The following is a 72,089-nucleotide window of genomic DNA, read 5'->3' as shown; positions in this document are numbered from 1 at the left end:
AAGCGGAGCGTGTGCGCAGCGTGTCAGCTTTACGTTGCAGTATGTTCGTGGTGGTATTTAGCTCTTTTTCAAGCAGGTTCTAGGTCAGAATCCGCCTGAAACAGACGTTGGGTGGTTCCCTTCGGATGTGATCACACTTGACTTATAAACCAGTGTCCCCTGCTCTTAACCCTTTCCTTTTCTTGCAGGTCACCGCCTACACTGCCACCCTCATATTGACCCTTGTTGCTGACGGAGGGGGATTCCTGGACATGGGATTTTTTATATTGAAGTGATAAATCACATTGCCAGGGATTTCCAACTGGAAGCTGCACTTTCTACAGAGCGTCGCTCCTCAGATGGAGCCGCAGGAAGAGCTTTCACCAAACCTCTCTCTGTGACCTTCGGCAGGTATATGTGGTATCATATGTGTGTGACGTGAAAGAAATAAGTGAACGTTCTCTAGTTGTTGTTAACGGCAAGTAACAGTCCCGACGCCGACGGTTTGTGTCCTGCGGCCACCTCATCACAACCCTCTCCATCCTGATTTCACCAGAGGGGTATAGTGTGGATCTAGTTCCCTACCTTTTTAAGGCTGTGTTCACACAACATTTTTTTTTTTTTTTTAAGTGGTTTCACTCTTAGGGTGTGTGCACACGCTGCAGTTTATCTGCAGATTAGCCTGCGGTTTATCACCTCTACAATGGAGGAGATGGTAAACCGCAGCGGAATCCGCAGAAAGAATTGACATGTCAATTCTTTCTGCGGACTAGAAACCGCAGCAAATCCGCACCGTCTGCACTGCGGTTTCCATTTCCCATAGGATATAATGGTAGTGTGCACACCGCAGGACCAAAACCGCCGCGGATCCGCAGCAGAATCCGCAGCGTGTGCACACACCCTTAAAATTCCCCTGAAAAAGCGCTCATAAAACAGTCAAAAGAACAAACGTTCACATTTATACGTAAAACTACTTTTAGTTTTCCAAAGACTCCATGAAATTAAAAGTGACCAGTCCGTTCTCCTGTCATATTCCACTCTGAAGACGCTCTATACTCTACAATACAAGTCAATGGGAAGATGCCCGGTTGCCTTTTTGAGGTTTTTGTCAGCGGTTTTGCAACAAGGAGTTTCTTCATTGTTTGAATAAAGTTAAAAAAAAAAAAAAAGAGGTATTCATGACTTCTGCATCAGGAGAATTTTGATATCCTTTTTGTATCACGATAGTAGCTGAATATTGCCTGATACTTGTCCCTTTTAGTTTGGTCTCTCTTCTACTATGGATTATTGTATACTTTGTGATCATGTAATTATCCAAAAAAATGTATTATTTTTCATATCACTTCGTGTTCCCCCATTTTTTTACTTTTCAGTAGGACTTCCGTCCCATTGGATTGTTTTTGGTTTTGTTTATTGAAGCGGAAAAACTCCTGACAATCCTTATCAGTTCTATTGGAAAACCAATTTGCAGGTTAAAGTTTAAGTTTTTTTTAACCATTTTTCTTTCTTTCGTGTTGTGTTTTTTTTTTTTTTTTTAAAGCATCTGATGGAAGCAAATAAAGTGCATGTCACTTTTTTGATGTTTCCTGATATGGAAAGTTCTCCAAACAAGGCACTGTCCAATCAAAAAGCTGCAAAAAAAACTCTTAAAGTGCTCCAAGAAATGAAAAACTCCCAGAAACTGGATCAGTCACAAAGTCCATTTTTGACGAGATACAGGGCGCAGTTATAAGTGGGGGATCCGGTGATCTTTTTTTCATACAGGTCTGGCTCCAGTCTGCCCCCTTGTGGCATCTGAGGTGCAGGGCTTAGCTGGCCTGTGAACAGTCTGATCCCACGTGTTCACAGTGGCTAAGTTCCGCGGCTCAGACGCCCGCTCCCCGCGGATCCCTGATTGGGTCGTTTCCTCTCGGCGCTGACTCCCGTGCCTACTGAGCTGATAATTGGTGTGTACCCCTCTCACCTGGCTCAGTTCAGCAGGACAGGAGTTGGGGTCAAGATACTTCACCAAATTATAAATTTATTTATTTTTCTTTATCCTTTGCATGTCTAAACCACAGAATTTCATTTCCATTTGGGGGGTGGGGGGTGTTTTTGTATTTATTGGACTGAAAAAAATGAAAAAATAAAATTTAAAAAATGACACTCTGGGGCACAGAGTATTTCAGGATTGTGTGCTGATCTTGTTAGAGACAGTGATCTGTCCAGGCATGTGATAAACAGAATCGTGCCCTGTTACTTTTTTTTTTAGTTGCCATGATGGGAGGTTATAGATAGTAGGAAGAGCAGGGTGATCAGCAGCACAGAGTATTTCAGAGGTGTTTGCATCTTTTAGTGCCGTTAACGTCAACATATTTGTCATTTCCATTCTAAAATGCATCAATATTCAAGAATAAAACGTTCCTGTTTGTGAACAGCTGAGCTGGCGTGACTTTGTGTTAGAGATGCTGCCGCTGCCCTCGCGAGGATGAGTTTTCCTCTGCAGAATTTCATCTGATAATTTTTCCGCATGTTACACTAGCAATGAAATGACATGAGACGTCACAAAATTTCAAGCACACATGGTGGAGAAAACAAATAGTGTATCAATTTAGGCTTTGGTCCTGGTGCTAGGTGCAGCTCTGTTACATCGCTACACTATGGAAGGATGCTAATTATGCAAATTGTCTCTTCAGAGAGGAAGAGGACTAGAACTCTAGTGCCACCTATTGGAGGTAGCAATCCTAAAAGTCAATGTTGACCCTTTAACGAGCCTAGTTACATGACTTAGGATAAAAGCCATGGAACTATGGAAGGATGGCACACATAAACCTATGATGGACTGGTCTGCCACCTGCTGGCATTGTAATGTACTGCAGCAGCAAGGGAAAAAAAAAATCAGTAAAACAATGATTTTGTCTACTTTCTCACAAAGTGAATCCTGCACCGATAAGGCCTCATTCACACATGCATGTTTAAGCACGTAGGTGAAAAAAAATGGTAATAGTGTCATCAGTATTTGGGCTGGGTGTAGTTTTTTACCATCAGTGTTTTTCACGGATGGATAAATACATTTCCAAGCTTCTCCTATAATAATAATACATTTTATTTCTGTAGCGCCGACATATTCCGCAGCACTTTACATTTCGGAGGGGTTTGTACAGACAATAGACATTACAGCCTAACAATAATCACATAGATCATAACAGATACCAAGAGGAAAGAGGGCCCTGCTCGCAAGCTTACAATCTATGAGGAAAAAAGGGAGACACGAAAGGTGGGTGGTAACAGTTGCCCTGATTGTATGGACCAGCCATAATGTTAAGTGTGTAACAGTACAGACACAGAGGGCTAATGGATGCGTAAAGCATGTGGGAACATGATGCGTGGAACCTGGTTATGGTAAAACTTTTGGCTGTGCCACATAGGGATAGATTAGGTTAATGTGTTGAGGCGATAGGCCAGTCTGAATAAATGCGTTTTCAGGGCACGCTTAAAATTGTGGGGATTGGGGACTAATCGTATTGACCTGGGAAGTGCATTCCAAAGAATTGGCGCGGCACGTGTAAAGTCTTGGAGACGGGAGTGGGAGGTTCTGATTATTGAGGATGCTAACCTCAGGTCATCAGCAGAATGGAGGGTGCGGGTAGGGTGGTATACTGAAATGATGGAGATGTAGGGTGGTGCTGAGCCATGGAGGGCTTTGTGGGTGAGGGTAATAAGTTTATACTGAATTCTGGAGTGGATGGGTAGCCAGTGTAATGACTGGCACAAGGTAGAGGCATCAGTGTAACGATTGGTGAGGAATATGATCCTGGCTGCAGCATTCAAGACAGATTTGAGAGGGGAGAGTTTGGTAAGAGAGAGACCGATTAGAAGAGAGTTACAATAGTCGAGACGAGAATGAATAACAGACACAGTAAGAGTTTTTGCTGAGTCAAAAGTAAGAAAAGGTCGAATTCTAGAAATGTTTTTGAGGTGCAGATGACAAGAGCGAGCCAGTGATCGGATGTGGGGGGCAAAGGAAAGCTCGGAATCAAGCATGACCCCCCCCCCCCCCAGACAGCGGGCCTGTTGCTGGGGAGTAATAGTGGAACCACACACGGAAATGGCAATGTCGGGTATAGGTACATTAGTAGAGGGAGGAAACACCAGGAGTTCAGTCTTTGACGGGTTCAGTTTCAGATATAGTGAGGACATATTAGACAGAGCGTTTAGACAATCGCCGGTGTTTTCTAGAAAGGCTGGTGTGATGTCAGGAGAAGAAGCGTATAACTGGTTGTCATCAGCATAGAGATGGTACTGGAAGCCAAATCTACTGATTGTTTTACCAATAGGGGCAGTGTGCAAGGAGAAGAGGAGGAGGCCTAGAACCGATCCTTGAGGAACCCCAACAGTAAGGGGAAGATGAGAGGAGGAGGAGCCGGCAAAAGATACAGTAAAGGAGCGGTCAGAGAGATAGGAGGAGAACCAGGAGAGAACGGTATCCTTGAGGCCAATGGAACGGAGCATAGTGAGGAGGACCTGATGATCCACAGTGTCGAATGCTGCAGAGAGACAAGAGAATTAGCATGGAGTAGTGACCATTTGATTAAGCTGTTAGAAGATCATTAGAGACTTTAGTGAGGGCAGTTTCAGTAGAGTGTAAGGAGCGGAAACTGGATTGGAGAGGGTCGAGAAGAGAGTTATCAAAGAGATAGCGGATAAGACAGGAGTGGACCAGGCGTTCCAGGAGTTTAGAGATGAAGGGAAGATTTGAGACAGGTCTATAGTTAGCGGCACAGTTTTGGCCGAGGGATGGTTTTTTAAGTAGTGGATGTATGATGGCATGCTTAAATGAGGAGGGAAAGATACCAGAAGAGAGAGAGAGGATAAATATTTTAGTTAGGTGAGGGGTGACAGCAGGGAAAAGGGACTGGAGGAGATGTGATGGAAATGGGTCACTGGTGCAAGTGGTTGGGCGAGAAGGTGCAAGGAGCCTGCTTACTTCTGTGACTGGTTCAAACTCAGAGAGTGAGCTAGATGCAGTGGGGGAGGGAGGACAGTGCATGGTATGAGGTGATTGGGAGATAATTTCCTGTCGGATCTGGTCAATTTTTTTCCTTGAAGTAATTGGCCAGATCGTCAGCTCGGAGCTCCGTGGTTGGGGCCTGTACTCTTGGGTTGAGTAGAGAATGAAAAGTGTCAAAGAGATGTTTAGGGTTATTGGACAGTGAGGGGATGAGGGTGTTGAAATAGGCTTGTTTGGAGAGGTGAAGGGCAATGTTGTATGTTCTAAGCATAAACTTATAATGGATGAAATCCTCGTGTAGATTGGATTTTCTCCACAGACGTTCGGCTAAAGGTACTGTCACACTTGGCGATGTACCAGCGATCCCGACCAGCGATATGACGCTGTCAGGATCGCTGGTACATCGCTAAGTGGTCGCTAGTGAGCTGCCACACAGGCAGATCTCACCAGCGACATCGCTGGGGACGGGGGTCGCTACTTACCTGTCAGACGAGGCGATCCTGCGTCCTCCCGCCCTGCTCCACGCTCGTCTCTCCACAGGAAGCGCCGCAGGAAGCTGACGACGAGAAACAGTGCTGAACGTTCTCGCGCGATCACCAGCGGGGGAGCGTATTGTAGGTAAGTATCACACACAGCAATATCGCTAGCAATATCGCTATAACATCACAAGTTATAGCGATATCAATCAATCAAATTTATTATCGCCAAGTACATATTACATATATACAAGGAATTCTTTGTGGCAAAGAGGCAACATAATATATAACAACAGATACAACAAGTAACATCTAAGAAGACAGATACAGTATATAGTCTACACATGACGATTTAATTGTTGAACAGAGAGTGGATAGAAGCTGTTCATATGGCGGTTGGTGCTGCATTTGGGGACTCTGAAGCGACGTCCTGAAGGGAGTAGTTGGAATGAGGAGTGTCCCGGGTGAGAGGGATCGGATGAAATTTTCAATGCGTGGGATCGAATACTGTTATCATAAAGATCCTGGATTTTAGGCAGGGGGGAACCTATAATTCTCTCTGCTGTTCTGAAAGTCCTTTGTAAGCGGAGTTTGTCATGCGCAGTGGCTCCCCCATACCAGACTATCAGAGAGGAACAAATCACAGATCTGATGACAGCATTAAAGAACAAGATCAGCAGATTCTTAGACAAACCATATCTTTTCAGCTGACGCAGGAAGAACATCCTCTGTTGTGCTTTTCTTATAACAGCATCCATGTTTTTCCCCCATTTAACATCATGAGAGATAACACCAAGGAATTTGGTCTCTGTGACCCTAAGAACCACTTCGTCATGGATGTAGATTGGAAGTATCTCATGTTGATCTTTCCTAAAATCCACAACCATCTCAGCAGTTTTTTTTAGTGTTGAGTACAAGATTATTGGCTTTACACCAGTCACATATTCTTTTCACCTCACTCCGATACAAGTCTTCAGCATTTCCCCTGATGAGACCAATCAGTGTCATATCATTGGCAAATTTCAAGATTTTTACTGAGTCTGCTGAAGAGATGCAATCATTCGTATAGAGAGAAAACGGTAACGGGGACAAAACACACCCCTGAGGTGCCCCGATGTTTGGACCAAGGTGTCCGAAGTGAATGGTCCAACTTTTACACTCTGTATCCTGGCTGTCAGGAAGTTATAAATCCACAAGCATAAGTTGAGAGGGACTCCAAGAGCTACCATTTTCTTATGAAGTAAATTCGGATCAATGGTATTGAACGCTGAGCTAAAGTCCATGAAAAGAATCCGGACATATGAGTGCAGTTCATCTGTATAATCCAAAATTTACTTCAGTGCCAGATTGACAGTGTCGTTTACCGAACGATTATTGCTAGCGATATCGCTTAGTGTGACAGTACCTTAAGGCCACTTTCACACTTCAGGCTTTCGGTATCCGGCATGGTGCGACGAGAAACCAGACTGCCGGATCCGGCGCCTGTTACGACCAGATCCGGCTTTTTCCCGTGCTGTTTCATTGGTGCCGCATTGCGCCGGATGGCAATGCGGCGCGTCCGTTTTTTTCCGGATCTGGAGAAAATAGCCGGTCCGGCGATTGGAAAAAACGTTGCATGCAACGTTTTTTCCCAATGCCGGACCGGTTTTTCGCACTGCGCATGCCCGGAAACTTTCTCTGCCAGGAATAAATCCGGCAGAAAGAAGGATCCGGTAGTCCGGTTTTTCGCCGCACCATGCCGGATACCGAAAGCCTGAAGTGTGAAAGCGGCCTAACCTGGAGCACCGCTGCAGGAAACGTGTTTGCAGGGTGTGCCAGGGTTGTCGCCCAACTGCTACACTCAGAAACCCCTCTAATCTTATTAATATTCCCTGCATGCCATCTGTCTCTTAATTGTGCACTTTGGAATTCTCGCTCAGTGTGTAACAAACTCTCTGGCTTGGCTTTTATCCTAAGTCATGTAACTAGGCTCGTTAAAGGGTCAACATTGACTTTTAGGATTGCTACCTCCAATAGGTGGCACTAGAGTTCTAGTCCTCTTCCTCTCTGAAGAGACAATTTGCATAATTAGCATATTTTCCAGAGGAGCATTGCGGCTTTAAGTCTCCTCACCTCGACATGCTTAGCATGTCATTCTCCGCAAGGAGAAATGATACTTCTTGGATATCGGTCAGACGCCTCTCTCACAGCCAAACCAGATCTCCCACTTTGCACTGATGAGGGGCAGTACCCGAAACACAGTGTCTGCAAATGGAGATTCTGGCTTGGCTTTTATCCTAAGTCATGTAACTAGGCTCGTTAAAGGGTCAACATTGACTTTTAGGATTGCTACCTCCAATAGGTGGCACTAGAGTTCTAGTCCTCTTCCTCTCTGAAGAGACAATTTGCATAATTAGCATATTTTCCAGAGGAGCATTGCGGCTTTAAGTCTCCTCACCTTGGCATGCTTAGCATGTCATTCTCCGCAAGGAGAAATGATACTTCTTGGATATCGGTCAGACGCCTCTCTCACAGCCAAACCAGATCTCCCACTTTGCACTGATGAGGGGCAGTACCCGAAACACAGTGTCTGCAAATGGAGATTCTGGCTTGGCTTTTATCCTAAGTCATGTAACTAGGCTCGTTAAAGGGTCAACATTGACTTTTAGGATTGCTACTTCCAATAGGTGGCACTAGAGTTCTAGTCCTCTTCCTCTCTGAAGAGACAATTTGCATAATTAGCAAACTCTCCTTCACTCATGACTTTTTCCTTTCTAATTCTCTTAACTCCTGGCTCTTACTGAAACCTGGATCCAGCAGTCAGACACTACCGCTGCTGCTGCTCTTTCATACGGGGGGCTACACTTCTCTCATACCCCAAGATCAGACAAAAGAGCAGGTGGAGGCGTTGGTCTGCTCCTATCACCAAAATGTACCTTTCAGGTTATCCCTCAACTACCCTCACTAGTCTTCCCTTCTTTTGAGGTCCATGCCGTCAGACTCTACACCCCCTTCTCCATGCGAGTGGCAGTGGTGTATCGTCCTCCCGGCCCCTCCCATCAGTTCCTGGATCATTTTGCCTCTTGGCTTCCACATTTTCTCTCCTGTGACATCCCTACCCTCATCATGGGAGATTTCTCCTATCCTTTGCGATATTAAATGGGGACAGCACACAGCTGATATCCATGCACTGTATGTGTTTTTCACAGGCCCATAGACGTGAATTGGCTCTTTCCATCCACCGGGCCAATTTTTACAATTCTTGACCACTGTCACTTTATGTGGTTACTACTCTGGAACGCTTCAGCGGATCCCAATGATTGAGATTGTTTTCTCGTGACATATTGTACTTCATGATAGGAGCAACATTTCTTCGATATGACTTGTATTTATTTGTAGGGAAAAAAAACGGAAATTTGGCAAAAATCTTGAAAATTTTGCAATTCTCAGACTTTTAATTTTTCGGCCCTTAAATCAGAGTCAGATCACACAAAATAGTTAATAAATAACATTTTCTACATGTCTACTTTACATCAGCACAATTTTGTAACCAAATTTTTTTTTTTTGCTTGAAAGTTATAAGGGTTAAAAGTTGACCAGCGATTTCTTTTTTTTTTTTTTTTTTCCAAGAAATTTTACAAAACCATCTTTTTAGGGACCAAATCACATTTGAAGTCACTTTGAGGGGTCTATATGATAGAAAATACCCAAAAGTCACAACATTCTAAAAGCTGCACCCCTAAAGGTGCTCAAAACCACAATCAAGAAGTTTTTGTTTTTTTTTTTTTTTTTAACCTTTCAGGTGCTTCACAGGAATGTGGAGTGAAAAATAAACATTTACTTTTCTTTCACAAAAATTTTCCTTTAGACCTAATTTTGTCCTATTTTCGCAAGGGTAACAGGAGAAAATGGACCATACATTTTGTTGTGCAATTTCTCCTGAGTATGCTGATACCCCATATGTGGGAGAAATCTACTGTTTGGGCGCACAGCAGGGCTAGGAAGGGAAAGAACGCCATTTGACTTCTGGAATGCAAAATTTGATGGAATAATTAGCAGTCGCCATGTCGTGTTTGGAGAGCCCCTGATGTGCCTAAACAGTGGAAACCCCCCACAAGTGACACCATTTTGGAAATGTGTATTGAGCAGCTTGAACCCCCAGGTGCTTCACAGGAGTTTATAGCGTAGAACCGTGGAAATAAAAAAAACATTTTTCCAAAATAAATCTTCTTTAACTCCATATTTTGCATTTACACAAGGGCAAAGTGTGCTTCTGATTAAGTGATCACCTGCACCAAATCTTATTTAAGAAAAGTATTAAAAACCCTGCTGTGGTCTTCACAATCCTCACAAGCAGGATGGCAAAACAAATGCTAGTAAGAGCCCAAAAGTAATAGAAATGAAGAAATAACAACCATGCCAAAGGAGTTGAAAAGAAAAGACTTTAGTGAAGAAAAGAAGGGCTCAATTCTTGCTTTACTAGCAGAGGGATACAGTGAGCGTCATGTTGCCTCCATCCTTAAAATTTCTAAAATGGTAGTCCATTACAACAAGGTCAAGCAGCAAACATTGGTGTCAGCAAAGCTACAGACCAGCAGAGGACGAAAATGACACTCCACTGACTGGGATGGCCATCATCTTATTTGAATGTCACCCAGAAACCACAGGCTGACATCAAGTGACCTACAAAAGGAATGGCAAATAGCAGCTGGGGTGAAGTGAACGGCAAGAACAGTTCGTAACAGGCTCCTAGAGGCAGGGCTCAAGTCATGTAACAATAGAAAAAAGCCTTTCATCAATAAGAAGCAAAGGAAAGCCAGGCTGAGGTTTGCCAAAGACTATAAGGATTGGACCATAGAGGACTGGAGTAAGGTAATCTCTGATGAGTCTTATTTTCAGCTTTGCCTAACACCTGGTTGTCTAAAGGTTAGACAGAGACCTGGAGAGGCGTACAAGCCACAGTGTCTTGCACCCACTGTGAAATTTGGTGGAGGATCCGTGATGATCTGGGGATGCTTCAGCAAGGCTGGAATTGGGCAGGTTAATCTTTGCGAAGAACGTATGAATCAAGCCGCATACAAGGTTATCCTGGAAAAACAGTTGATTCCTTCTGCTCAGGCAATGTTCCCCAACTCTGAGGATGGGTTTTTCCAGCAGGACAATGTGCCATGCCACACAGCTAGGTCAATCAATGTGTGGATGAAGGACCACCACATCAAATCCCTGTCATGGCCAGCCCAATCTCCAGACCTGAACCCCATTAAAAACCTCTGGAATATAAAGAAGAGGAAGATGGATAGTCACAAGCCATCAAACAAAGAAGAACTGCTTAAATTTTTGTACCAGTAGTGGCATAAGGTCACCCAAAAGCAGTGTGACAGACTGGTGGAAAGTATGCCAAGACGCATGAAAGCTGTGACTACAAATCATGGTTATTCCACCAAATATTGATTTCTGAACTCTTCCTGAGTTAAAACATTAGTATTGTTGTTTCTAAATAATTATGAACTTGTTTTCTTAGCATTATATGAGGTCTGCAAGCAATGTGTTAAAGGGAGGGGGAGTCTGTGACACACTACATGAATGCGCTTCGTATAGAAGAGCAGCCGACCTCTTACAACTGTGGAGGTACTGGCCATTTTGCTCGGGGAGGATGCTCCGTGGCAGGGGGATACCTCCTGGAGCCTAAGCAGTCGAGGAGAGCAAAAAGTCCCACAAGTTTAGTTTCCCTGAGTCCTTTTGTTAGGGCTGAAATGGATGGTCGGGCCATCCGCTGTTTGGTTGATACCGGTTCACAAGTGACCACTATGCCCAAGACCTACTTCATAAGTCATTTCCCCCAGACGATGCGACCTGAATGGGGCCCCGTGATCAAGTTGATAGCTGCTAATCAGTTGCCCATCCTGTTCGCAGGGATGGTCTGGATGCAAATCACTGTGTGCGCAAAAATATGGTCCAAAAAGGAGTTGTATTGACCGTTGGGAACTCTGGCAATGACCCCGCTGTGACTTTAGGGATGAACGTGTTGAAAGAGCTTGGAAACATCCTGGTCAACGAGACAGCTGATGCGTTTCTCAATCGGTGGAGCCCATGTACCTCTCAGAAGAAAGTGTTCCAACAATTGATCCGGGTGGCCCAGGCCCAAGAAACCTCAAGTGAAGGAAAAGCACTGGGTAAGGCCGGTTTCACATTTGCGTTTAGGGCCGCAGCATCGGCCTGCGCACGGCCGCCGCTAAGCCCCGCCCCCTGCCGCACCTTCGCCGGTAGCTCTGCCTCCGGGCGCATGACGCTGCATGCGTCCCCTATCTTTATCACTGAGGACGCAGGCCGTGCGCAGTATGCGTTTTGGCGGCACCTGCGTCCTTTTGACGGTGCGCCGACCAGCGCCAAACGCAACCTGTTGCAATTTGGTTGCGCTTGGTGCACCGTCAAAAGGACACAAGCGCCGCCAAACGCATACCGCGCACGGCCTGTATCCTCAGTGATCAAGATAGGGGACGCATGCAGCGTCATGCGCCCGGAGGCGGAGCTACCGGTGGAGGCACGGCAGGGGCGGGGCTTAGCGGCGGCGGTGCACAGGCCGTCGCTGCGGCCCTAAACGCAAATGTGAAACCGGCCTAAGGTGATCGTCTCGGCTGCAGCCAACCTTGTTGTACCACCAGGTCAAACTGTGATCACTCTGCCTATTCGAGCCTGTATCCCTCTTGAAGTAGTTGAAGTCCAGATAGAGCCAGCTTTTGTGGCACAGCTACCTCCAGGGCTTCTCGTTGCGAGGACATTAGTTACTGTTCATGACGGAAATGTACCAGTGCGACGTGTCAACCTTGGGAAGGGCGATCTCACGCTTCCGCCCAGGAGTGAATTAGCGCACGTCTTGGACATGCCGGAAGAGTTAATACCATAGCAAGCCGTGTAATTGACAGTGAAACATGAGGATTCTTGGACAGTGGCAGTAACGGTGTCCTCCGAACCAGAGTCTAACCACTTAAAGGAAAGACGTTGAATTCTGGAGAAGATGCGGGCTGAATTAACTGAACTCTCCCCACAACAGGTACAACAGGTGGAGGCCATCCTAGAACGATACCAGGGCGTTTTTGCTCGTTATGACAATGATTTCGGGTGTACCATAGCTATCACCCATGAGATCCCAACAGGAAATACTGCACCCATTAGGGAACGATATCGACAAATTCCACCACACATGTACCAGGAGGTGAAGGAGAGGCTGGCACATAAGTTGCAGAATGGAGTTATTCGAGAAAGCCAAAGTCCGTTGGCCTGCACCCATTGTCCTAGTACGAAAGAAGGATGGGACCCTGCGCTTCTGCGTAGACTATCAGAAACTGAACGCCTGAACCGTGCGAGACTCGTACCCACTACCGAGAATTGAGGAGTCACAGTCTGATCTAGGAAATGCGAAGTACTTCTTGTCATGGACCTGGCTAGTGGGTATTGGCAAGTGCCCAAGTCAAAGCATGAGCGGGCGAAGACAGCCTTCATACTGCCTATGGGGTTGTTCGAGTTCAACCGGATGCCCTTTGGCCTTACCAACGCACCCGGGACCTTCCAGCGATTGATGGAGAGATGTTTAGGGGACTTAAACTTTGAGGCTACCCTCATCTACTTGGATGACATCGTCTACGCAGCCACATTTGAGGAGCAACTGCAACGGCTGGAACAAGTATTGAGTCGGCTACAAAAGCATGGCCTGAAAGTGAAGCCCTGAAAGTGTCACCTCTTTCGCAAACAGATTGAATACAGGGGTAAGACGAGAATATAGCAGCGGTACAGGACTGGCCCACTCCGAAGACTGTAAAGGATGTCCGGGCTTTCCTGGGACTCACTGGATACTACCAACAGTTTGCTAAGAACTTCACTCGCATTGTTAACTCGCTGTTGGAGTTGTTGAAAGGAGTACTATCTGGTGCAAAAAATAGGACCATTCAGTGGGGAAACAGTTCGGAAGAAGCTTTCTGAGCCTAAAAGATGGCTCTAACTGAAGCACCCATACTGGCTTATGCAGACTTCTCTCAACCCTTCATCCTTCACACCGATAGAAGTCTACAAGGATTAGGAGCTGTGTTGTTGTAAGAAGGTGCCAGAACACAGTCTTGGCAATATTGATGTCATTGTTAATTTTGTTATGATTTACATGTTTGTGTGCAGTAGATGTGACATATTATTTAGACAGTGTAGTTATAGAGAATGGACACTAGATCACGTGAAGTCATTATTGCCCTCTACTCCTCTTTGGTCAGACCTCATCTGGAATATTGTGTCCAGTTTTGGGCACCACATTTTAAAAAAGACATCAACAAACTGGAGCAAGTTCAGAAAAGAGCGACCAGAATGGTGACCGGTCTGCAAACCCTGTCTTATGAGGAAAGGTTGCAGGATTTGGGAATGTTTAGTTTGCAAAAGAGAAGACTGAGAGGAGACTTAATAGCTGTCTACAAATATCTAAAGGGCTGTCACATTGTAGAAGGATCAACTTTATTCTCATTTGCACAAGGAAAGACTAGGAGCAATGGGATGAAACTGAATGGGAGGAGACACAGATTAGATATTAGAAAAAACTTTTTGACAGTTAGAGTGATCAATGAATGGAACAAGCTGCTACGAGAAGTGGTGAGTTCTCCTTCAATGGATGTCTTCAAACAGAGGCTGGACAGACATCTGACTGGGATGCTTTAGCGAATCCTGCTTTGAGCAGGGGGTTGGACCAGATGGCCCAGGAGGTCCCTTCCAACTCTGCGATTGTATGATTCTAGATTGGGGCACTGAGCACATTCATAGTGGCTAGGAGGATACTAGAGGGTTAACTAGGGGGACATTAGAGGAGTGGTTAACTGGAAACTTGGAGAGAGAGATTTCCTGCTTGAGTTGAGTTCAGCTGGGCGTAGCCTCTAGTACTGGTGAGGAGGCAGAATTCCTGAGCAGGGAAGTAGAGTGGATTTCCTACAGCAGCAGCCAGTGGGAGAGCAACTGGAGCCGTCAACCAGGGACTTGAAGTTGATGTGATAGTGAAGCCAGTCTGTGGAAGAAATCAGCCTGTATCTGGGAGCTGTTGAGCCAGGGAGATCAATAGAAGAGTCCCTGTGGAGACGACAGCCGGAGCCTGGGAGCTGTTAAGACAGGGTGTACAGTAGAAGAGTCCCTGGAGATGACAGCCAGTGTGTGGGAGCTGACCAAGTAGTCGAGTGGGCCACTAGCCGAGTGCATGAACAGGATAACCACAGAGGGGTGAGCAACCTAGTAGACGGGTACCTTCGTGGATTGAAGTCGGTCGCAGGAAGAGAGGTCGAAGTGCCATATTCACCGTGCTCCTTGTTCCGTTGTCATTGTGTGGCCAACCCAAGTGTGTCTGAAGAATTGAGGTGCTGATGTAGATGAAGATGTATTGCTGGTACTGTGTCAAGAGTCCTAAAGGTGTGTTGGATGTACTGTGCCCTGAGGAAAATAAAGTTGAACTGTTAAAAGTTATTGCGGCCTCTGCCTACAGTCTTTTGAACCTCAGAAGTGAGCAACGTACCAGGGATGGAGCAGCCTCAAGCACAGTAAGTACCGGAGTGGCTGATGAGGCTACCCCCCCCCCCGGCATCCGGTGTATTACAAGTGGCGTAGTTGGCAGGATTTTGCTGCCCAAAATGGTGGCTACACCGTAACAGAGATGAAGAAAGAAGTAAAAGTGATTGCAGTGCCCTAGAAAATGCAAATTGAAGAGTGTGGCGATGGGCAAGTGAAGTTGACTAAAATACCGATTGCGACTAAAGATGAAGAGCTGGAAAGTGAATCTGAGGAAGAAAAGCTGGAAAGTGACCCTTAGGCCGGTTTCACATAAGCGCTTTTTAAGCGCACGCACGGCCGGGGGTAGCTCCGCCCCCGAGCCGGCTCTCTGCCCGGCGTGCCCGCCCCTTGCTTATAGCGCCGCCTCCTAGCGGACAGCGGCGCCTGCGATCGGCGCACCCTATCTTTAGCATAGGGTGCGCAGATCGTGCGCAGGCCGTGCGCTAGTTGCGCTTTGACCTGCGCTGCGCACTTCTGACGGTGCGCCGTGCGCGCCAAAATCCGAAAAGTTCGATTTTGGCGCGCACGGCGCACCGTCAAAAGTGCGCAGCGCATGTCAAAGCGCAACTAGCGCACGGCCAGCGCACGATCTGCGCACCCTATGCTAAAGATAGGGTGCGCCGATCGCAGGCGCCGCTGTCCGCTAGGAGGCGGCGCTATAAGCAAGGGGCGGGCACGCCGGGCAGAGAGCCGGCTCGGGGGCGGAGCTACCCCCGGCCGTGCGTGCGCTTAAAAAGCGCTAATGTGAAACCGGCCTAAGATGGCGACCGCCAATATGGAAAACTCTGGCGCCAAAATGGACTGTCCTTGTCAACAAGCTGCACTTTGTGGGCGTGACAGCGTCTGGATCGCGCCAAACGAGAACTGTCAATAATGTTGGGTCCACCCCTGGAAGGACTGGTATGTGCCGAAGGACAGTCGCCCTTTCCCTGCTAATGCTGAAAAATGGGTGGAGAGGCCGGCGAGAGCCCCACCCTGGAACGGGAGTGGCCCTGCAACAAGTGCTGAGTGCACCTGTCTGGCATCAGTGACCACACCAGTGGGGCCTCGCCTAAAAAGACGTGTCGTGCTGGAGTAACAAGAGAAAGGAGTACCGCCGTTCCAGCAACATCAGGTGTCCATGCGGGAGGCGGAACCATTGTCTCCGGGGCCAATTACATGACAGCGGGGACCGGAAGTGGAGGCCAACTCTGAGGAGTTGAGGCCGGAAGAACAGGCCGTGCCGGAACCAACGTGCCCGGAAGCTGTTCCCGTCGGACCGCCGGAGATGGTACACAAGTGCACCCTGGAAACAAGTACCGGCAGTGACTGCGAGCTGACGAAGCTCACCTGACCGGAGGAGGATGCCACTGCCATGTCAGAGTGCTGCTGACTTCCATGAGGAGGAGGAAGCCGAGCCTGTGGAGACCCTGGCCTCCCGCATGCAGCAGTATCTGGAGGAGCGGAGAGCCGGCCTGAGCAGAGCCGCGAAATCAAAGGAGGTGAGTGCATCTCTACTTCAGCCGGTGGTGGACCACGTAGCCCCAACGCTGTCCCACTGTGGGGACAAGGTCCGTGTCACCGAGCAACCGCGCTCTAGCCAGGCGTCCCCAGAAATCACCTCGCCCCCGCACTCCCGTCAGGTTTTTGCGGAAAACGATCGCATCGGAGAAGATGTGGATCCACATGCAGAGGCAACCGATGACACCTCTGCCTCTGACCATGCTTATCACCCTGGAGACTCTGCGAATGCAGAGTCCTCTTCTGCCCGTGCCAGGGGCCAGGCATCAAGTGGAAAAACCGTGCAGGATGCACGCCGCTGAACTTACTGTGCTTAAACCTTCAAGAGCCAGTTGCACATTTCAGGGACTGTTCCGCTTCCACTCAGGGTAAGGGAACCCTGAAATGCTCTTCTGGAGAGCCTGTGATGGTCTACGGGACCTTTTTTGTGAAAATGTTTTTTTCTGTGTATTTCTATGGCGCTCACATTACAGGACTTGCCTTTTGTGGGGCCATAGGTCCATGGACTTTGGGACCAAATGCAGCTGCAGCAACAGACTGCGTTTTATTACCAGGCAGCCTGCACATGTAGCACCGGACTGTGCTGTACACCAAGGATGAGGGTATACCCCTTTAAGAATTGCTAAAATGTAGATATGTTATAAAGACGGACTGATGGTGTGCCTGGGAGGACTGTTTCAGCGCACCAGTGTGTGGCATGAAAATAAGTTGTGCTCTCCTCAAAGGAAGGTGGAGGGGCACCCTTCTGGCAGAAGAATTTTGATATGGACATGTATCGTATCACCAAAAAGTTGACACTATGGATTTTTTTTTTTTTCAAATGAAGCATGGACATGCGCTGTGCTCCCCTCAAAGGAAGGGGGGAGGCACCTTTTTGTAAGAAGTTTTTATATATGAACACGTGCGTTGTCATATGAAAAAATGAACATTGCTGTCGCAGATTTCCACCTCATATTAAGAAAATGGACAATATTGTTTTTCTGGTGAGAAGTATTTTTGTAAAGTAAAGCAAGAGTATGATGTATGTGAATTCATGCTAGTTGTAAAGAAAGAAGAGAGAGATATATATATATATATATATATATTTTTTGTGTATACATGCTAGTTTGAAAGAAAAAAAGAGACAGTTTTGATATGTAAAATATATATCTTTGATAGTAGATTGCTAATGACGTTTTTGCATTGCCGGGGATGGCAATGATTTTAGGAAGGGGGTATATAAGAAGGTGCCAGAACATAGTGCTGGCAATATTGAGGTCATTGTTAATTTTGTTATGATTGACATGTTTGTGTGCAGTAGATGTGACATGACATTATTTAGACAGTGTAGTTAAAGAAAATGGACATTATATGAGGGCACTGAGCACATTCATAGTGGCTAGGAGGACACTAGAGGGTTAACTAGGGGGACATTAGAGGAGTGGTTAACTGGGAACTTGGAGAGATAGATTTCCTACTTGGGTTCAGTTCAGCGGGGGTAACCTCGCCCTCTAGTACTGGTGAGGAGGCAGAATTCCTGAGCAGGGAAGTAGAGTGTATTGCCTGCAGCAGCCAGTGGGAGAGCCACTGGAGCCGTCAGCCAGGGACTGGAAGCTGATGAGATAGTGAAGACAGTCTGGGGAAGATGTCAGCCTGTATCTGGGAGCTGTTGGGCCAGGGAGATCAATAGAAGAGTCCCTGTGGAGATGACAGCCGGAGCCTGGGAGCTGTTAAGACAGGGTGTACAGTAGAAGAGTCCCTGTGGAGATGACAGCCAGTGTGTGGGAGCTGACCAAGTAGTTGAGTAGGCCACTAGCCGAGCGCACGGACAGGATTACCACAGAGGGGTGAACGACCTAGTAGACGGGTACCTTCGTGGGCTGAAGTCGGTCGCAGGAAGAGAGGTCGAAGTGCCGTATTCACAGTGCTCCTTGTTCTGTTGTCATTGTGTGGTCCACCCAAGTGTGTCTGAAGAATTGATGTGCTGATGTAGATGAAGATGTATTGCTGGTACCATGTCAAGAGTCCTAAAGGTGTGTTGGATGTGCTATGCCCTGAGGAAAATAAAGTTGAACTGTTAAAGTTATTCCGGCCTCTGCCTACAGTCTTTTGAACCTCAGAAGTGAGCAACGTACCAGGGATGGAGCAGCCTCCAGCACAGTGAGTACCGGAGCGGCTGATGAGGCTATCCCCCAGCGTCCGGTGTATTACTTCTCCAATACTTATCTCGGTGTATTACATTGCCACAACTGCAGGATGGGAAAGAACAAGTGATTGCTTATGCGAGCCGGTCCCTCTACAATTCCCGACTAAATCCAGACAACTCTAGTTCTTTCAAGCTAGATCTGCTGGCGTTTGTATGGGCAATGACTGAGAAGTTTGCTGAGTATCTGCCTGGGTCCGAAGTCTTAGTGTTCACCGATAACAATCCTTTAGCTCACTTGGAAAATGTGAAACTAGGGGCCCTGGAACAGCGATGGGTGGCCCGCATGGCTAAGTACCGATATAAGATTGCTTATCGGAAAGGAGCTGAGAACACAGATGCCGACGCTTTATCCCGAGTGACTCACGAGTGACCTGGACCTAACCGAGATGAAAAACTGGAAGCTGAAGAGATCCCTGAATTCCATAATTCCACCAGGACGGTGATGGCCACGCCAGGACAGATCGAGGAGACACCCAGAGGATGCACCCTGGGACGATCCCGTGATGACTGGGTACGACTTCAGCAGAAGGATAGGGAACTCGCTCATATAAGGCAATGGGTGGCTCTGAAGCAACTTCCCAACCAAAGGGAGAGGGACGCCCTGTCTCCGGTAACTCTGCAGATCCTTTGAGAATTGGGAGTCGCCTGGCAAATAGTGCTCCCAAAAACACTGCTTCACCAGGCGGCTGCAGAGGCTCACGAAAAAGGGGCTCACTTTGCCCCGGAGAAGACGTTCCGGTGGTGCAGAAGTTAGTCTATCATCCTCTGCTGAAAGCTGTGGTAGATGAGGCCTGTCGGCAGTGCAGAAGCTGTGAGTTAGCGAAACCTCTGGAACAGAGGGCTCCTATGCAGACCATTGTGACTTCTGCTCCCTTAGAGGTATTGATGATTGACTACTTGACTATAGGCCTGGCTCAAATTGGATATGAACACTGGTGATGACCGATCACTTCACCAAATTTGCTGTGGTGACCCCGACAAGGGACCAGACTGCTGAGTCGGTGGTGCAAGCCAGACTTCATTCAAGTGTACGGCTGTCCAAAGAGAATTCATTCATTCTGACCAAGGCGCCTGTTTTCAGGAACAAGTGATGTGAGAACTGTATCGCCTGTACCAGATTGAGAAATCCCGGGTGACACCTTACCACCCACAAGGAAATGGGGCCTAGGAATGTTTCAATCATATATTGATTCAGATGCTGAGAGCGTTAGAGGAAGACAGGAAAGCTTGCTGGCTAGAGTGTGTGGCCGAATTAGTTTGGGTATACAACAACTGAGTACATCGCACTACGGGATACACCCCATACACCCTGCTGTTCAGTCGACAGGGGCGAGAGTTCACTGAGCTGGAATTGGAACCAGAGGAGGACTACTCGCGGACGGGGGTGTCTATCTGGGTCCATGAACATCGACACCGGTTGCTGTCCTTACATTGCCTGTTGCAGACCAAGTTCCGGGAGCTTGAACATCCTGAGATAGCTTCTCTGCGAGGGACAGCTCTTGAGGCTGGGGACCGCGTGCTGGTCTGAGACAAACTTCCTCAAGGCAAGTTGGAGTATCAATGGGAAAAGACCCCGTATAGGGTGAAACGCCGGATTAGGACCAAAGGTTCCATTTATGAGATCCAACCTGAAGGGTAGAAGGGACTCCCGCTCGAGTAGTGCATTGGAACATGCTTGTCACAAGACCCCGACCAACCAGAAAGAGCACAAGTTGCTCCTGAGCCACCCCCTCCTGCAGCCTTTGATTATGACAAGGAATTCTCTGACGCATCACCCATTGGCCCTGCAGAGGAACAGGAGCCTGAAGCTGCCGAAATGGCTTCTCCATTGAACCTGGACATGTCCCCGCTCTCGCCCATTCAACCTGACTCCACTACTCAATACAGCTTACGCCGCACCAAACGGACAATAGCTGGAATGCCACCTAACCGATACAAACAAGACCAATTTATTTTGCAGTGAATTATCCAAGAGATGGAAAAGTGTCAACGTTTACTACAAGAACTCTCAGCGGTGGAATGGGCTCAAGCAGTGCTGTGACTCGTACCCTCTCTACTGTACTGCACCCGTATATGGACTAGCAGCTCAGCGGAGGATATCAGAGACTAACCGCTGCCACCAGAAAAATGGACCATCGTTATCTGCAGGACCTCACCGGAGTAACCCCGCGCCAGCCTTTGTTGACACCATTACTTGTCTTGCAACCTCACAGCCTGAGAACCGACTGACTGGATAAGTGAACCCTACCCAAATTATTATTTCTACTGCATACCTTGTTCCTCCAACCAGTATACCCTTCACACCTGAACTGCTTATATTCCCTCATTTAACTATTTACCTCTCTGTGAGGAGCATCCCTGTGTTAAATAAAATAGTTAACCCTTGCTCTCTTGTCCGTCATGGCATCCCGCAACATGCTCACACATCTTCCTCTTTATTACATTCCAGAGGTTTTCAATGTGGTTCAGGGCTGGAGAATGGGCCGCCCATGACAGGGATTTGATGTGATGGTCTCTTATTTTTGCCAGAGCTGTATCTACAGTTAGGGCCATATATATTTGGACAGAGACGTTTTTCTAATTTTGGTTCTAGACATTACCACAATGAATTTTAAACAAAACAATTCAGATGCAGTTGAAGTTCAGACTTTCAGCTTTCATTTGAGGGTACCCACATTAAAATTGGATGAAGGGTTTAGGCGTTTCAGCTCCTTAACATGTGCCACCCTGTTTTTAAAGCGACCAAAAGTAATTGGATAATTGACTCTAAGGCTATTTCATGGACAGGTGTGGGCAATCCTTTCGTTATGTCATGGCCCTACAGGACCGATATCAGTAATTAAATGACACCACACACTTTAATAATGGAAGAAAAGTGGCCGTGAGTTTATTTTGGGTTAATCTAATATATAAAGCTCAAGTGTGTGTATGTATGTATGTGTGTATGTCCGGGATTGGCATCCGCACCGTCGCAGCTACAGCCACAAAATTTGGCACAGTCACACGTCTGGACCCCGAGAGCGTCCTAAGCTATGTTGTGAGGCGAAATTTTAACCCCGCGCATTCCAATTCACCAAACAATTTTGCCCCTATCTACATACTGGGGAAAAAGTGTGTGCTTATCAAGCCCCGCCCCTCACTATGATGTCATAATGGTTGCCATGGCGATGCTGATTCATCATAGGTTGCAAGCCCCGCCGCTCATTATGATGTCATAATGGTTGACTATGGAATGGAGGATGTGTGATGGGTATATGGGCACAGGCCTATGGGATGGAGGATATGTACGACGGGTATATGGGCATGGGACTATGGAATGGAGGATATGTATGACGGGTAAATGGGCACGGGACTATGGGATGGAGGATGTGTGATGGGTATATGGGCACAGGCCTATGGGATGGAGGATATGTACGACGGGTATATGGGCATGGGACTATGGGATGGAGGATATGTATGATGGGTAAATGGGCACGGGACTATGGGATGGAGGATGTGTGATGGGTATATGGGCACTGGACTATGGGATGGAGGATATGTATGACGGGTAAATGGGCACGGGACTATGGGATGGAGGATGTGTGATGGGTATATGGGCACTGGACTATGGGATGGAGGATATGCATGACGGGTATATGGGCACGGAACTATGGGATGGAGGATGTGTGATGGATATATGGGCATGGGACTATGGGATGGCGGATATGTATGATGGGTATATGGGCACTCGACTATGGGATGGAGGATATGTATGATGGGTATATGGGCATGGGACTATGGGATGGAGGATGTGTGATGGGTATATGGGCACTCGACTATGGGATGGCGAATATGTATGATGGGTATATGGGCACGGGCCTATGGGATGGAGAATATGTATGATGGGTATATGGGCATGGGACTATGGGATGGAGTATATGTATGATGGGTATATGGGCACTCGACTATGGGATGGCGAATATGTATGATGGGTATATGGGCATGGGACTATGGGATGGAGAATATGTATGATGGGTATATGGGCACGGGACTATGGGATGGAGGATGTGTATATGAGCACTGGACTATGGGATGGAGGATATGTATGATGGGTGTATGGGCACGGGACTATGGGATGGCGGATATGTATATGGTACGGGACTATGGGATGGAGGATGTGTGATGGGTATATGGGCATGGGACTATGAGATGAAGGGTGTGTGATAGGTATATGGGGACTCGACTATGGGATGGCGAATATGTATGATGGGTATATGGGCATGGGACTATGGGATGGAGAATATGTATGATGGGTATATGGGCATGGAATTATGGGATGGAGAATATGTATGATGGGTATATGGGCATGGAATTATGGGATGGAGAATATGTATGATGGGTATATGGGCATGAGACTATGGGATGGAGGATAATTATAATTTTTTATAACTAACCACAATCAGTTACTATAGGACTATGAGATGAAGGATGTGTGATGGGTATATGGGCATGGGACTATGGGATGGAGAATATGTATAATGGGTATATGGGCATGGGACTATGGGATGGAGGATAATTATAATTTGTTATAATTAACCACAGTTAGTTACTATGCCCAGGCAGCGCCAGGCTCTTCAGCTAGTATGAAATATAACTAAATCAGGACATGGAAAAAACATAACATTTCTTAAACTCTAAAACAAAACTTGACCACTTCATTCCTCGAATGCTGTGCCAATAAATCTGAACTGAAGTAGGGCTGATTGATAAGTTCTCGGAATAATAGCGAAGCTTAGCCCTCTTCTGGGCCCAAAACACAAAGGAATGGCCGATGATCCAATCAACCAAAGGGCCTAAAATTAAATAAAGTGTTAGTAATCATATAACTCATGATGAATGTATAATTTAAATCTTTTTGAATCCCATCTGCCCAAACTTTTTATTCGTGAATCTGAAAGGCCAGCCCTGGCCGCTTCCGTAGCTGCCCCAATTCTAAATGAGTGGGAGGTAATTCTTAAATTCTCTTTTCCCAAAAAACATAGACATTTCTTTAACAAAAAATTAAATTGGAAAATGGTAGCAGGGGAAAGATCTGAATGTAAAAATAAAGGACCTTGCACTTTAGGACAGATTTCAACCCATTTTTTTAAATTACTGACAGGGCATAGTACAGAGTCAGAGAAAATATCAATCTTCAATCTAGCCCCCCTTCCCAATTGATCTGTTTTTGATTTTCTTATAAACAAAATTATATACAGCTCATGAAGCTCAACATCAGAAATCATCAGTCCGGAAGGTTCCGACTTTTTTGAAGAAGTTAACTCGCCTATACGCAAAGCACCAAAAAATGCAAATAAAAATGCTGTAGAAAATAACGATGTTTCATACGGATTCAAGCAAACTGAATTAAGGGATAAGCATAGATTTTTTTAACAATGGTAAAGAAATTGGATATCTCGCATCCAGCTTGAAATTGTTTTTCCTAAATTCTTTCAAAAATTGCTTCAAAGGAAAGAAAGCTGTCAAAGGTGGGGAGCGTTTGAGAAAGAATGAAACACCAGCGATCAATTTAGTTACTGCTGAATAGGACAATCCTTTAAGTACTAAATATTCAGCAAATTTTAAACCAGATACTGGATCCAAAGTTTTTGGATCCAAGTCATATAAGTTACAAAAATTGTATGATTTTAACCATGCAGCCGAGTAATCGGCCCATGATCTTTCAGATAACGACTGTTGAATGAAATAAGGTATCAGATTGATATCAAGTCCCAAAGTTCTTGAGGGCAAGGTGTTGCTTCGACAGCTGCCTCTGGAACCTGTTGGCAAAAAATTACTCGATGACTTGTCAATAAGGATTCCGTAGCCTCTTTCCAATGACTAAAGCCAACATTTGCCTTAATCCAAATGTTAAATTTTAGGCAGAGGAGTGTCAATTGTCTCAAGATTATTGAAGCCCATCTATTCTTAGATGAAAGGGTGTTGACGGACAACAAAAAACCTTGATTTTCTGAAAGTAAAACAATCCTAGAATTCTGCATAAATCTTCCCCAAAGAAAAATACCTACTAGGACTGAAAATAATTCCAAAACCATGGAATTTTGATTCAAACCTAAAGCTATCCATTGAGAGGGCAACCTCTGAACAGCCCATTGAGAGGAGAAAAGAATTGCACAACCCGCCATGGGGTGAAATTGAAAGGAAAAGAACCCGCAGATATAAAATCCGACTGCCAACAAGATTTTCCGTTAAAATCCGATAAAAATTTTTGCCAAATCCTGGCATCTTCAACTCCGCACCAACTTGGATATGAGACTTGGGAGACGATAGACCTTTTGTAGCTTCATAAAGGCGTCTTGAAAACGGCCTGCCTATGGGAATAATTCTGAGTGCAAAGTTCAGCAATCCTAATAAAGATTGCAACTCTTTTAGCGTAACCTTTTCCTTGCTAATAAATTTCGACAAAGCATCATGCAGTTTTGAAACCTTGTCCAAAGGGAGCCTTGATTCCATCATGGTAGAATCTAAAGTAATACCCAAAAATTTGATATATTTGGAAGATAGTACCGTTTTTTCATGTGCAATTTGAACGCCAAAAAATTCACATAGCTCTACAAAACCGGAAAGAGCATGTAAGCAATCTGGGGATGAAGCTGGTCCCACAAACAAAAAATCATCCAAATAAATGTAGAAAAATATTCAGAATTGAGAGTCCTCAGTGGTTGATACCATCTTTTCAGTTAGCGATAAAAAGGTAACACATTGCAAGCTTTCAAGACTACTCAGGTCTCTTCATCAGGCATAGACTAATACAAAATCTGAAGAGTCACATATTTATACACCACACAGCGCAGAAAAAATGCAATAGATGAGACAAGTGACGTGAAGCAGAACTATCATTATGGGAGAGGGAGAAACATAAACATTTTTCTATCTACTGGCTAAGGGTGGTTTCACATTAGCGCTTTTTAAGCGCACGCACGGCCGGGGGTAGCTCCGCCCCCGAGCCGGCTCTCTGCCCGGCGTGCCCGCCCCTTGCTTGTAGCACCGCCTCCTAGCGCACAGCGGCGCCTGCGATCGGCGCACCCTATCTTTAGCATAGGGTGCGCAGATCGTGCGCAGGCCGTGCGCTAGTTGCGCTTTGACCTGCGCTGCGCACTTTTGACGGTGCGCCGTGCGCGCCAAAATCAAACTTTTCGGATTTTGGCGCGCACGACGCACCGTCAAAAGTGCGCAGCGCAGGTCAAAGCGCAACTAGCGCACGGCCTGCGCACGATCTGCGCACCCTATGCTAAAGATAGGGTGCACCGATCGCAGGCGCCGCTGTGCACTAGGAGGCGGTGCTACAAGCAAGGGGCGGGCACGCCGGGCAGAGAGCCGGCTCGGGGGCGGAGCTACCCCCGGCCGTGCGTGCGCTTAAAAAGCGCTAATGTGAAACCACCCTAACACGGTACAAAGATATACATCTTTCCTGTACCAAATAATGTAGTATTCCTACATTGCTAGTAGTAGATTCTAAGACCCAATGTAAAAAAGAAGAATATGTTTCAAAGTAAAAGCAAGACAGAGAAAAGCCCATAGGCAAACATTTGTCGAAGAAAAATTCATTATTGAAATAAAACCCTAAAGAGTTAAATCCCATTGGATGCACCGGAAGGAGTCTGAACGCAGATTTAATGTCAGATTTTGACATTAAAGCGTTCGGGACAAATTTTTTTAGTAGGAGAATGGCTGAATCAAAAGAGGCATATGTAACTGAGCTCGCTGCCTTGTCAATTTGATCATTCAATGAATTACCATGTGGGTACGATAGGTGATGTATTAAACGGAAAGAGCCTTGCTCTTTCTTAGGAACAATGCCTAACGGAGAAATCCCAAAATTTTTGAAAGGAGGAGAAGAAAAGGGACCGGCAAATCTACCTAGCGAGATCTCATTCAAAATTTTTTCACTTGCCTACTATGGGTGCAAACTTATTGAAGGGAGATTGTTAACAATTGAACAGCCAACACCCTAAAAGGGCGGTACGTAAAACCCTTCTGAAAAACCGTCAAACAATAATTTGCTAATCTCCTTGTTTGGATAAATGCTTAGCCAATAGCGCAGGTTTTCCACCTTCACCGGAGTCAAGGCCTTTTGTGTTAGCGTCCTTAGCAGTTGACAGCTGGGTTGACTGCTTTTTGAAACACTTTGAGGCGGGATGGGAATTCCCACAAAAAGAGCATTCATGTTTGAATTTACAGTTGTGACTCCACTTACAAAAGGAGTCATTGAATGCAAAGCAAAATCCTTTTTTAACACCGGGGGGTGGAAAATTGTCTGGAAAAAGCCTGTCTTTGGGGAAGCATCAAATTAATCCACAATCCAACATCCTTAGTCCCCCAGTGAACTTCAGGGTGAACGGCCAGTTTCTGTCTAAATGCTTCATCGTAATGAAGCCAAGCTAATCCACCAAAATTTCTATATGCCTCAAGGATTATGTCCAAATGTTGAAAAAGACTACTACATAAATTTGGGTATTTCTCACCAATGACAGCAGAATAAATGGAAAATGCTTGGATCCAATTATTGAAGGACTTGACTGAGCCCTTCCTAGAGTCGTCTGACTCACATTTGTCATTTTTTTTCCAATTTATTCGGCTGTTCTCTACGAGGAATAAGAGAGAATAAATCGACGTACTGTCCATCCCAAATAAGTTCCTTAATAGCGGAACTTAAATGTTATCCAAGTGGTGATAATTCACAAACTAAAGCTTCTTTAAACGTATTCTTATTTGCATTGCCTCAAAGGGAGAGGATTATTAATTAAATCAATACTAGCTGGCAGCTGAGGAATTGGAGCGATAGCTCCGCCTAAAGCCTCTGCCAGAACATCTTTAAACAATTTTTTAAGTTCACTCTGACTAGAAAATAAAGACAAGTTCAAGTCCTCACCCTTTCCATGGTTTAAGGATGCTGTAGATTGTTCTGCTGTACAGCCTGCGCTAGAGCCCTCCATGGTGGGCGAGCGCAGCTGAGAGGTGCCTGCAGGTGAATCGTCCTCTTCTTCCTCAGATGATGTCGTTTGCTGCGCTGGGGGAAGTGTGGTAGCCGGCGCCGGGGCAATCTGCTTAGTGGCCGCCCCGGTGCTTTTACGACCGCAGCGCCCGTCTGCCCTGCCGGCGGAATCAGCTGACATACCCGGCCTTTGATGATGACCGATGTCCCGCGCTGGGCTGCGTGGTAGGAGGACGGCGAGACTTCCTGGTTTTCTCCCTGACAGGAAGTCTGGAGCGCCCCGGTGAAGTAGTAGGAAAATAGACTGCCAGGGGTCTCCTACTTCTCCCTACAGATGGGGGTGCCGCGGTTGAGGCTGACCCGGAGTCTGGAGCTGGGTACATGGAGCTGAGGTAGGAGAGGCAGCGTCAGGCCCTGCGGATGAAGGTCTAGTCGCCAGGCAGTTTTTTAGCCATTCCAGACCCCCCTCCTCGCCGGCTCTTGCTAAAAATTGCTGAAGAAGAGCTTCCATCTTTATAAGGAATCTTCTTTCTTCAGGAAAATGTTGTCTAAGGTAAAAACTGCCAGTGCGGGGCTTTTTATAAATGTGGCGCCCCTGAGGATTCAGTTGCCACAGAGGTACCGCACCTCCTCCTGAGGTGTGGTGCCCCACCATCCAGGTAGGTTGGAGGCTCCTAACCACGCTCCAACACTCGCATCCCATACAACACAGTAGTTCAGCAAAGCCACATTGCAGCTCCCTGCTTGGAGTGTAGCAGAGCACCTTTGGTGGCTCCCTGCTTGGAACACTAAATGTGCTGGGAGGCGGGTGGAGTTAGAATACATAAAAGAGTGGGAAGGTTTAGAACTTCAGTCAGTCAGTCAGTAGTGAGTCGGAGAGGAGTGAAGATCCCAGGGAGAGGGATGAAGGAGGTGCTGCAGCAGACCTCAGTGATCTGGGTCTGCTGGCACGGGAAAGGAAAGGAGAAAGACACTGAACCGAAACCTGATCTTCCATAAGAAGGAAAAACTAGTACGGAACGTAGGAGTAAAAGGGAACAGAGGACGTGGTGTTATGATGAGTCACCGAAGGGGAAAAAACAAAATACTAGCTAAGTCCAGAAAAAAGAGAGGTTGGCAGCTATCGGATTGCAGACCCCTGAACCTATCCACAACAACTAGCAGTAGCCGTGGGGGGTTCCTACGGTGCCCTAGACCCCTCGATCACAGCCGGAGAACTACATAGCCTAAAGACAGAAAGGGGAAAAACTAAACTGCCCCAGAGCAGACCCCAAAGCAATAGGCAGCCCCCAACATATAATGGCGGTGAAGCAAGATGAAAACACTAACACAGATAGAAAGATAGGTTGAGCAAATGATGAGGCCCAAGCTAACTAAATAGGACAGGATAGGAAAGCCGCTGTCTGCCATCCGCAAAAACCCTATCCAAAATGTGCCAACCGACTGATAGGAAAAACAGGCCCTGAAGTCGCTAGGCTTCAAAAGACTATATCAGCACTCAGGTATATTCTGAAGACAGAGCAAAAGATCAACAGATCAGAGAGAAAAATGGAATTCAGCTCACCCCCGGCCGGGGATGGCAGAACTCCCAAAAAACAAGGCAAAACAAAAACAAAACTGAAGTGTACAAAGCAGAGCAGAAAAACTTAGCTTTGAGATGCAGGAATCAGACTGGTCTCCAAGAATCCAGCAGGATCACCAGCAAGGCAGAAGGGCGTCGGCTGCCTTATATCCAGTCCTCAATTCCAGTCACCCAGTCATCATCTAGCTGCCCAGGTGTTTGGTAATCAGCCTCACTACCTTCCTTCACCAGAGGAGGGAGTTCATCAGACCTCAACGGTGAAGGCAAAAAAGGGACTCACAACAATGTGGGTTAGAGGAAGAACCCTGTCTAGAAGTTCTAAGCGCAAGGCCGGGGCCCGGTCCCCGAGGTTGTATGGGCACTAATGGTTCTGCAGCAGACACCGGTGGAGTAGTGGGCTGTAAATGCACTACTCCCATCTAAGACTTGGGGGCACAACAGCAACATTGATAGTGAGCCGGGACTCAGGAGTAAGGAGTCCCCGATGCAGGCTACAGCTGTCTGCCGTATAAGTAGAGTTCTTGGGAACATCTGTCAGGAGGCACTCCAGTGTAACTCAGTACTAGGAGTGCTTCACCCTTAAAGGCGCTATAGAGGAGACGCTCAGAAAGGCACATGTTGGCGGAGTGTTGGAAGGGAGCATTCCATCTGACCTGGAGGTTGACTGGGTCCCTGACCCGGAGGACACAGCACGGAGGCAGGTGCCGGTGAGTACTACAGACTGAGTTAAGCTTTGGAACTACAAGCCTTGGTGTCCTCCATTCATTCCTGCGCTAACACACTCAGCATCGCTACATCTGGGTACCAGTTTCTACACCGCCTGCGCCTCTCCTCTACCCCTACATCTACACTGCCCTGGGACTACAGCTCCAACTGTGGGGAGCTTCACCATCTTGGCTGCAACACACCACCAATCCCAGAGGATCTGCATGCAGCGTCGGCTTAACATCTCATTTGCCGAACACCACAGGTGGCATCACAAACTATCATTCAATTTACTACATTCCACCATTCAATCCCCCTTTTTCTTGGGCGCCCAGGGCCACGGACCGGGTCACCACTGCTGTGACACATCCCGCTGACACCGGCCCGGTACCGAGTACCCCACAGCCCTGGGAGGGCGACCCATAAACACAGAAAAGCCGCCAAATTTATCCAGCCAATCCTGGCCCGTTGTAAGGTTTTGCTGTGGAGGAAACATGTGGTCAAAGGAGCTCTCCATGCAGGTGAAACAAGCCATCCTTAAGCAAAAACAGAAAAAAACCCATCCGAGAAATTGCTACAACATTAGGAGTGGCAAAATCTACAGTCTGGTACATCCTGAGAAAGAAAGCAAGCACTGGTGAACTCATCAATGCAAAAAGACCTGGGCGCCCACAGAAGACAACAGTGGTGGATGATCGCAGAATAATCTCTATAGTGAAGAGAAACCCCTTCACAACAGCCAACCAAGTGACCAACACTCTCCAGGAGGTAGGCGTATCAATATCCAAATCTACCATAAAGAGAAGACTGCATGAAAGTAAATACAGAGGGTTCACTGCACGGTGCAAGCCACTCATAAGCATCAAGAATCAAAAGGCTAGACTGGACTTTGCTAAAAAACATCTAAAAAAGCCAGCACAGTTCTGGAAGAACATTCTTTGGACAGATGAAACCAAGATCAACCTCTACCAGAATGATGGAAAGAGAAAAGTATGGTGAAGGCGTGGTACAGCTCATGATCCAAAGCATACCACATCATCTGTAACACACGGCGGAGGCAGTGAGATGGCTTGGGCATGCATGGCTGCCAGTGGCACTGGGTCACTAGTGTTTATTGATGATGTGACACAGGACAGAAGCAGCCAAATGAATTCTAAGGTATTCAGAGCCATAATATGTGCTCAGATCCAGCCAAATGCAGCCAAACTGATTGTCCATCTGTATTATGAAACGACGACCAATGACCCAAAACATAAACTCCTGGGTTGCTTTGGCTTTATTAAAGCAAAGAAGTGGAATATTCTTGAATGGCCAAGTCAGTCACCTGATCTCAACTCAATTGAGCATGCATTTCACTTGCATAGGTCCCAACCCTCCCGATTCCGGCGGGACAGTCCCGATTTCGGGGCCGTATCCCGCTGTCCCGGCCGGGAAGCTATCTATCCCACAATCGCGGTGTATGCAGTGGCGTAGCGTGGGGGGGCAGTCCGCCCCAGGCGGCACGTGTGTGTGGGCGGCGCGGCAGCAGTCTCCCTGGCTGTGGATGGTGCAGCAGTGCTGGAGGTCTCCTCCTTCCTCCAGTTATGGGGGTGGCTGGGATTGCTGTAGACCAGCCCAGTCTGATGTGTATACACTGGATCCAGGGCGGGGTTTGCTCCATGCTCTCACTCATGCTGGATGTGCCCGAGACAGGAGCTGTACAGCCCGGGAACCAAGTCCTCTGCCAGGCTGATGCCCACTCTTGCCCTGCAGGTAAGCTGCCCCCCTGCTGTGCTGGGGGCATTGTGTGGGTGAGTTGTTATAGAGTGCCAGGTTGATATGCTGCAGGGATCTGTGCCCCAGGCATGGGGGGAGAGCAGGGCATTCCTGCTAATCCTATTAGTATATGCAACTAGTGGAAAACTCATGAAGTTTTTTTTTTTTTTTTTTTTATTATTAATGGAGAAAACTGATTCACCAGGCTACATGCCCTCTGTGTGTGTGATCCCTGCCAAGAGGTTCTGCAGCAGCTGCTCAGAGCTGATAATAGTGATGTGGTTATGCACAGATATAGGTTGGGTTTGTCATATAACTGCATGCTGTACAAGCAGTGAAGCAATTGCATTGTAAGCACTTTCCCATTCCACATTTTGCAGCCCAGTTTAGGAGCCTGAATTTTCCGCACCCTTACGACTGATTTTCTTACACCCCTTGTGCATGTCGTACAGCTGGCGGTTGACACAACTGCTGAGAACTGAGGGGAAAAAAAGAAAGATTGCCAGGGAATTGCTCACAATGCAATTGCTTGATATATACGAGCGTATAGTAGGACCCAATGCAAACAAAATTGCCATATTATGTGACAGTGAGTTATGCCAAATGACAAACTTGGCTCTGCTACATCTGTAAGTAAGCTGAATTTAAGCAAAAGCATTATAAATGCAGAATGGTCAAATTGCTGGATGAGCTTCCTGGATGCCCTGGTGCCGGTGATTGCGCTGTCGCGCTACTGCGCACCAGGACGTACAGCAACGCGACCATCAGGTTTTGGATTTATTTTTTTCTTCTGTGATATTTTATTGGATTGTTTCATTACCTCCCACTCCCGACTCCAAGACTTCTTCCGTGCTGCTCCTATCCTCTGGAATACTCTACCCCAAGAAATTAAGACTAACCACAAATTGCATAGTTTCTGGCACTCCCTCAAAACACACTTGTTCAGAGTGGCATATCACGTTCACTAATCAAAGTCATTCTATGTGTAAGTGTGCGTGTGTAGCCCATTCACTATCTCCATCCATCCTTCACTCCCTCAAGATGACTGGACCTTCATTGTAAATACACACCTGTACTCTGTATCTCCCCCACCTCATTGTAGAGTGTAAGCTCTCACGAGCAGGGGCGGCTTATTTTGCTTTATTTATTGTATTGTTAACGCTGTCACTTATGACTTGTGTTTTGAAACTGTTAAACTGTAAAGCGCTGCGGAATATGTTGGCGCTATATAAATAAAGATTATTATTATTATTGCAGACAGGGTTTCGCTGTTAATCCACCTTTACTGGGGACCGCCAGATATTTGTGGTATTAGTACACAAACATCTTTACTCCACAGCTCTTGCTAATACATGGGGGTCCTGGGCAGGTGACCCCCTCGCAATGACGGGTATACAGGGTTTATCTTCATGAGACATTTATTTTGGTTTCCTTTCTGTGGTAGCATCATGGTTGGCACTTGCTATGTGGTGGGGGCCCTCTGTGTGACTGTGTTTGCTGGGGGTCCTCTGTGTGGCGCTGTTTGGTGGGGGTCCTCTGTGTGGCGCTGTTTGGTGGGGGCCCTCTGTGTGGCGCTGTTTGGTGGGGGCCCTCTGTGTGGCGCTGTTTGGTGGATCATCAACGACCAAAGGGGCGGCAAATTTTTCGACCGCCCCGGGCGCCACAAACAGTTGCTACGCCACTGGGTGTATGCACTCTGCGCCGCACATCACGTTCCACCGGATGTGACGTGCTGTAAGCTGACCGCTGGAAATGACTGCTGACCTCATTTCCGGAGGTCAGCTTATAGCATGTCACCTCAGGAGGAGGTAATCGTTCGGGACTCCGCAGGAGGACAGAGAAGCGGCGGCGGGGCATCAGCACTCCATACAGCGCTCCTTTTTTTTTCTGTTTATAATTATTGGTTATGAAACAGTGTGATCAGCAGCGCTAAATGGGCGTGGATATGGGTGTGATTAATACAATGGGTGTGGCTAGGGGCGTGGCCTAAGATTTGCTGCGCCACACCCTTTGTCCCTCTTTGCCTTTTTCAAAAGTTGGGAGGTATGCACTTGTTAAAGACTAAACAGACAGAAAGGCCCTCAAACAAACAGCAACTGAAAACCACCGCAGTGAAGGCCTGGCAGAGCATCAAAAAGGAGGAAACCGCGTCTGGTGATGTCCATGAGTTCAAGACTTCAGGCAGTCATTGCCAACAAAGGGTTTTCAACCAAGTACTAGAAATGAACATTTTAGTTACAATTATTTAATCTGTCCAATTGCTTTTGGTCCCTTTAAAAACAGGGTGGCACATGTTAAGGAGCTGAAACTCCTAAACCCTTCCTCCAATTTTAATGTGGATACCCTCAAATGAAAGCTGAAAGTCTGAACTTCAACTGCATCTGAATTGTTTTGTTTAAAAATCATTGTGGCAATGTCTAGAACCAAAATTAGAAAAATGTTTTCTCTGTCCAAATATATATGGACCTAACTGTATATTCTAATCATCCCCCTTTCGCCCCATCCAAAATAATAAAAAAAAAAAAAAATCAAAATACACAAATATTCAGTATCGCCATGTTAGATCAGGCGATTCTATCACTATATAAAAAGTACCCAATCGCTAAATGGCGTAACGTGAAAAAAAGTCAGAATTACGTTTTATTGGTCATTGCATTAAAATGGAATGAGTGATCAAAAGATCGTATGAGCACCAAAATGGTGTCACTAAAAACGTCAGCTCAGTCCGCAAAAAAAAAAAAAAGCTCTCACACGGCCATATTGATGGGGAAAAAAAAAAAAAAAAAAAAAAAGGGTGGCTCTGAGAAGAAGGGGAGCAAAACAAACAAAAATGGGGTCTGTCATGAAGGGTATAGGGATAAAAAAAAAATCATCATTTGGTGAAGCATAATGCTGGAGAATGGGGAAGGAGGGGGGGGAATAAAAAGTCGAAACCAATTGGAATATTTGTCACTTGACAACCACATTACACTAGGGGGACATTGAATTGCCATGGGGCAAACAAAAAAAAAACTCCAGTTCCATTATACAGTTTTGGTGTGAAGCAAATTGATTTCTCAAAGTTACATTCAGATAAATGAGACCACTGCAGAAGTCAGCATCAAAAATAGCTTAGTTACTCACCGATAACTGTGTTTCTCGGAACCCATGACAGCACCACGAAGAGAGGGGGTCTGCCCATCAAGGACAGGAACCTACAGATAAAGAGGCGGCACCTCTCCTCCACCCCCAGTTGGTTACAGAGCATCAGAGGGTCTCCCGGTTAAGCAGGTGCCGTCATGGGTTCCGAGAAACACCGTTATCGGTGAGTAACTAAGCTATTCTCTCTCACCCATGACAGCACCACGGAGAGAATTTCAGAGACTGGTAGTTTAAGGAGGGACCACCGCCTGAAGGACCCTTCTCGCGAAGGTCAGGTCAGACGTAGAGGCTAGATCTAAAAGACAGTGTCTGAAAAAGGTGGAAGGTGTTGACCAGGTGGCCGCCTTACAGATTTGTTCTATCGATACCTCTGTTCTTTCTGCCCATGAGGTCGCCATTGCCCTTGTAGAGTGAGCTTTTAAACCCTCTGCGATAGTATTCCCGCTGGATGAATACGCCAGGGCAGTCCGCATCCCTTATCCACCTTGCTAGGGTACTCTTGGATGCCTTGAGTCCCTTCCGAGGTCCCTGGAAACACACAAAGAGAGGCCCTTCCTTCCTACATCCCTTGGTGGCCCCTCTAAGTACTGAACTAGGCACCTCTTCACATCTAGGGTGTGAAATCTCTCCTCTCCCCTATTCCTAGGATTTGGGCAGAAGGAAGGAAGGACTACTTCTTGGGACCTATGAAAGTGTGTCGCTACCTTAGGTAGATATGCCAGGTCAGGTTTCAATATGACTATCGTCTAGGATTTTAGTGAACGGTGGTATCGCTGACAGAGCTTGAATATCGCTCACTCTGCGAGCGGATGTTAGGGCCACTAGAAGTACAGTCTTTAATGACAGGGTTTTTAGAGGTACTGACTGGATGGGGTCAAATGGGGGCCCTGTTCGTGCAGACAATACTAGGTTTAGATCCCAAGATGGTAATTTCTGGGTAATTATTGGTCTAGACCTGGCTGCGGCCCTAATAAACTGTGCTATCCAGGGGTTGCCTGCCACGTCCTGGTTATACAGGGCACCTAGGGCCGCTATCTGTACCTTCAATGTGTTAGTCGCCAGCCCGTTCTAAACCCTTTTGCAGAAATTCGAGAATTTTGTCAATCTGGACTCCATCCTGAACCCTTGCCCCGGAGCTGGACAGAAATTTCCTCCACTTTCTCCCATAGGCTCTGGTTGTGATCAGTTTCTTACTTTTTTGTAGCGTAGCAACCAGGTTTTCGGAGAACCCCCTCAGCAGTGCCCTTTCAAAATCCATGCTGTTAAATGGAGGTTACCTGCCTGAGGGTGTAACACGGGTCCTTGGGACAGTAGGTTCGGGAGATCTGGTAGGACCCAAGAGTCGGTTATTGACAGTATTCTCAGCCAGGAGAACCAGGTTCTTTTTGGCCAAATGGGGGCTGTTAGTATCATTTTTGCTTTGTCTTCTCTGACTTTCCTTATGACTGCCGGGATGAGAATGGACGGCGGAAAGGCATACATTAGGCCCTGTGTCCACGGAAGCATAAACGCATCCAGGGTCCGGGGATTTCCCCTGGGGTCTAGGGAACAGAATGCTTCTACTCTTTTGTTTTTGTGGTCAGCAAACAGATCCATGTCCAGGGTTCCCCACATTTTTACAATCTGCTGAAAAATGGACTGTTTTAGAACCCATTCTCCCTGGCGTAACTGGGTGCGACTCAAAGTCTGCTTTCTGGTTTTCTGTTCCCCGTATATGTAGTGCAGAGAGGGATAGTAGGTTTCTCTCAGCTAGGGTGAAGATTTCGGAGGATGTGTTCATTAGTGTTCAGGACCTGGTTCCCCCCCGATGATTTATGTAGGCCACCGTCACCCGATTGTCCAAAAATATGCGGACGTGATGACCCCGTAGTACAGGTAGGAAGTGTGTTAGGGCATAACCTACTGCCAATAGTTCCTTTTGGTTCGAGGAGGCTTCTAGTTCCTGACCTCCCCATTCCCCCTGAGTCTCCCTGTTGCTCATATGTGCCCCCATCCCTTGGGATTGGCATCCGTGGTAACTATGTGTGTGATTTTTATTATCCAGGGAATCCCTTTGGATAGGTTGTCTGTTTCTCCACCAACCTAGGGAATGAATAGTTTTGGAGTCTAGTGTAACGTGACCTTCCAAGTGACCTCCTAATGCTAACGGGTTGGTTAATACATCCCATTGGAGATCTCTCGTATGTAGCTGCGCCCACTGGACCGCTGGCAGGCAGGCGGAAAGGGACCCTAGTAGTGACATCGCTTTTCTTAGCGTCATGGAAGGGTTCTGAATCGCTCTTGCTACCATCTGAGCAATCCTCTCTTTTTTGCGGTCTTGAAGGTAACACTCCTGGGTGTTTGAGTCCAGTGTTAGTCCTAGGAACTCCTGAACTTTGCTGGGCTCCAACCTCGATTTTTTTAGGCTTAGAAGCCAGCCGAGGTTCTGTAGGGTGTCCATCACTCTGTCCCTCTGTTCCTTGCATCTTTGGGCCGAGTTGCTTGCTATTAAAAAGTCATCCAAGTATGGGATTAATTTCTTGTTCTCTAAGGTGAGCCATCATTTCTGCTACTAGTTTCGTGAAAACTCGCAGGGCTACAGAAATTCCAAATGGCAGGGCCCTGTACTGAAACTGCCTTATTCCGCCTCCTATGGAGACCGCCAGTCTGAGGTATTTTTGGGAGTCTTTGTGGATGGAGACGTGATAGTATTAGATCTCAGCGATGCGTACTGTCATGAAGCAAAGTGGGAAGAGAATTTTGGTGGTTGACTTGATTGACTCCATTTTGAATTTTTGGTTTTTGACGTAATCGTTTAGCCTCTTTAGATTTAATTGTCCGGAAGGTACCGTCCGGTTTGGTCACTAGAAAAAGAGGGGTGTAGAACCCTCTGCCTCTCTCCTGCGGGGGAACCTCCTGGCGGACTCTTTTGCTCAATAAGCTTAGGACCTCTTTTTCGAGAGCTTTTTGTTCTCTTATTGAAGATCTTAGTGGGGTCACCACATATTTTTGAGGTGGGAGAGCGAGAAAGTCTATCCTTAGGCCTGATCCTATCAGATTTAATAACCAAGGGTTGTTCGATATTTTCCTCCAGGCTGGGAGAAAAAAAAGCTTAGCCTCCCTCCCACCCTGGGCAAACAGTCACTTGGAGGGTTTTTTGTCTCGGGACGAGTTACCGAAGAACCACCCCCTGTCCCTCCTTCTGTCGTCCCATTTCTGTTCTCTCAGGGGTCTCCTCTGAAAAAACTTTGTTTCGAAACGATCTTTTAAAAGCTGTAGGACCCAGGTTTGGGAATCCCTTATTTTTATCCCCTGCCTTTTGGAGGAGGTCATCCAGAGTCTCTCCCAATAGGAATTTCCCTTCACAGGAGATAGAGCATAGCTTCATCTTAGTCTGTAAGTCCCCGGCCAACATTTGAGCCACAGCGTTCTTTGGGCTGCGTTTGACAGGGCTGCTGCTTTGGATGACAACCTTACTGAATCAGCTGATGAATCGGCTAAGAAGGCCGCTGCTCCCCTTATTACTGGAATGGATTCCAGGATCTTCTCCCTGGGTGTACCTTCCCTTAACTGTTTCTCTAGTTGATCCACCCATACCATGAGGGCTCTGGAAGTACATGTTGCCGCTATCGCTGGCCTAAGATTTCCCCTAGCTGATTCCCAAGTGCCCTTGAGGAAAGTATCGGCCTTTTTATCTAAGGGGTCTTTTAGAGTACCCATATCCTCAAAGGGGAGTGCAAATTTTTTTTGAGGCCTTGGCGACCGCCATGTCTAGTTTCGGGGCTTTGTCCCAAGAGGTGGATGCCCCCTCATCGAATGGATATTTTCTCTTAAGGGAAGGGACCGTGGAGTTCTTCCTATCCGGTCTTTCCCATTCTTTTTATCAGGCCCTGTAGTTCTCGTTTAGCGGAAACACTCTGCGTTTCTTTTGGCCCAGTCCCCCGAACATTATGTCCTGGACTGATCTATCAGGCCGAGGGTCTGCCACCCCCATGGTAGACCTTACTAACATGTCTACCTCATCTAGGGGAAACCAGTGACGGTCCCCCGTTTCATTGTCTGAGGATTACGAGTCGGTGTCTGAAGTCTGTGAGGTAACTTCCCCTGACGTCGAGACTTCTGACTGGGAGCCTACTACTACATCCCTTTTCATAGAATTGTAGAGTTGGAAGGGACCTCCTGGGCCATCTGGTCCAACCCCCTGCTCAAAGCAGGATTCTCTAAATCATCCTAGTCAGATGTCTGTCCAGCCTGTTTGAAGACTTCCATTGAAGGAGAACTCACCACTTCTCGTGGCAGCTTGTTCCACTCATTAGAAAAAACTTTTTGACAGAGTGATCAATATCTAATCTGTGTCTCCTCCCATTCAGTTTCATCCCATTGCTTCTAGTCTTTCCTTGTGCAAATGAGAATAAAGATGATCCTACTACAACGTGACAGCCCTTTAGATATTTGTAGACAGCTATTGTCTCCTCTCAGTCTTCTCTTTTGCAAACTAAACAATCCCAAATCCTGCAACCTTTCCTCATAAGACAGGGTTTGCAGACCGGTCACCATTCTGGTTGCTCTTTTCTGAACTTTTTTTTGTCTTCCCTTTGTGTTTTAGGGATGAAAGGGCACTCTGAAACGCCGATCGGATTACCGCTCTTAGATCCGAGGCGTAATCCGGGGTTTCATCAAAAAGAACTTCCTGCATACAGGATTCGCAGAGCTTTTTATCCCAAGAAGTGGTCTGCTACAGGTGGGGCATTCCATGTTCTTTATTTTCTATTTCTTCTTTCCCTAATATGGGAAAGTCTATTACAATGGGGAACATTCACATAGATCACTTACCCCAGTATGCGCGGATGCAGGTACTGGTTCGGGAGGTGGATTCAGATCCCTCACGGGTTGATCCAAGGAAGGGGACTTGCTCCTCGCAGTCGACTTGCTGTGCAGCGGCTACTGGATCGGCCCTCGCGCCTGTCCTTATCTTTTGCCGATGATGTTGCCTATGCTGCTGCTCATGCTGGTCGCTGTCCCCCATACTTACAGGACGCTTCCAGCAAGGAGTAATTGCAGCGTTCTGTTTAAATTTCCCGGCTGTGACGTCACTTCCTCTCCCAGCCTGCACCGCTCTGTGCCCCGGGGAGCGTGCAGTGCGCCGACCGTGGGGACCCAGAAGTCGTCTCCTCCATTTCCAGGGCAGCGCCATTTTGGTACACCTCTATACCGCGTGTGCTGGCCTCCCTCAGCCCCAGCCTCCTTTCCGGAGCGGCGGGTCGGTCCTCTCTTCCCCCCCCCCCCCCGCTCACCCTGTGAAGCCCGTTGGCTACAGCGGTGGCAGCTTCAGGAACCGACCCCACCGCTATAGGGGCCTCCCCGCTGCCAGCATTACGGACGGGACGGCCCTGGACTCCTCTTCACGGTAAGCTGCTGCTGGTTCCACGGGTCACCCGTCAAGGACAGGAACCCAACTGGGGGCAGAGGAGAGGTGCCGCCTTTTTATCTGTAGGTTCCTGTCCTTGATGGGTGGACCCCCTCTCTCCGTGGTGCTGTCATGGGTGAGAGAGAAAGGATCAGATCACATCTTCCACATGTAAATTGCACTTTTTCCCACATTCATTTGACCAATTGCTTCAGTGATTTCTTATAGCTGCCATTCACCTCCAGAGCAGCATTAATAATTCTGCTGGTTGCTATAAGAAACTCAGAGCACCATATGGACCCATCATCCCAAAGTAAAACTAAACAAAAAACAAAAGATTTCTTTAAAATGTGTTTTATGTCCTTGAAATTAAGTGCGACAGATGCATCAATAAATAAACAGACGGATAACTCCATATATATATATATTTATATATCTTCTATGTTTTACAGCCCGACTTCATAGCCTCAGCAAAATATAGTCACAAGTGAGCGAGCGTCCGTCATATTTTACAAGTTCAAACCTTCATTTGAGAAGCACCTAGCAATATAGTGGTGGGGTGGGGGAAGGGACATAGGGGAAGGGGGACATTGCAGGGGCCACATGTCAGGTGAAAAGCTTGTAGCATCTTCCTGAGTTATAGAATTAGTATACAATTTATTACTACTTCATTGCAGTTTATAAGGTGTGAGATGTTCAGCAATAAGACCCCCTTCCCCTGTGCTAAGAGACATATAAACATTAGTTCAGGGAGACATTGACACACTTAGCAACCATTTTTCTGTAGCAACCAATCAGAGCTCAGCTTACATTTTCTAACCTACACTGTTGAAATGAAAGCTACATTCTGATTGGTTGTCAAGGACAAAAAGGCCTCAAAAGCCATGACACCGTGTAAATATATATGTACGTGATAAACACTATATGCTGGCTGACATAAATACCTTCATTCCATGTTTTTGGTCTCCAAGGATCCACTAGAAAAAGGCTCTGATGTGGAGGAAAAAAAAAAAAAAAAAAAAAAAAAAAAAAAAAAAAAAAAAAGAAGAAGAAGAGGACACCACGAGCCTAAAAAGGGCACTGGCGGTTGTGTTGTTTTGGGAACAGTTTTCATCACTGAGGCAGAAAATGTCTGCTGTCCCTTAAGAGCTAACTATAATGTCTACGAGTTACCCAGAAGACATTAAAGGGGTGTTTCCATCTCCAAGATCCTATCCTAATATGTAGTAGGTGTTATAATAAGGATACTAGGAAATACCTTCAATTAGAAATGTAGTATAGTTCTTCTGATTTGCTTTGTGGCTTACCCCTTTGCAGGGCATTGCAGTAGCTTAGGTATCCATGGTTATGCCTACTAACAGCTACATAACTGTCACTACAGGAGTGGTCGCAACTGTAGATACATAAGCTACAGCAATGCACTGCACATGGGCTAAGCAACATAGCGAATCAGAAGAACTAGACTACATTTCTAATCATTACACCTGCTACATTTGGGATAGGGTCTTGGAAGTGGGCATATCCTTTTAAATACAGATGGGGGAAGCCATTTTGTGCATCACAGTAAAAAACAAACACACTCCAGCAAACATAAATCGGAATCTCCAATTTCCCAAAATGGCTGCTCCCCATCTCTAGGTTGTATAGTGCTTTAGATATTAAAGTCATTTTACCAAGAGTTTCACCACAGACAGTAATAAGGCAGCCATTCCTTCAACACCACATTCTGTTGCTGTAAAGACTGGTCCGACCAATTGTCTGCACTCGCAGTGAATGACTTATTTCCAGCTCAACGCAATTTGGTCTCTAGTACTTGTCAAAATTAACCCATGAGAACAACATGGCGGCCATAAATCGCAGGCTCCAATAACATGGTCTAAGGCCAAAGCTTTGCTACAGTAAAGACGGTCACTGGGTTAAAGGGTGGGGTAGGGTGGCGTCACATCCGCCACACATGTAAAGGATAACTTTGTTACACTTTTTTTTTTTTTTTTTTTTTTTTAACCTTAAAAATTATACAAAAAAAAAAAAAAATAAATACAGAAGTTCCTTCAGAAATAAATATATAAGTACTGCTCTTTACAGAGAAATCCCCTTTCAGTCTTCAAAATCTTTGCTTGGCAATTGCAAAACCTTGTACAGCTTGCAGTCCGCATCTCATAGTCCGGAATTATACTGCGAAACTCGCCCCATGCGATGGTGGGCTACGATGCAGTTGTGGGTGGGCTTTCACAAATTAGATATATAAATAAATATAAATTAATTAAAAGCACAAAAAAAAAAAAAAAAATTAATGCACATTTCCACCGGAGATCTGTTGCAAATTTTCAAAGAAAAAAAAAAAAAATAATATATATTTTTCCTTCACTACCGCGCTCATCCGCCAGCAGTACGGTATGTCTGATGTGGAGTGGTATACGCTCCGGTGCTCTGCACAGCTTTACGGCTCCCTTAAAAAGGGAGAGCAAGTCTTTTATGGGTTGTCCCCGATCGTTTGTGGTCACCCGAAACGTTCTCGTACTAGCAGCATCAGTTTCTTTTTCCCTTTGTAAGTTTGTTTCAGGTTATCCAGAAATTGGGCAAACTGGCGATGGCCATCTGGCGCCAACAGGAAAGTGTCTCGACCTTTTGCGAGAAATTCTATAAATTCGCCATAATGTCGGGGGCTGATGTGGGTGAGGCGGGAATGAGTAGTGCTGACATACGCACCCACTGCGGCCTCCAGAAGCTGGCAGAGGGGAGACTTGTCAGCCCTTGGCACTGTTCCCCTGCCTCTCGGGTTATTAGCAGCGGAGAGGGTCTGTGCCAGGCCAGGGGGTGCAAGGCTACAACGGCGTATGATGTCTGACAGTACAGGAGCGCACTGCACACTTTTAATAACTAGGGGTACCATTGCGCCAAGCTCAACTTTGCCCAATGAGTGTGCCAGCGAGCAAGCCCACAGGACATCGCTAACTGCAGGGTGAGAGTCTTGGCTAAAACCTATGGTCAGATTCGACAGGGCTAATGTGGCCAAGGAGAAGGCCCTCAATGGAAGGCCACGGTGTTCCATGTAGCGGGCAACCGTAAAGAGGTGGGAGTATGTGCTAGGCCCGGAGTTGGCACTATCCAAGACTATCTGGTAAGCAGCTTCAAAAGAGGTGTGATCCTTCTCACATAGAGTCAGGGCAGAGAGGGCACAGCTTTGTGGGTCCTTCATAGCACATTGTAAGGCCAGTGCCCGCGTACAGGAGTAAAGCTCTTCTCGTTGTCTGGGGTCCTGGGCGAAACGCATGTGGGTGGCAGGAGACATGCAAGAAACTGCAACAATGCTGGTCGCTTCAAGGGGAGTGAAGAGGGTGTACCAGTTCTGCATGATGCCAATGAGGGCTTGAATACCTAATAAAAGAACAATGGCTTACATTTAGAAGCTTGGGGGAAAAAAAAAAAAAAAAAAAAAAAAAAAGGCAAAAGACTAATGTGAATATCCCCATCATCACTATGACTCTTACCAATCTCTGTGGCACAGGATACCAACCAGCGAACCATCTCCCGACGTCTCCATGTCAGTGTGGCCAGGGTCAGTCTCATCACCTGCAGGAAGGAAGGGTGTTTAGGTGCAAGTACATGACATCACAACATCCTTCCATCTTGTCCATACCCTAGAGTCACCAGCAGTCTACAAAGACTTCATAGACTTGGGATGAGGATTGGCTTATATAATAGTTTTGAAGAAGTCAGCCCCTGACCTACCCCAATCTCCCAAGAGTATCCTCCGATGCATAATTATGCGAATAAATTCCAGTCCCATTACCCCCGATATTTAGCATCTGGCCCCACACCATGCCCCATGTCATCAGTCTTTAATAGCATGTGACAGAATGGCTGGTGGTAAAGAGCTCATCGATTTCAGTGTGGTCCCGTAGCAGGACGGGAATAAGTGTTCCCCAATGGCCTGTGAGTGATTGAGAAGTGGGATAAACAGCAGCAAGTCAGCCACGAAGTGAAGACCCCATAATGTTACAGAGCGGAGGACAGAGTGATTAGGAGCAGAGGACAGGAAAGTCACCAACGCTCTGCTGACCCTATAACTGCAAAGTCCAGACCTCCTCTGGTATCAGCACAATCACTGCACCCCTGCCAGAAGCTTCATGGCAGAGTAGCTGCATGTAGCCTTACATCTCCAAGCACAATGCCGAGCGTCGGATGGAGTGGTGTAAAGCCTCCACCACTGGACTCTGGAGGAGACGAGTTCTGTGCAGTGATGGTTTGCACTTCATCTGTGGCTGATGGAGGAGTCAGAGTTTGGCGACTCCAGGAGAACATTACCCCCTGACTGCATTGTGCCACTGTACAGATGGTAGAGGATAATGCTCTGGGCTGTTATCAGGGCTCAGCCTTGACATCTTTGCTCCAGTGAAGGGAATTTTGAATGCTTCAAAATAAGATATTAGACAATTGCAGCTTCTGGCTTTGTGGGAAGAGTTTAGGGGGACCCTTTTTTGTTCTGCAAGACTGTTCCTAGGGGCACAAGGTCCATATAGGCACAATTGGAGGCGTTTGGGATGGAATAACACGTCTGGCCGCAGAGAACACTAACAGCAGCCAATAGTTTTGGGATGAACTAGAACAGACATTGTCTGCCAGGCCAACTCCGATATCAACATCAGGATAAATCGTCAAAAAGTCCCACAGACACACTCTTAACAGCTCCCAGAGGTGTAATGCTTTTAACTACCCCAATACTTTTGTCTATGTAGTGTATATCATAATTATAAAATGAAGGTCTCACCTGCAGTCCGAGCTCCAGAGAAATGTTTAGCAGCGTGGTGTCAGGGGGCGAGTTGGGGGGAGTTGCAGTCTTGCAGGCGTCCTGAGCCAGCTTGAATAGCAGAGCTGGAGAGTGGATATGTTGCTGAATGGAAGCCAAGACTGTATGCAGCCACTTGGGGTCTCCTGTGATGGAAGAAGAGAGGGAACTGCATTAAATAAAAAAAAAAAAAAAAAATAAAAAAAAAAAAGAAATCCCTCAGGTCCGCCGTAATCCACCGAATCCAGTAAAATCCATCAAGTCACACGGCAACTGGAGAAAGGGGTCATCATTAACGTCACTGCTGGGTCATGCTGTCCAGCTTTACGTAAAGCAGGAACGCATCCAAATCTTGCAAATAACAGAAATAAAGTTTCCTTCTATCCTGACCAAAAATAAATCAACACCACTAGAAGCCACGCAGTCCTATTTACAGTGGGTACGGAAAGTAATCAGACACCTTTAAATTTTTCACTCTGTTTCAAAAAAGTTAAATTTCTCATTAATGTACACTCTGCACCCCATCTTGATGGGGAAAAAACAAACAAACACAGAAATGTAGAAATTTTTGCACATTTATTAAAGGAAAACTGAAATATCACATGGTCATAAGTATTCAGACCCTTTGCTCAGACAATAAAGTCACATGCTGTCCATTTCCTTGGGATCCTCCTTAAGATGTTCTAATCCTTCATTGGAGTCCAGTTGTGTTTAATTAAACTGATAGGACTTCATTTAAAGGCACACACCTGTCTATAGAAGACCTCACAGCTCACAGTGCATGTCAGACCAAATGAGAATCATGAGGTCAAAGGAACTGGCCAAGGAGCTCAGAGACAGAATTGTGGCAAAGCACAGATCTGGCCAAGCTTACAAAAGAATTTCTGCAGTACTCAAGGTTCCTAAGAGCACAGTGGCCTTCATATTCCTTAAATGGAAGAACTTAGGGACCACCAGAAGTCTTCCTAGACCTGGCCATCCAACCAAACTGAGCAATCGTGGGAGAAGAGCCTTGGTGAGAGAGGTAAAGAACCACCCCAATATCACTGTGGCTGAGCTCCACAGATGCAGTAGGGAGATAGGAGAACGTTCCACAAAGTCAACTATCACTGCAGCCCTCCACCAGTAGGGCCTTTATGGCAGAGTGGCCTGACAGAAGCCTCTCCGCAGTGCCAGACATATGAAAGCCCACAGAGTTTGCTAAAAAAAAAAAAAAAAAAAAAACACATGAAGGACTCCCAGACTATGAGAAATAAGATTCTCTGGTCTGATGAGATGAAGATAGACCTTTTTGGTGATAATTCTAAGCGGTATGTGTGGAGAAAACCAGGCACTGCTCATCACCTGCCCAATTCAGTCACAACAGTGAAACATGGTGGTGTCAGCATCATGCTATGTGGGTGTTTTTCAGCTGTAGGGACAGGATGGCTGGTTGCCATTGAAGGAAACATGAATGCGGCCAAGTACAGATATATCCTGGAAGAAAACCTCTTCCAGAGTGCTCTGGACCTCAGACTTGACCGCAGGTTCACCTTCCAACAAGACAATGACCCCAAGCACACAGCTAAAATAACAAAAGAAGTGGCTTCAGAACAACTCTGTGACCTTTCTTGACTGGCCCAGCCTGAGCCCTGACCCAAACCCAGTTAAGCATCTCTGGAGAGACCTGAAAATGGCTGTCCACCAACATTCACTATCCAACCTGACAGAACTGGAGAGGATCCGCAAGGAAGAATGGAAGAGGATCCCCAAATCCAGGTGTGTCAAAAAGGTGCTTCTACTCAATATTGAGCACAGGGTCTGAATACTTATGACCATATGATATGTTTTTCTTTAATAAATTTGCAAAATATTCTACATTTGTTTTTTTTCAGTCAAGATAGGCTGCAGAGTGTACATTAATGAGGAAAAAAAAAAAAATGAACTTTTGAATTTACCAAATGGCTGCAATGAAAAAAGTGAAAATTTAAAAAAGGGGTCTGAATACTTTCGGTACCCACTGTACATCCCCAGTGGTACGATAACCAAGGGTAGGAACAAAGCCTCCAATGCAATCACTGGAAATATCCCTCCATGAAGAATACCTTTAGCCGTTGTCAACATGGCAGACGCCAGTTCACACTGTCTTGTTTCTAAGTGCCCTAGAATAAACCACCGAGGGAAACGACTGGTCAGCATAGAGTCCAGAGGCATGATGTCAGATCCATGTGGAGGCGGAACAGATTCAAGAACTGGAAGCCTGGAAATAAAATGGGAACCAGCAGATTTAGATGAGGGTCTCCAGCTGATAAAGGCAAAAATAATGTATAGGATGGATGGCATGAATATCTCACCACACTTACCGCATAGCTCTCAGGGCAACTCTGTATGCTAGGTCTGAATCATGCGAGAGCAAAGAAGTGAAGAGGAAGCGTGCAAACATATGCATAGGAACACTCTCCCGGAAGATCACTTCTCCAAATCCACTGAATGGACCACCTAACAGCAATAAATGGTCCATCAGTAATCAGCCACAAGGATCGCTGCCATAAATCTTCCATGTTACAGATTTAACCATACTGCTCCACTAACCTTCCAAGAGTAACATGGCCTGCTTCCTCAGCACCTGAACCAACCGCTCCCCCATATCAAACGTCCCCAGAAGGCCAATAAGCTGCTCTTCACTTCTGACCAGCTTGTCTTGGGCATAGAGGCCTTCAGGCATTGCTCGTTGCTGTCCTAAGCCCATAAGAGCCACTTCCAGTGCCAAACACAGAAGAGACTCTCCTGACGGGGAACCTCCAGGTACAGGGACATGCTGGTACATGACTTTCCTCTGCTCTCCACCAAGCTCTGAGAAGAAACAAACAAAGTCAGAAGGTCCCAAGACAGAAGTGATAATTACCCACTTTATATAGATGTACCTGGGCAAGGAGCTTGTCCTTCATCCTCTGGTAGACTGGCCTCTAAGAATGTCCTGCAAAGACACCCGATTGGATCAAGCGGGTGCCCGATCCACCCTTCCAGATTAGTGAGAGTTGTAGTTCCTTTCACCTGAAGTTCTTTTAAGAAAAGAAAGATGTACTGACATGACCCCCACTGATGGCACCACCATCCTACCAGGTCTAACCCTCCTTGTCCACCATTTGACCATCACCTTGCCTCACCTTTTCGCAACCTCAATCCCTCCATTTGGTGCTGGCGTTGCAGCCTCATGGTGTTAACTACGGAAACAGCCAACCTCAAAGCTTGGATCGGGTACCCGTGTGATCTCAGGGCATCAACGCGGGCACATGCTACTGGAAAATGGTCTCCTAGCCACAGTGGGCGGCCTTGAGGGTCATAGAAAAGCTTGTCAGAACTGCACTTCACACTCGTTCCTGGGGTACAGGTATCTCCGTTTAAGATCCGTTGTAAGTGGGGGTCACTCCAGCGCAGTTCCCCTGCCTTGAGGGCCCTTGCGAATACTGTCTGACGGGGAGAGATGACTGGAAATAAAAGGCAAATTCTGGATTAATACTACTATTGTAATTTGGAGCAAGTAACACATCAAGGGTAAAGCGTGGCTTAAAACCGCCATCTTCAAGGTGGGTGTATGGTCAGCTGATCCATAACTAGCAGATGCTACTGGCACGGCTTAGGGCTGAAAATGTCCATTACATCTGTACAATGATTAGGTGATATGGGCACGTGATTTTGTATGGCTTGCCAACCAAAATGTCATTGGAACATATAGATATCTATGCCCAGATGGCCAACATCACGATCGTACCATGTCTTCCAGCAGAGGTCTGAGGCAAAGTATGTCCCCCTGGACCAACCAAAGAATAGTTTCCTTCCTCTAAAGGACAGACGTCCATGGAGTTCCACTTTCGGAGAAGCTCCAGCCATGACTCCCTTTCTTCTGTACGGCAATGAGGATTGAGCACCACACACACCCAAAGTGCACCTGTAGGTGAGAAGACACCAGAGGCTCACACTGAGAAGACATCAATTAGGAACAGATCGTCCACCAACTACTGAAGAACAGTTCTTACCCAACTCATCCCAAAGCTGCCGACATTTATCAGTCATTCCGGCTCCCTGCTGCCGCCATAGAGCCAGCCGGGGGTCCTCCAAAAACTGCTCAGTCATGAGAATAAGCATCCGGGCACCATTGGAGTCCCGCATCCTTAGCATCTCCCGCACCTAGAGACGGGATGTGGAGAGTTAAGAGGCTATATTGATGAAGCAGCGGGAAGGAGAAGAGGTAACCACCTTGCTGAACATGGACTGTAGCTGCTTGCTGGCTCCATAGTATCCACCATTCGACAAGAGCTGCTTCACTTGCTCCTGAATCTGCTCCTCATCCAAATGCCAACAATTGTCGTCCTCCCGCCCTGCACCGGCTGTGGGATCTGGGGCTCCTAAAAGCAAAAAGCAACCATTGTGTAAATCAGCTGTTGCTGTCAGGGTATGCTGGGAGTTGTAGTCTTAAGAGTCCGACAGACCGACAATGCAATACTTCTAACTTTAGGGGCAGAAAAGTGGATTTTTTTTTCTGAAAACCCAAGCTTTCAATTATATTACAAAAAGTAAAACTACGCCTTACTCACTCTCCCCAGGTCCAGTGATGAATAGATGAATATTCATAGCTGCTTATTGACCTTTATTGTCCGCAGTGCTGATGCCAGTCAGTGAGCTCTGCAGCTTATGCTGACAACCTGGGCAGAGCCGTTGAGCTCAGTTATGGCTATCCATGTGATGTCAGCACTGCAGACAAACAGCAGGAGCAGCAGTGGAGAGACAGTGTTGGACCTGGGGAGGGGCAGTTAAAAAAAAACCAAAAAAAAAAAAAAACTCGCAGACAGGGGTTATCTAAAACTGAAAAACTAATTTAACTGACCATTTAGGTCTATACTGGGCCTAAAGGGGAGGAGTGTGACCAAATCTCAGCTCTAAAAAGGCATCAGTTTTTTTGTGGCATCCTCCAACTTGAATGACACACTTTACATTCTGGGGTCTGATGGTGCAGTTATGTTTATTCTCACCATGTACTCGGTTGATCTCTGATCCCAGCTGCAGGATCTCATCCGCCAGTCGCTGAGCGGTTGGCAGCACTTCCGTGTGATGCTCGCTGATCAGGTACTGTACAAATTTCTGCAGCTGGTCCCTGTTCATTTGGGAAAGTGTCTCCGATATGGGAAGCCGCAGCTCCACCGTCCGTGCCCGTCTGATCCGATGCAGGGACAGCGCCACCACGTGGGCGCAGTAGAAAATGTCTCTATTTTCGCAGGCACAGCTGACGGATGTGATCTTACATCGGTCAAAGCTGATGGACACCTGATAGGTTCTTTCTGGTTCTCCCGATTCTGTGACCGATCCACTGAGGTGAAAGCCTGAAAAATAATAGATAGACGTAAAATGGCAAAATGATACAGCCGGGGTTCTACCATAACCAAGAACACATTCATCCAGCTTTCCGGATGCAGAAATTGCTATGTGCTGCCACCCAGCTTTCCCAGGCTCCTGACAGCAATATCCGCTATACGATGCAGGGGTTCAAGAGTGAGGGATGTAAAGTTCCAGTTAAAATTATTCATCCCCCCCCCCCCATTGCAAATTAAGCTGCACATGTGACTCAAAGCCAAAAACCAGCTAACGGCAGCATTCCTGAGAGATTTTATAGTTTGTTCCTCATGGGAAATGGCCTCCATGTCACTAATGTTCTCGGGTTATCAAGAAGCTGGTCCACAAAAGCTAAGAGAAGAGATCATGGCCTTGTAGAAACAAGGAAACTGATGAAAAAAAGATACTGAATGTTCCTACAGATACGGCTCAAAGGAGCGTGGCTGCAGACTTCCTGCAGCAGATGTGGCAGCAGGGCTTAGGTCTCGGACTGTACTAAACTCTGAGGGTCTTCCTGTCCGATCTCCAAGACGTCGCCTCTAATGACGCAAAAGCTCAAGAGAAGTCGGCTCCAACTTGCACAATACCCTATAACTAAGCCACAGAGTTTTGTGGGATCAGCAGTACATCTGGAGGAAGAAAGTAATATGTTAGGGTCCACTGATGGTGGAGGATTCAAAATGATTCCGGTGATGTACGGCAGGGGATCGGTGATTATGACCGCAGTCTAGCATGCACCGGGGGTGAGCTGATGAAGACCCGAGTCAAGGGCGCGCCGATAAAGACCACAGTCGAGGGGGCTCAGCGATGATGATCGCAATTGAGCATGCGCCAAGGGCTTGGCGATGATGACCGCAGTAGAGTGTGAGATGGGGGCTTGGCGATGATGAACACAGTCGAGGACACGGCGATGATGAACACAGTCGAGCACGAGGCGGGGGCTCAGCGATGATGAACACAGTCGAGGACATGGCGATGATGACCGCAGTAGAGCGTGAGGTGGGCGCTTGGCGATGATGACCACAGTCGAGGTTGCGGCGAGGGCTCGGTGATGCCTACAGTATTGAAAACAGAAACTGTCAATTTTGCTCGTAAAACTGAATATACACTGCGGAGGGGGATGAATAATTTTGCTATTGATTAATCAGTTAGCTATTCATTCAGGACAGTTATATATAATGTATGCTTTATGTAGCATTCCTCTGAAATCCTTTAGAGCCGGAGGGCACCATGTGGGTACAATGAACTTTAAAAGTTTCCCATCACTCATATAAGCTAGCCCCTTATTACTGCTGGCAGAGTTAATAGCCACAGAGCCGGCCCCTGAGCCACACACTGTGGCTACATAAGGATGGTTATGTCTATATAGGAGCGGTGGAGGTCGACTACGCTTCCCATCTGTTCAGTCTCCCCCCTTCCCGTCCCCTTAACCCAATTCTACAAATAGGAGGGGCCAGACACCAAGGACTCGTACAACTCCGACATGCATGGCGTATTCTCAATGGGCTCATACATGAATTATTACACAGCACCGCCGGACAATTAGGACGCTGTCAATAGGAAGGAGAATTCGTGTAGATCAGTCAGAGCAAGAAAAGTTTTATAAGATGTATTTTAGGGCAATTACGATGAATCCAATCTTTTTGATATTGCGCCCCAGAGTTGCAGTAGATGGTAACACAAGCCCTGAATAAGCCCCATTCACGGGCGGCCGACTCAGGACATGTGTGGGATCTGTGACGCATGACGGAGGCCCAGTATCAGCCTCACATTGTCCTCCTCACACGCCTCAGGCCCCTCTCTGTCAATGACACTTTTATCTGCTGTATACAAAATACAGTCACCCAGAGAGAAGAGAAGAAAAGGAGAGGGGGCGTCCCTGGGGGCCTTCAGAGGAAAGACAAAAAAACACACAAAATAATATGGGATTAGCCTTTCAGATTTGATATCCTAATAATGGACGGGAGGAAAATAAATACCAGGGGCATCGGGGGGAGGTGGCTGCGGAAGAGGGTTTAAAATTGCATAAGAAAAATGGAGGCTAAAGCAGGTGTGGGGGCATTATCACACACAATGTGAGGCCGGGAGGAGCGTCTCCGCAGAAGGACCCGAATTCTATAGGCTGAAAGCGGCAGTAATGCAGGTGACGACGCAGCCCTGGCACATGTACGGGCGTGCTCGGAAGTGCCCGCTCTCAACCGCAAGGGCAGCAAGTCCGGACAAGCTGCGGCCACTGACTCACAAAAACGGATCATAAATAAAAACTCGTTCCCGGTGACGTGAGGAGTGTCACCAACTGTCACCCCTACGACATGTCGCCGCCTGCAGCCGCCTCAGGTGTCCTCCGCCAGGATCACGTCACCTCTGTAACAGAGGCTCCGGAGCAGTACAATGCAGGCCATTCAGCGAGCTGCAGAATACTCTGCGCCAGGCACCAGCTTCACAACGAAACCTGTCTGTAGCCACAATAATTCAGTTAAACCTGATTTGCAAGCACACGGGCTCTGCTCCCCCCCGAGGGTACCACACAATACGGCACTCATTGTACACCAGAGCCTCCGAGGGTGCCACACAATACGGCACACATTGTACACCAGAGCCTCCGAGGGTGCCACACAATACGGCACACATTGGACACCAGAGCCTCCGAGGGTGCCACACAATACGGCACTCATTGGACACCAGAGCCTCCGAGGGTGCCACACAATACGGCACTCATTGGACACCAGAGCCTCCGAGGGTGCCACACAATACGGCACTCATTGGACACCAGAGCCTCCGAGGGTGCCACACAATACGGCACTCATTGGACACCAGAGCCTCCGAGGGTGCCACACAATACGGCACTCATTGGACACCAGAGCCTCTGAGGGTGCCGCAAAATACGGCACACATTGTACACCAGAGCCTCCGAGGGTACCACACAATACGGCACACATTGTACACCAGAGCCTCCGAGGGTGCCACACAATACGGCACACATTGTACACCAGAGCCTCCGAGGGTGCCACACAATACGGCACACATTGTACACCAGAGCCTCCGAGGGTACCACACAATACGGCACACATTGTACACCAGAGCCTCCGAGGGTACCACACAATACAGCACTCATTGTACACCAGACCCCTGAGGATGCCACACGATACAGCGATCATTGTACACCAGAGCCTCCGAGGGTACCACACAACATGGCACTAAATGTACACCAGAGCCTCCGAGGGTGCCGCATAATACGGCACTCATTACACCAGAGCCTCCGAGGGTACCACACAATACGGCACTCATTGTACACCCGAGCCTCCGAGGGTACCACACAATACGGCACTCATTGTACACCCGAGCCTCCGAGGGTGCCGCATAATACGGCACTCATTGTACACCAGAGCCTCCGAGGGTACCACATAATACGGCGCACATTGTACACCAGACCCCTGAGGATGCCACACGATACAGCGATCATTGTACACCAGAGCATCCAAGGTTGCCACACAACATGGCACTAAATGTACACCAGAGCCTCCGAGGGTACTGCATAATACGGCACTCATTGTACACAGAAGAAACTGATGCCCCACAATGCCCGGCCCGCTGCGGACTCACCGACTTGTAGCACTCGCTGTACCGCCCCGGACTGCAGCAGCTGAAGACCCCTATTAAAGGGGACCCTGGTATCTCGTTCACCCTCTGGGGGGTGATAGCCCAGGGATGAATACATGCAGATCTCCTTCTCGCTGCGTGGGAACGACCAGAATATTATCCGCTTCTGGACCGGTTCTGGGACCCTGGAAAATCGTTCTTCTACCTGCAAAACGTACACCGGTTACCAGTCATGTTAACTATACAGGGAGATTATTCTTCACGACAATATCGCCCCTAGAGGGCGCTGTCACACGCGTATAGGAGATATATGGTAGTAAGGCCAAAAAACAAGCAAAGGAACGTTAAAAAAAAAAAAAATAAAAAAATAAAACCCCCCAATACAAGGCATTGACCCCACTTTATAAATGGGGAGCAGGAAGTTAGTCAGAGACGGTGTGCAGGGATTTATTCACAGGCAGCTTATTAGTCCATAGCTGCATCCATAGGGACATTCTCCTCCTCCCCAGGAAGAGCTGCCACGGACCCTGTATACAGCATAAGCCGCACAGGTTTATGAGCCGGCGTGTCCACGGGTGACAGGTGACACTCCCCGCTGTGATGGCATCTCGTGTGGTATTTAGGGAGAGGGTGGATGTAGTATGAGGAAGTGGTGAGGTCACGCTGATACTATGATGCACAGGAACCAAACATATACACACCTGCCCTGTTCAGCACCAGCGGGGATATGTACACACACCGTACACAGGATCCATATGTGGTACATACACGCCGTACACAGGATCCATATGTGGTACATACACACCGTACACAGGATCCATATGTGGTACATACACACCGTACACAGGATCCATATGTGGTACATACACACCGTACACAGGCCGTGTATTTATACGCTGTATACAGGATCTAGAGGTGGTATATACATTATTTACACAATACCATGATAAAGAAATTCAGAGTATATACACAATATGTACAGCCCAATACAACGAGCACGCGCACACGCAGCCTCCATACGCTATAGTGTGTATACACAGCCTCCACGCGCTATACAGCGCGGATACACAGCCTCCATAGCTCATGTGCGTGTATTCTATGTGTCCTATATTGTGTACACTGTATAGATCATTAACCCTTGACGCCCTGGGTGTCCTGTATATTACGGTATATACGGTACAGAGCGGTGTATAGCTGCTACCCCCTGTATACAGCATATACCACCACTGTGTGTCATTAACCCGTGGGTCCCCATCAGCCAGGCACATCGCTGCCCATTACCTGCTCGTAGGCCCACGTCTCTGCCACTTTCTTGGCACTGAGGTCCAGCAGAGTGTCCGGCTTGTGCCGGAGTGTGAGGCCGGGACACCTCCTCTTGGGGGGCTCCATCGTCCCCTGTCTTCGTCCCCCCGGGGATCTCTGCTTCCTACTGTCACCTCCACAGTTTTATCTCCTATGGCCAATATATTCCAGGCCTATCCTCTGTGTGAGCCCCAGACTTTCCCACGGGGCGCGGCCGGCCTGTAGATCCCTCGGCCCGGCCTCTCGCTTACAACTGCCCCCGATCCGCGGCCCCTTTAAATCGCCTTAACAATGGGGATCTCGATCTTTATCCTCGGAGCTGTGGACACGCCCCGTTCTTGGGCTCCGGGGCAGCTATTGGACGGCGCCAGCAGCTCGTTTACATATGTCTCGGCAAACTGTACGCCATGAGTATGACACACGGAGGCGGTGACCTGTCAGTCAGCGAGAGCGGCGGCCAATGGGAAAGCAAGCTGAGGCGCTTTACCTGAACGGATGCTCCATATAAGGGCAAAATGGGCGGGGAAAAGGCCTGGGAATCAATTCATTCATGTGTTTGCCTGAGGTCAAACAGTCACATGTGTGACTGCAGAGTGTGTGTATCAGATGTGCGTGTGTGGTCGGTGTATATATGTGTATAGTGTGTGTATATAGGTGTGTGTGGTCAGTGTGTATGTGTATATATATGTGTATAGTGTGTGTATATATGTATGTGTGAGTGTGTATATGTGAGTGTGTATATGTGCTTGTGTGGTCAGTGTGTATGTGTATAGTGTGTGTGTGTGTGTATAGTGTGTATATAGATATGTGTGAGTGTATATGTGCTTGTGTGGTCAGTGTGTATGTGTATAGTGTGTGTGTGTGTATGTGTATAGTGTGTGTGTGTGTATAGTGTGTATATAGATATGTGTGAGTGTATATGTGCTTGTGTGGTCAGTGTGTATGTGTATAGTGTGTATATAGATATGTGTGAGTGTATATGTGCTTGTGTGGTCAGTGTGTATGTGTATAGTGTGTGTGTGTGTATGTGTATAGTGTGTGTGTGTGTATAGTGTGTATATAGATATGTGTGAGTGTATATGTGCTTGTGTGGTCAGTGTGTATGTGTATAGTGTGTGTGTGTGTATGTGTATAGTGTGTGTGTGTGTATAGTGTGTATATAGATATGTGTGAGTGTATATGTGCTTGTGTGGTCAGTGTGTATGTGTATAGTGTGTATATAGATATGTGTGAGTGTATATGTGCTTGTGTGGTCAGTGTGTATGTGTATAGTGTGTGTGTGTGTATGTGTATAGTGTGTGTGTGTATAGTGTGTATATAGATATGTGTGAGTGTATATGTGCTTGTGTGGTCAGTGTGTATGTGTATAGTGTGTATATAGATATGTGTGAGTGTATATGTGCTTGTGTGGTCAGTGTGTATGTGTATAGTGTGTATATAGATATGTGTGACTGCAGAGTGTGTGTATCAGATGTGCGTGTGTGGTCGGTGTATATATGTGTATAGTGTGTGTATATAGGTGTGTGTGGTCAGTGTGTATGTGTATATATATGTGTATAGTGTGTGTATATATGTATGTGTGAGTGTGTATATGTGAGTGTGTATATGTGCTTGTGTGGTCAGTGTGTATGTGTATAGTGTGTGTGTGTATGTGTATAGTGTGTATATAGATATGTGTGAGTGTATATGTGCTTGTGTGGTCAGTGTGTATGTGTATAGTGTGTGTGTGTGTATGTGTATAGTGTGTGTGTGTGTATAGTGTGTATATAGATATGTGTGAGTGTATATGTGCTTGTGTGGTCAGTGTGTATGTGTATAGTGTGTATATAGATATGTGTGAGTGTATATGTGCTTGTGTGGTCAGTGTGTATGTGTATAGTGTGTGTGTGTGTATGTGTATAGTGTGTGTGTGTATAGTGTGTATATAGATATGTGTGAGTGTATATGTGCTTGTGTGGTCAGTGTGTATGTGTATAGTGTGTATATAGATATGTGTGAGTGTATATGTGCTTGTGTGGTCAGTGTGTATGTGTATAGTGTGTGTGTGTGTATAGTGTGTATATATAGATATGTGTGTGTATATGTGCATGTGTGGTCAGTGTGTATGTGTATAGTGTGTGTGTATAGTGTGTATATAGATATGTGTGAGTGTATATGTGCATGTGTGGTCAGTGTGTATGTGTATAGTGTGTATATACAGGGGTTGGACAAAATAATGGAAACACCTAACGTTTTGGCATCATAATCTTCGAACATGTTATAAACATGCAAACCGTGACATATGGTAATGTTTTGTCGTTGATTATTTGTGTTATGTGATATGTGTATGTAAATTAACTGTTTGTTTTGCAGAATTGTAAGAACATTGATGAGAACCTGATACCAATGGCAGACCTCTCGGATTTTCAAAGAGGCCAAATTGCTGGTGCTCGTATGGCAGGCGCCAGTGTTACAGAAAGTGCCTGAATGCTTGGCGTGTCAAGAGGTGCTGTCTCCAAAGTAATGCCTGCGTTTGAAAGAGAAGGAAAAACATCCGCAGCAAAGCACAGGTCCGGCCGAAAGTCGAAGTTGACTGAGAGAGACCGTCAGACTCTAAAGCGAATTGTGAGAGAGGATCACAAGACCACAGCTCCAAAAATCACTGCTGAGCTCAATGATCACCTACAGAACCCAGTTTCCACGAAAACTGTTCGTTGGGAGCTGCACAAATCTGGATTCCATGGAAGAGCTGCAATTCAAAAACCGCTGCTCTAAAAGACAAATGTTTCCAAGCGTTAGAGTGGTGTAGAAACCTCCAGAATTGGTCCCTCGAGCAGTGGAAACATGATGTTCTCTGACGAATCATCGTTTACCCTATTTCCAACCTCCGGCCGAGTGTACTTTTGGAGACAGCCGAAAGCATTCCATCCAGACTGCCCTCTCCCAACCGTAAAACATGACGGAGGTTCTGTGATGATCTGGGGGTGCTATTTCGTGGAGATCTGCCGGGCCAATGATATCCCTTCATGGAAGAATTAACAGCCGCGATTATTTAGGCATTTTGGGCGACCAAGTGCATCCTATGGTTCAAGCACTGTTCCTAGAGGGGAACGCCATCTTTCCGGATGATAATGCACCAATTCAAATAGCTAGAATTGTTAAAGCATGGCACGAGGAACATTCTAATGAAGTTGAGCATCTCATCTGGCCCCCACAATCCCCAGACCTCAACATTATTGAGCATTTATGGTTAATTTTAGAGATTCAAGTTAGACGTCGATTTCCGTCGCCATCGTCGCTCAAAGAACTGGAGGGTGTTTTAACTGAAGAATGGGCTACAATTCCTTTGAAAACAATTCACACCTTGCATGAATCCATACCTCGGAGAATCGAGGCTGTAATCGCCGCAAAAGGTGGACCTACACCATATTAAACTAACTTTTGTTGATGTTTCCAGGTGTTTCCGTTATTTTGTTCAACCCCTGTAGGTATGTGTGAGAGTGTATATGTGCGTGTGTGGTCAGTGTGTATGTGTATATATGTGTATATAGGTGTGTGTGTGGTCAGTGTGTATGTGTATAGTGTGTACGTATGTGTATATAGATATGTGTGAGTGTATATGTGCCTGTGTGGTCAGTGTGTATGTGTATACGTATATGTATATAGGTATGTGTGTGTGTATATGTGCGTGTGTGGTCAGTGTGTATGTGTATAGTGTGTATATATGTGTATATAGGTATGTGTGTGGTCAGTGTGTATGTGTATAGTGTGTACGTATGTGTATATAGATATGTGTGAGTGTATATGTGCGTGTGTGGTCAGTGTGTATGTGTATAGTGTGTACGTATATGTATATAGGTATGTGTGTGTGTATATGTGCGTGTGTGGTCAGTGTGTATGTGTATAGTGTGTACGTATGTGTATATAGATATGTGTGAGTGTATATGTGCGTGTGTGGTCAGTGTGTATGTGTATAGTGTGTACGTATATGTATATAGGTATGTGTGTGTGTATATGTGCGTGTGTGGTCAGTGTGTATGTGTATAGTGTGTATATATGTGTATATAGGTATGTGTGTGGTCAGTGTGTATGTGTATAGTGTGTACGTATGTGTATATAGATATGTGTGAGTGTATATGTGCGTGTGTGGTCAGTGTGTATGTGTATAGTGTGTACGTATATGTATATAGGTATGTGTGTGTGTATATGTGCGTGTGTGGTCAGTGTGTATGTGTATAGTGTGTACGTATGTGTATCTAGATATGTGTGAGTGTATATGTGCGTGTGTGGTCAGTGTGTATGTGTATAGTGTGTACGTATATGTATATAGGTATGTGTGTGTGTATATGTGCGTGTGTGGTCAGTGTGTAGAATCATAGAATCGTAGAGTTGGAAGGGACCTCCTGGGCCATCTGGTCCAACCCCCTGCTCAAAGCAGGATTCGCTAAATCATCCCAGTCAGATGTCTGTCCAGCCTCTGTTTGAAGACTTCCATTGAAGGAGAACTCACCACTTCTCGTGGCAGCCTGTTCCACTCATTGATCACTCTAACTGTCAAAAAGTTTTTTCTAATATCTAATCTGTGTCTCCTCCCATTCAGTTTCATCCCATTGCTTCTAGTCTTTCCTTGTGCAAATGAGAATAAAGTTGATCCTTCTACAATGTGACAGCCCTTTAGATATTTGTAGACAGCTATTAAGTCTCCTCTCAGTCTTCTCTTTTGCAAACTAAACATTCCCAAATCCTGCAACCTTTCCTCATAAGACAGGGTTTGCAGACCGGTCACCATTCTGGTCGCTCTTTTCTGAACTTGCTCCAGTTTGTTGATGTCTTTTTTAAAATGTGGTGCCCAAAACTGGACACAATATTCCAGATGAGGTCTGACCAAAGAGGAGTAGAGGGAAATAATGACTTCACGTGATCTAGACTGTATGCTTCTGTTGCATTTGCCTTTTTTGCTGCTGCATCACACTGTTGACTCATATTCAGTCTGTGATCTATTAGTATACCCAAGTCTTTTTCACATGTGCTGTCACTTAGCCCTATTCCTCCCATTCTATATATGCTTTTTCCATTTTTATTGCCCAGATGTAGTACTTTGCATTTCTCCCTGTTAAAAACCATTCTGTTAGTTGCTGCCCACTTCTCCAGTTTATTTAAATCTTTTTGAATCCTCTCTCTCTCTTCTCTAGTATTAGCTATCCCTCCTAGCTTTGTGTCATCAGCAAATTTAATCAGTTTACCCTCAATTCCTTCATCTAAATCATCTAAATCGTTGATAAAGATGTTGAACAATACAGGGCCCAGGACAGATCCCTGTGGTACCCCACTTGAGACATTCTTCCAACTGGATGTGCAGCCATTTACGACCACTCTTTGGGTCCGATCACTAAGCCAGTTATGAATCCACCTAACAGTTGCCTTGTCCATTCCATACTTAGTCATTTTTTCAATAAGGATTGTATGAGAGACTTTGTCAAATGCTTTGCTGAAGTCAAGATATACTATATCTACAGCATTTCCTTGATCCAACCAATCAGTGATACCGTCATAGAAGGAAATTAAGTTAGTCTGACATGACTTATTAGTTACAAACCCATGCTGACTGTTTAATCACTTCATTCTTATCCAGGTATTGACATACATGTTGTTTAATAATTTGTTCAAAGATCTTTCCTGGTATAGAAGTCAGACTCACCGGCCTATAGTTACCTGGGTCCACCTTCTTCCCCTTTTTGAAGATAGGAACAACATTTGCTCTTCTCCAGTCTTCTGGCACTTCTCCTGTTCTCCAAGAATTTTCAAAGATTATAGAGAGGGGTTCAAAAATTTCTTCTGCTATCTCCTTCAGTACTCTGGGGTGTAATTCATCTGGACCTGGAGACTTGAATTCATTTAGGCTAGCTAAGTGTTTCCTCACTATCTTTCTGTTTATAGATATCCTGGATTCTTCTATTCCCTTAATAGGACAGTGAATAACAGTTGATGTTACATTTCCTTTCTGAGAGAAAACAGATGCAAAATAGGAATTTAAAAGTTCAGCCTTCTCAACATCCTGTCTTACCATTTCATCATTTTCATCCTGTAAAAATCCTATAGCATCTTTGACTTTTCTTTTACTTTTGACATATCCCCAAAATCCTTTATTATTGCTTTTGACATCTCTTGCAAGCCTCAATTCATTTTCAGCTTTAGCTAATCTGATTTGTGCCCTGCAGGTTCTGCAGACAGCATTATATTCTTCTTTAGATATGCCTCCCTCTTTCCATTTTATAAACATTTTTTTCTTCCTTTTTAGCATGTGCTTAAGTTCTGTGTTCATCCATCCTGGTTTCCTTAACTGCTTCCTATTCTTCCCTCTTTTCGGAATTGTTAACAACTGTGCTTTGAGAATTTCATTTTTCAAGATTTCCCATCCTTCCTGGACATTTTTGTCTTTAAGGATATCCAGCCATTGGATCCCTCCAATTCTCTTTCTGAATCCCTTAAAATCTGCCTTTCTGAAATCTAACCTTGACGTCTGAGTCTTCACAGGTCTTCCGCCTCTAGTTATCCAAAATTCTAAAATAGAATTCTAAATGTGTATGTGTATAGTGTGTATATATGTGTATATAGATATGTGTGTGTGTATATGTGCGTGTGTGGTCAGTGTGTATGTGTATAGTGTGTATATAGATATGTGTGTGTATATGTGCGTGTGTGGTCAGTGTGTATGTGTATAGTGTGTATATATGTGTATATAGGTATGTGTGTGGTCAGTGTGTATGTGTATAGTGTGTACGTATGTGTATATAGATATGTGTGAGTGTATATGTGCGTGTGTGGTCAGTGTGTATGTGTATAGTGTGTACGTATATGTATATAGGTATGTGTGTGTATATGTGCGTGTGTGGTCAGTGTGTATGTGTATAGTGTGTACGTATATGTATATAGGTATGTGTGTGTGTATATGTGCGTGTGTGGTCAGTGTGTATGTGTATAGTGTGTATATATGTGTATATAGATATGTGTGTGTGTATATGTGCGTGTGTGGTCAGTGTGTATGTGTATAGTGTGTATATATGTGTATATAGATATGTGTGTGTATATGTGCGTGTGTGGTCAGTGTGTATGTGTATAGTGTGTACATATGTGTATATAGATGTGTGAGTGTATATGTGCGTGTGTGGTCAGTGTATATGTGTATAGTGTGTACGTATGTGTATATAGATGTGAGTGTATATGTGCGTGTGTGGTCAGTGTGTATGTGTATAGTGTGTACATATGTGTATATAGATGTGTGAGTGTATATGTGCGTGTGTGGTCAGTGTATATGTGTATAGTGTGTACGTATGTGTATATAGGTATGTGTGTGTGTATATGTGCGTGTGTGGTCAGTGTGTATGTGTATAGTGTGTACGTATGTGTATATAGGTATGTGTGTGTGTATATGTGCGTGTGTGGTCAGTGTGTATGTGTATAGTGTGTACGTATGTGTATATAGATATGTGTGAGTGTATATGTGCGTGTGTGGTCAGTGTGTATGTGTATAGTGTGTATATATGTGTATATAGATATGTGTGTGTATATGTGCGTGTGTGGTCAGTGTGTATGTGTATAGTGTGTACGTATGTGTATATAGATGTGTGTGTGTATATGTGCGTGTGTGGTCAGTGTATATGTGTATAGTGTGTACGTATGTGTATATAGATATGTGTGAGTGTATATGTGCGTGTGTGGTCAGTGTGTATGTGTATAGTGTGTATATATGTGTATATAGATATGTGTGTGTATATGTGCGTGTGTGGTCAGTGTGTATGTGTATAGTGTGTACGTATGTGTATATAGATGTGTGTGTGTATATGTGCGTGTGTGGTCAGTGTGTATGTGTATAGTGTGTACGTATGTGTATATAGGTATGTGTGTGTGTATATGTGCGTGTGTGGTCAGTGTGTATGTGTATAGTGTGTACGTATGTGTATATAGATATGTGTGAGTGTATATGTGTGTGTGTGGTCAGTGTATATATGTATAGTGTGTATATATGTGCATGCAGGTACGGACAAGGACTGACATTCAGCCCTGGCATTTGAATCACACCTTTTTATGTTCCCCACGCTGTACGTAAATGCTTTTGGTCTGCTCCAATGGGCGTCATTTCCTCGTCGTCCGTGCCACCTTTTGCCCATAAAAGCCGTCCTCTGGCTTTGATTGATGTGGATGACGCCCCCCAGCGTCATGTACATACTTGAAGGAGATCTTGCGTGTGTACTTTACCATCATTGGCTCGCGCAGGCGCACTTTGCTCTGCCCTACTGCGGGGAGAGCACAAAACATAACTGCTCATGCACCAAGGAAACATTCTGGCGAATAGGTTCCTGTAAAAAGGAGCGGGAATTACATTTCCCGCATCAATCAAAGCCAGAGGACGGCTTTTTGGGGGCAAAGAGGCGTCACAGATGCCGAGAAAATAACGCTTATCGGACGTGTCTAATGCAGTACAAGCGCGCTAAGAAAGGTGGTGGCTTTGGTTCACACACTAAAAAGCTGGTGACAGGTTCCCTTTAAGGCTGTGTGCACACATTGTGTTTTTGATGCATTTTTTTTTCTGTGCCGCTTTGTCACAAAACCTGAAGGGTTTCCTGATGCCAGCAAAGTGAATGATAGACCGGAAGTCTCGTGCACACATTGTTTATTTGTGACTTGCACTGCAGCATGTAAATTCTTTCAGCGTTTTTGCTGCAGATTTCACCCATACTAACGAGTGGGGAATAATTTACACCAAAAACGAGTGTGAAAAAAACGCAGCGAAAATGTGCATAATTTAGCGCTGCATTTTTCCTGCCAAGAGATGCAGAAATGGTTTCAACAGGTGTCTACAATCTTGTAATCACTCAAACACCTATTTAAAGGGTGAAAAGTAGTCATTGTGCTGTTTAGTATCATGGTGTGGACACAGAACATGGAGCAAAGAAAGCCAAGGAGAGAGTTGTCTCAGGAGATTAGAAAGAAAATAATAGACAAACATGTGAGAGATAAAAGTTATCAGACCATCTCCAAGCAGATTGGTGTTCCTGCTATTATGTTCGCACATATTACTCAGAAGTTTGAAGTCTATGGCACTGTAGCCAATCTCCCTGGATGTGGCCACAAGAGGAAAACTGATGATAAATTGAAGAATGGGAACCAAAGAGCCCAGAACAACCAGAGATTAGAGGTGAACTCCAGTATCAAGGTCCATCAGTATCAGATCGCACCACCTGTCCTTGTCTTGGCCAAAGTGGACATCATGGAAGACGACCAAGGAGGAAACCATTGTTGAAAGCAAATCATAAAAAGTGAGACTGGAATATCACAAAATGCATATTTACCAGCCACAAAGCTCCTGGGAGAACGACCTTGGAATAGATGAGAACAAAACTGGAAGTTTTTTTGTGTCACATCAGCTCTATGTTCACAGATGCAAAAATAAAGGCTACAAAGAAAAGAACATAGCACCTACTGTGAAACAAGGAGGAGGCTCGGGTATGTTTTGGGGCGATTTTGCTGCATTTGGCACAGGGGGTCTGCATTGAATCTGTGTAGGGTACAATTAAATCTCAAACTATCAAGGGATTCTAGAGCCAAATGTGCTGCCGAGTGTCAGAAATCTTGGCCCGAGTCGCAGGTCATGGGTCCTCCAACAGGATAATGGCTCAAAACACAGCTAAACATAGCCAAGAATGGCCGAGAGCAAAGCATTGGATTAGTCTGCAGCAGCTTCTGTGAGCCCTGATCTAAAGGGCCTGTCACACTAAGCGATATCGCTAGCAATATCGCTATAACGTCACTGGCTTTGTGATGTTATAGCGATATTGCTATGTCTGATACTTACCTCCGACCGCTCCCCCGCTGGTTATCGCTGGTTGCGCGAGAACGTCCTGGGCCGTTTCTCGTCGTCGGCTTCCTGCTGTGGAGACGAGCGACGCGTGGACGCGGGCGGGAGGACGCAGGATCGCCTCGTCTGACAGGTAAGTAGCGACCCCCGACCCCTGCAATGTCGCTGGTGAGATCTGCCTGTGTGGCAGCTCACTAGCGACCACTTAGCGATGTACCAGCGATCCTGACCGCGTCATATCACTGGTCGGGATCGCTGGTGCATTGCTAAGTGTGACAGTACCTTAAAGCCTATTACTCGCACGAGTCTCTCGCATCAACACCCGACACAGCTGCCGGCACTCAGGACTGGAGCTGCGGCTGCATGTATTTCTATGCATGTATTTCTATGCAGCCGCAGCTCCGGTCCTGAGTGCCGGCAGCTGTGCCGGGTGTTGATGCGAGAGACTCGTGCGAGTTTCTCGCATCACACATGGTAGGGTGATTCCGGCCCCAGAAGGAGACTTCACACCTGAGACAGCCGGAGCTGTCTGCTCAAGAGAAGCGGCCAAAATACCTGCGGATGGGGGCAGAGAAGTCTCATTGAGAATTACAGAAATCGTGTGTTTGCCTCAAAGACTGTGCCACAAAATATTAAGAGAACCATCCGTTTTGGCCATTTTCATAATTTTTTTTCTTAGTATTTTCTGTTGAACAAAAGATAATTACTCACGGATTGTAATTTTAGGAGAAATTAAACACTTATTTCTGGTTTATGGTTCATCCAAAAATATATAGTTTTTAATTACTATCAGAATCTAAACCTTTTCCCGTCACAGCTGTGATGGCGCAGGCCGGGCTCGGCTTATAGAGTAATTTGCTAATGGCCTATTTACAGAGACAAATAAGCTTGTAATTAGCGGTGTAAATGGCAGGTCACAGAGACGAGTATGTGCAGGCCCGGCCACAGACAGAGCGCTGGTCAGTGTGCATTGCCTAACGCTGCGGCCCACAGTGTGCTTGTTGGGAGCGTGCGCTCAGCAGGACACATGCACAGCCAGCTTTCATGAGCAAACATGGTGGATAGAGCGAGACCAAACCGATTGCTATACTCCTTCATATGACATGAAAAGTATTGTCGCTACCTGCTGAGACTTGTAGTCCCACATCACCTGCATAGACAAAGCTGCAGTATAATCCCAGGCGGGAGGAGCGCAGGGTTTCGCTGGATGCTTCGTCTATTTTATGTAAATAAACTTCAGGATTTTTTTTTTCAGTGAAAAACAGGTTGAGCTGGATGAGTCCCTGACGGTTGCCAGCAAAGAAATGGCTGCAAACGCAGAACGGCAGGGCAGAATAATAGTGCTCACCTAGCTAATAACCATTCCATGGAGAAAAGTATGTGCCCCCTCCACATCATTCCTCCAACAGGAGCTTTCTGGCCTCATCTACTTCCATAGACATTAATACGGAGCTACGTATAACAGCCTTCTCTCTTCTGGGAAGGATTTCTGCAAGATTTTGGAGACGCTTGTGGGAATTTTCAATTTTGGAAGGCTATAGGAATGTATCTAGCAGCGCTTAGGGCAAGAGATAGTTAAATGTTTTTGAAATTGCCCATATACTGGGAGGGGGATAGAACACATGAAAAGGATAAGCACTCAGGCTATGTGCCCACGTAGCGTTTTAAAACGCTCACTAAAAACCGGACTCCTTCCCAGAAATCGCGCGGTTTTTTCCGCACGATTTTGCCGTGATTTTCACGCGCGATATTCAAGATCTTTCCAAGCGATTTGAAGCATCACTTGGAAAGTGATTGACAGGTTGGTCACACTCGTCAAACATAGTGTTTGACAAGTGTGACCAGGTTTTTACTATTGAGGCCGCCTATGCAGCATCAATAGTAAAAGATAAAATGTTAAAATGCTAAAAAAAATAAAAAAATCGGGGTATATTTACCTTCCGGCGTCCGGCGCTGCCATCCCGGGCCTCAGCGTTCCCAGTAGTGCCTTGCGAGACCTGTGATGACGTTGGTCTCGCGTTGCTATAGCGATCTCGCGAGACTACGTCATCACAGGACCTTGCCGCAAGGCATTACTGGGAACGCTTAGGCCGGGAATGCAGCGCGGGACGCCGGAAGGTAAATATACCCCGATTGTTTATTTTTTATTCTTTTTTTTACAGGGGTATGGTACCCAGGGCCTGGAGGACAGTCTCCTCTCCTCCACACCGTGGGTACCAACCGCACATGAGACGCTTAACTTCCCGCATGGTGGGCATAGCCACATGCGGGAAGTAAGCGATTCTCATGCATGCCTATGGGTGCGGAATCGCGGCAATTCTTTGCGATTCCGCACAAAAGAATGAGCATGCTGCGATTTTTACCGCGATGCGATTCCGCCGCAGAAAAAAGCGCAGCATTAGCACAGCATGTGCGGAATGCCATAGGAATGCATGAGGGGCGTTCTGTACACGATTTTTAAACGTTTTCACAGCGTTTTCGTGCCAAAAATCACGGCAAAACGCTTAAAAATCGCTACGTGGGCACACAGCCTTAGGCTAGTTTCACATTTGTGGTTGAGTCCGCAGTGTATCGTCCGCAAACGCAAGCAAAAACGCATGCTAATACGTTTGCAGTTGCATTCGATACGACAATGCTTTTTCCACTGGAATTTCCTGGACACAAGACACACCCAATGGGTGTGTCCTATGTAAATTCTGGCGTACACTTGCGTTCTCGTAGACAGTAATGTGTTTTTCTAACGCACTACATCCGCATGTGGATGACCGCGGATATTTGACGCCGCAAAAAATGCAACATATGTTCGCCGCGCCCTGCCGCACACCGCGAAACGACGCAACCATACGCACATGCAGGCGAACGCATGTCCCTGCGTGCAGCAAGTTAAAGATAGGTACGCGTGACACATGCGGATGTATGCGGATCAAACACTGCGGACACAACTGCAAGTGTGAAACCGGCCTTAGTGATGGGGAGGTCTGGAGAGGGTAGTTAGGCTCAGACAGTGTTTGCAAGGTTCAAGGTCTCTGTCTCCAAGCAGCATGAGGACACATCTGAAGCTTTGCCAGATCGCAGGGTATACTCTATATACCTGGAAACGGACCCAGGATGGGGGACATATATACCTGGAAGGTGCTCAGGATGGGGGACATATATACCGGGAAACGGACCCAGGATGGGGGACATATATACCGGGAAACGGACCCAGGATGGGGGACATATATACCTGGAAACGGACCCAGGATGGGGGACATATATACCAGGAAAGGGCTCAGGATGGGGGACATATATACCTGGAAAGGGCTCAGGACGGGGGATGTATGTACCTGGAAAGGGCTCAGGACGGGGGATGTATGTACCTGGAAAGGGCTCAGGACGGGGGATGTATGTACCCGGAAGGGGTCCAGGAGGAAGGACATTAGTACAGGATGGGGACATTACTGCATAATGTGCAAGGGGGGAGCAAGAAGTATGTCCATACAGTATTTAGCACCCTTCATGGGCCCATACATCTGACCTACAGGAGGGGCGGGGGTGAACTAGGTCCAAATTTTGCATCGGGGCTCATCGGACTCTATTTACGTCACTGTTCAATGTGTTTCTTGACATATTGCATGTGTAACAGCTGTGAGTTTGATGCACACATGTTGCTTCACTCCACTTTGTGTCATTATTCAAAAATGGCTGCCCCCAGTAAGTGCCAAGTAGTCATAGTGATGAATAATGTGAGAGGTAGGAGACAGAGGTGAATGGAAGAGAGGATGCAGAAAACAACACATGGAACCTAATGTAAATTAAATTCAGGGATATTTCTATGGTGACAAAAAAGGGATGCAATATAGCGGCAGTTTTAACTATTTGAGTGGAAATTTGCCTGGATGACACTACACAGGATATGGCGGAGCCTCACTAAAGACCTCTGGTTATTAAATAAAGGAGCTGTGGACCCTGATTTACATGAGAAGTCCCTAGGGGTTAATGGAAATTCACATCCAAACTCATTGTGAGCACCTTCTCTTTGTTACCTCTAATTAATCACTTTATCTGAGAGGAGACATCAGGCACAATACAGAAACACATGGAGACCCAGCCACACAAAAAGCCCAGACACAAACGCTGAGAAAGAGCGAGCGCCGTGGGCTGTGAGGCCACCTCAAAGATGGCAGGTGAAGCCGTGAAGGGCACTTCCTCCAGCAAGGACTGGGCATGAAAGAAATCGGTAACGTGGCTGACAGGCGCAGTCGTAATAAGCAAAAATTAAGTGTTTTTTACGTCACATTCTTACTTTTTTTATTAAGTGACTGATTCTCATTTTTTAATATGTCTGCATATATTTTTATTTTTTCAAAATTACATTTTTATTGAAAAATGATATAATTTTCAATTACAAAAATGCAAAAAAAGAAGAACAAACAGGACAATATCAGTAGCAATAAATCATAGAATATGCATATTTTAATGTGGCCACCTCACTGACACCATTAACATTTCTGATGACATTGATCTAACAGAATAAATGACCAAACGCCATTTTATGCGGGTGTAGACGTGCTGCCGAGCACATGGTTATCATCGGTGTCGGCAGCACAAGTGAACGGGAGATGTTCCGCCACAGCATGAAGCTGTAAAAGGACAGAACTGTCGGATTGACAACCGTTCATCGACGGGCAGTCTTCGTTGTCGGTCAGACTGTCGAAATGAGTCGTGTGCTCGTCTACATTGACAGTCATACAGCTCGACATTAGTGGAGATGACTAGTGAACGTCGCTGGCACCCGTGCGAATGGAAAATAATAAAGATTGAGCAAAACGATCATTTTAGAGAATTCAATGACATGTAAGGAGCAAAATGCAGCTTCATCTAAACAGACGGCGCTTATTATACCCCCCAGACATGGTCCATAATGGCTTCACAATGATTCTGCCCATCTGTTATGTCAAAGGTTATCAGTTCGAAGAACCATGGAGAACGGAGGCCTTCAGCTAGAAATGAAATCCTGTGTTCAGGGCTTGCACATAATATCCGTATTATCCACCATAATACTGGGGTATTTGTAGTCTCCGAGAATTATGTAAGAGGTGGGAATAAAGTACATGACATCCCCATGCTCCGGGTAATGCCACGGGCTCTGCATATAGGGGATGGGGTATAAATCTATGGTAGCTGCCCCCATTCATATGAGACACAGGAGATCTGCATTATCCCTGGGAGACAATGAAGCTGATGACAACTAAGCCGGGCAGATGATGCTAGTCTATTGTGTGTGCGCCCCAGCCTGGAGGCTGCTAAGAACTTAATGGAGGTAAAAGATTGAATTATCTCTGACAGATCCATAGGAAAAGGCCGCTCCGCCCATTGCCGTGCGATGTATGTAGCTATGGGGGATCCAGGATCCCATTCATTGCCAGTACAGGATAGGCAAAAGGAATGAGAGCTGCGGTATCTAAGTCTATCATATCTGATTGTGTCTGCTGGACTAGAGTAGCTAAGGGCAGGTGTAGAGGAGCGTAATCTGATAAAACATCAGATCACACCCGGACCAATGTTATTCTATGGGACCGTGCACATGTCAAAAAAATTGCAGCATGCACGAGTTTGATCCGATATTGGGAATGCACTCGACCATGCAAGTCAATGAGTGCGTGGAAAAAAAAAAAAAAAAAAAAATCGGACTGCACTCGAATGACATCTGAGTGCAGACCGATTTCTGCAGACTGACACAGTGGAGAAGATAGAGACATTTTCTTCCCATCTACTCCTCATTCGAGAGAAAACTGTGATCACACTCTAATCAAAATGTCACTGACATAACCCTATTCTCTTGGATGAGAGGAAATACAGTCGGTCTGCCCTAAGAATACATGTATCTGATAATGGGCCTGTCTAAACAGATCATCAATCACCCGCCGAATGAGTAAAATGCTTCGTTGAGTGAAATAATTAATTAAGCTTGCTTAAAATGTGTGTAAACAGGATAAGTGCTGCCACGAACAACGATATTCCGTGTGCTCAGAACAATCGTATTAATAATCGTTCTGTGCACATAGAAGTGCAGTCGACCTATCTCTATATATAAAACTAGCTGAAGAGCCCGGCGCTGCCCGGGCATAGTAACTAACTGTGGTTAGTTATAACAAATTATAATTATCCTCCATCCCATAGTCCCGTGCCCATATACCCATCATACATATCCTCCATCCCATAATCCCGTGCCCATGTACCCATCGTACATATCCTCCATCCCATAGTCCCGTGCCCATGTACCCATCGTACATATCCTCCATCCCATAGTCCCGTGCCCATGTACCCATCATACATATCCTCCATCCCATAGTCCCGTGCCCATATACCCGTCATACATATCCTCCATCCCATAGTCCCGTGCCCATGTACCCATCATACATATCCTCCATCCCATAGTCCCGTGCCCATATACCCATCATACATATCCTCCATCCCATAGTCCCGTGCCCATATACCCATCATACATATCCTCCATCCCATAGTCCCGTGCCCATATACCCATCATACATATCCTCCATCCCATAGTCCAGTGCCCATATACCCATCATACATATCCTCCATCCCATAGGCCCGTGCCCATATACCCATCATACATATCCTCCATCCCATAGTCCCGTGCCCATATACCCATCATACATATCCTCCATCCCATAGTCCCGTGCCCATATACCCATCATACATATCCTCCATCCCTAAAGGGGGTTTTACACATAGCGATATCGCTAGCAATATCGCTAAAACGTCACTGATTTTGTGACGTTATAGCGATATTGCTAGCGATATCGCTAAGTGTGATACTTACCTCCGACCGCTCCCCCGCTGGTTATAGCTAATCGCGCGGCTCCATTTCTCGTCGTCTGCTTCCTGCTGTGTGAGACGAGCGCCGCTGGACGCGGGCGGGCGGGCGTCAGGATCGCTGTGTGTGAAAGGTATCGTGCGCTGCGTCGCTGTGA

At 46.3% G+C, this 72,089-nt stretch overlaps 1 protein-coding gene across 1 annotated transcript; it reads right to left on the bottom strand.

Moving 5' to 3' along the window:
- Positions 1-40,557: 40,557 nt before the first annotated feature.
- ZSWIM4 (zinc finger SWIM-type containing 4) lies at positions 40,558-55,717 on the bottom strand. Its single transcript, XM_073587343.1, has 14 exons — positions 55,257-55,717; positions 53,979-54,180; positions 50,018-50,365; positions 49,245-49,393; positions 49,025-49,175; positions 48,760-48,936; positions 48,155-48,475; positions 47,912-48,049; positions 47,580-47,840; positions 47,351-47,486; positions 47,093-47,247; positions 44,991-45,154; positions 43,711-43,792; positions 40,558-43,597 (listed from the first exon to the last, which is right to left on the bottom strand). Exons 1-14 carry the CDS (start codon positions 55,362-55,364, stop codon positions 42,720-42,722), a joined length of 3,270 nt encoding a protein of 1,089 aa, XP_073443444.1. The 5' UTR covers positions 55,365-55,717; the 3' UTR covers positions 40,558-42,719.
- Positions 55,718-72,089: the final 16,372 nt, after the last annotated feature.

This window comes from Dendrobates tinctorius, unplaced genomic scaffold (assembly GCF_039654945.1).
Source record: "Dendrobates tinctorius isolate UK_male_01 unplaced genomic scaffold, ASM3965494v1 ptg000099l, whole genome shotgun sequence".
In the NCBI taxonomy this organism is placed as follows: domain Eukaryota; kingdom Metazoa; phylum Chordata; class Amphibia; order Anura; family Dendrobatidae; genus Dendrobates; species Dendrobates tinctorius.
Note: the sequence above shows the minus strand (reverse complement) of the source record. Positions and strands in the feature narration are given on the sequence as shown.

Excerpts from the sequence above, each read along its gene's own strand:
- ZSWIM4 (XM_073587343.1), bottom strand. The coding sequence starts at position 55,364 with ATGGAGCCCCCCAAGAGGAGGTGTCCCGGCCTCACACTCCGGCACAAG. Across the intron at positions 49,176-49,244 it reads TACAGTCCATGTTCAGCAAG|GTGCGGGAGATGCTAAGGAT; the intron begins GTGGTTACCTCT and ends TCCCGTCTCTAG. Across the intron at positions 48,050-48,154 it reads GGGATTGAGGTTGCGAAAAG|AACTTCAGGTGAAAGGAACT; the intron begins GTGAGGCAAGGT and ends TTTTCTTAAAAG.